We start from the raw sequence: 72,089 nt of genomic DNA, 5'->3' as shown, positions 1-72,089 counted from the left end.
CGAGCCCCGACCCGGGACTAAAGGCCCGTGCTTTTCGCCTTTTGGTCTGCCGAAAAAGGGTCATTAGTCTCGGGTCGTGGCTCCACCTGGGACTAAAGGGTGTCTTTATGTTGGGGAACGTCGCATGGGAAACAAAAATTTTCCTACGCGCACGAAGACCTATCATGGTGATGTCCATCTACAAGAGGGGATGAGTGATCTACATACCCTTGTAGACCGTACAACAGAAGCGTTAGAGAACGCGGTTGATGTAGTGGAACGTCCTCACGTCCCTCGATCCGCCCCGCGAACAATCCCGCGATCAGTCCCACGATCTAGTACCGAACGGACGGCACCTCCGCGTTCAACACACGTACAGCTCGACGATGATCTCGACCTTCTTGATCCAGCAAGAGAGACGGAGAGGTAGAAGAGTTCTCCAGCAGCGTGACGGCGCTCCGGAGGTTGGTGATGACCTTGTCTCAGCAGGGCTCCGCCCGAGCTCCGCAGAAACGCGATCTAGAGGAAAAACCATGGAGGTATGTGGTCGGGCTGCCGTGGAAAAGTCGTCTCAAATCAGCCCTAAAACCTCCGTATATATAGGTGGGAGGGAGGGGGGCCTTGCCTTGGGGTCCAAGGACCCTCAAGGGGTCGGCCGAGCCAAGGGGGAGGACTCTCCCCCCCCCCCAAACCGAGTTGGACTAGGTTTGGTGGGAGGGAGTCCCCCTCCCTTCCCACCTCCTCCTTTTTTTTCTTTTTCCTTTGATTTCTTATCCTTGGCGCATAGGGCCCTTTTGGGCTGTCCCACCAGCCCACTAAGGGCTGGTGCGCCACCCTTATGGCCTATGGGCTTCCCCGGGGGTGGGTTGCCCCCCCGGTGAACTCCCGGAACCCATTCGTCATTCCCGGTACATTCCCGGTAACTTCGAAAACCTTCCGGTAATCAAATGAGGTCATCCTATATATCAATCTTCGTTTCCGGACCATTCCGGAAACCCTCGTGACGTCCGTGATCTCATCCGGGACTCCGAACAACATTTGGTAACCAACCATATAACTCAAATACGCATAAAACAACGTCGAACCTTAAGTGTGCAGACCCTGCGGGTTCGAGAACTATGTAGACATGACCCGAGAGACTCCTCGGTCAATATCCAATAGCGGGACCTGGATGCCCATATTGGATCCTACATATTCTACGAAGATCTTATCGTTTGAACCTTAGTGCCAAGGATTCGTATAATCCCGTATGTCATTCCCTTTGTCCTTCGGTATGTTACTTGCCCGAGATTCGATCGTCAGTATCCGCATACCTATTTCAATCTCGTTTACCGGCAAGTCTCTTTACTCGTTCCGTAATACAAGATCCCGCAACTTACACTAATTTACATTGCTTGCAAGGCTTGTGTGTGATGTTGTATTACCGAGTGGGCCCCGAGATACCTCTCCGTCACACGGAGTGACAAATCCCAGTCTTGATCCATACTAACTCAACTAACACCTCCGGAGATACCTATAGAGCATCTTTATAGTCACCCAGTTACGTTGCGACGTTTGATACACATAAAGCATTCCTCCGGTGTCAGTGAGTTATATGATCTCATGGTCATAGGAATACATACTTGACACGCAGAAAACAGTAGCAACAAAATGACACGATCAACATGCTACGTCTATTAGTTTGGTTCTAGTCCATCACGTGATTCTCCCAATGACGTGATCCAGTTATCAAGCAACAACACCTTGTTCATAATGAGAAGACACTGACTATCATCGATCAACTGGCTAGCCAACTAGAGGCATGCTAGGGACGGTGTTTTGTCTATGTATCCACACATGTAAATGAGTCTTCATTCAATACAATTATAGCATGGATAATAAACTATTATCTTGATACAGGAATTATAATAATAACTATATTTATTATTGCCTCTAGGGCATAATTCCAACAGTCTCCCACTTGCACTAGAGTCAATAATCCAGCCCTCACATCACCATGTGAATTACATTGTAATAAATCTAACACCCATACAGTTCTGGTGTCGATCATGTTTTGGCCGTGGAAGAGGTTTAGTCAGCTTGTCTGCTACATTCAGATCCGTGTGCACTTTGCATATATTTGCGTCCTCTTCCTCGACGTAGTCACGGATGAGGTTGAAGCGTCGTTTGATGTGTCTGGTCTTCTTGTGAAACCGTGGTTCCTTTGCTAAGGCAATGACACCCGTGTTGTCACAAAACAAGGTTATTGGATCCAGTGCACTTGGCACCACTCCAAGATCCGTCATGAACTGCTTCATCCAGACACCCTCCTTAGCCGCCTCCGAGGCAGCCATGTACTCCGCTTCACATGTAGAATCTGCTACGATGCTTTGCTTGGAACTGCACCAGCTTACTGCACCCCCATTAAGAATAAATACGTATCCGGTTTGCGACTTAGAGTCGTCCGGATCTGTGTCAAAGATTGCATCGACGTAACCTTTTACGGCGAGCTCTTCGTCACCTCCATATATGAGAAACATCTTCTTAGTCCTTTTCAGGTACTTCAGGATATTCTTGACCGCCGTCTAGTGATCCACTCCTGGATTACTCTGGAACCTACCTGCCATACTTATGGCCAGGCTAACATCCGGTCTAGTGCACAACATCGCATACATGATAGAACCTATGGCTGAAGCATAGGGGACGGAGCGCATATGCTCTCTATCTTCATCAGTTGCTGGGCACTGAGTCTTACTCAATCTCGTACCTTGTAAAACTGGCAAGAACCCTTTCTTGGACTGTTCCATTTTGAACCTCTTCAAAACTTTATCAAGGTATGTGCTTTGTGAAAGTCCTATCAGGCGTTTTGATCTATCCCTATAAATCTTAATGCCTAGAATGTAAGCAGCTTCTCCTAGGTCCTTCATAGAGAAACTTTTATTCAAGTAACCTTTTATGCTCTCCGAAAACTCTACGTTGTTTCCAATCAGTAATATGTCATCCACATATAATATTAGAAACGCCACAGAGCTCCCACTCACTTTCTTGTAAATACAAGATTCTCCAACCACTTGTATAAACCCAAATGCTTTGATCACCTCATCAAAGCGTTTGTTCCAACTCCGAGATGCTTGCACCAGTCCATAAATGGATCGCTGGAGCTTGCACACCTTGTCAGCATTTTTAGGATTGACAAAACCTTCGGGTTGCATCATATACAACTCTTCCTTAAGGAAACCGTTAAGGAACGCCGTTTTGACATCCATCTGCCAGATTTCATAATCGAAAAATGCAGCTATTGCTAACATGATTCTGACGGACTTAAGCATCGCTACGGGTGAGAAAGTCTCATCGTAGTCAACTCCTGGAACTTGTGAAAAACCCTTTGCCACAAGTCGTGCTTTATAAACGGTCACATTACCGTCAGCGTCCGTCTTCTTCTTAAAGATCCATTTGTTCTGAATAGCCTTGCGGCCCTCAGGTAGTATCTCCAAAGTCCACACTTTGTTCTCATACATGGATCCTATCTCGGATTTCATGGCTTCTAGCCATTTGTTGGAATCTGGGCCCACCATTGCTTCTTCATAATTTGCAGGTTCATTGTTGTCTAACAACATGATTGATAAGACGGGATTACCGTACCACTCTGGAGCAGCGCGTGATCTCGTCGACCTGCGTGGTTCAACAGAAACTTGAACTGGAGTTTCATGATCATCATCATTAACTTCCTCCTCAACTGGCGTCGCAACGACAGAGGTTTCCCCTTGCCCTGCGCCACCATCCAGAGGGATAAGAGGTTCGACAACCTCGTCAAGTTCTATCTTCCTCCCACTCAATTCTCTCGAGAGAAACTCCTTCTCGAGAAAAGCTCCGTTTTTAGCAACAAACACTTTGCCCTCGGATTTGAGATAGAAGGTGTACCCAACTATCTCTTTTGGGTAACCTATGAAGACGCACCTTTCCGCTTTGGGTTCCAGCTTTTCAGGCTGAAGCTTTTTGACATAAGCATCACATCCCCAAACTTTAAGAAACGACAACTTTGGCCTTTTGCCATACCACAGTTCGTATGGTGTCGTCTCAACGGATTTTGATGGTGCCCTATTTAAAGTGAATGCAGCTGTTTCTAATGCATAACCCCAAAATGATAACGGCAAATCGGTAAGAGACATCATAGATCGCACCATCTCTAACAAAGTACGATTACGACGTTCGGACACACCATTACGCTGTGGTGTTAACTGTGAAACAATTCCACATTGTCTTAAGTGAGCACCAAACTCGAAACTCAGATATTCACCCCCACGATCAGACCGTAGGAACTTGAACTTCTTGTTACGATGATTTTCCACTTCACTCTGAAATTGCTTGAACTTTTCAAATGTTTCAGACTTGTGCTTCATCAAGTAGACATAACCATATCTACTTAAATCGTCAGTGAAGGTGAGAAAATAACGATATCCGCCGCGTGCCTCTACGCTCATTGGACCACACACATCGGTATCTATGATTTCCAACAAGTCACTTGCACACTCCATTGTTCCGGAGAACGGAGTCTTAGTCATCTTGCCCATGAGGCATGGTTCGCACGTGTCAAGTGAATCAAAGTCAAGTGACTCCAAAAGTCCATCATCATGGAGTTTCTTCATGCGCTTTACACCAATATGACCTAAACGGCAGTGCCACAAAAATATGGCGCTATCATTGTTTACTCTAACTCTTTTGGTCTCAATGTTATGTATATGCGTATCGCTATCAAGATTCAATATGAACAATCCTCTCACATTCGGTGCATGACCATAAAAGATGTTACTCATAGAAATAGAACAACCATTATTCTCAGACTTAAAAGAGTAACCGTCTCGCAATAAACAAGATCCAGATATAATGTTCATGCTCAACGCAGGCACTAAATAACAATGATTTAAATTCATCACTAATCCCGATGGTAGCTGAAGTGACACTGTGCCGACGGCGATTGCATCAACCTTGGAACCATTTCCTACGCGCATCGTCACTTCGTCTTTCGCCAGCCTTCGTCTATTCCGCAGTTCCTGCTTCGAGTTGCAAATGTGAGCAACAGAACCGGTATCGAATACCCAGGCACTACTACGAGAGCCGGTTAAGTACACATCAATAACATGTATATCAAATATACCTGATTTTTCTTTGCCCGCCTTCTTATCTGCCAGATACTTGGGGCAATTGCGCTTCAAGTGACCCATACCCTTGCAATAGAAGCACTCTGTTTCAGGCTTAGGTCCAGCCTTGGGTTTCTTCGGCGGATTGGCAACAGGCTTGCCGCTCTTCTTCGAATTGCCCTTCTTGCCTTTGCCGTTTCTCTTGAAACTAGTGGTCTTGCTCACCATCAACACTTGATGCTCTTTACGGAGTTCAGACTCTGCGACTTTCAGCATCGCAAACAACTCGCCGGGAGACTTGTTCATCCCTTGCATGTTGTAGTTCAACACAAAGCCTTTATAGCTTGGCGGCAGTGATTGAAGGATTCTGTCAGTGATAGCTTCTTGCGGGAGTTCAATCCCCAGCTCAGCTACACGGTTTGAGTACCCAGACATTTTGAGCACATGTTCACTGACAGACGAGTTTTCCTCCATCTTGCAAGCATAGAATTTATCGGAGGTCTCATACCTCTCGATCCGGGAGTTCTTCTGAAAGATAAACTCCAACTCCTGGAACATCTCAAATGCTCCATGACGCTCAAAGCAACGTTGAAGTCCCGGTTCTAAGCCATACAAGACTGCACATTGAACTATTGAGTAGTCCTCCTTACGTGCTAACCAAGCGTTCTTAACATCCTGGTCAGCCGTAGCGGGTGGTTCATCTCCTAGCGCAGCATTAAGGACATAATCCTTCTTCCCAGCTTGTAAGATTAGCTTAAGATTACGAGCCTAGTCTACAAAGTTGCTTCCATCATCTTTCAACTTAGCTTTCTCTAGGAACGTATTAAAATTCAGGATGACTGTCGCGTGAGCCATGATCTACAACACAAATATATTCAAAGTGGACTTAGACTATGTTCAAGATAATTAGAGTTCAACTTAATCAAATTATATGCTAAACTCCCACTCAAAAAGTACATCTCTCTAGTCATTTGAGTGGTTCATGATCCACTTACACTATCCCAAGTCCGATCATCACGTGAGTTGGGTATAGTTTCAGTGGTAAGCATCCCTATGCTAATCATATCAACTATATGATTCACGATCGACCTTTCGGTCTCATGTGTTCCGAGGCCATGTCTGCACATGCTAGGCTCGTCAAGCTTAACCCGAGTGTTCCGCGTGCGCAACTGTTTTGCACCCATTGTATGTGAACGTTGAGTTTATCACACCCGATCATCACGTGGTGTCTTGAAACGACGAACTATAGCAACGGTGCACAGTCGGGGAGAACACAATTTCGTCTTGAAATTTTAGTGAGAGATCACCTCATAATGCTACCGTCGTTCTAAGCAAAATAAGGTGCATAAAAGGATTAACATCACATGCAATTCATAAGTGACATGATATGGCCATCATCACGTGCTTCTTGATCTCCATCACCAAAGCACCGGCACGATCTTCTTGTCACCGGCGCCACACCATGATTATCCATCAACGTCTTGCCATCGGGGTTGTCGTGCTACTTATGCTATTACTACTAAAGCTACATCCTAGCAAAATAGTAAACGCATCTGCAAGCACAAACGTTAGTATAAAGACAACCCTATGGCTCCTGTCGGTTGCCGTACCATTGATATGCAAGTCGATATTTCTATTACAACATGATCATCTCATACATCCAATATATCACATCACATCGTTGGCCATAGCACATCACAATCATACCGTGCAAAAACAAGTTAGACGTCCTCTAATTTTGTTGTTGCATGTTTTACGTGGTGACCAAGGGTACATAGTAGGATCGCATCTTACTTACGCAAACACCACAATGGAGATATATGAGTTGCTATTTAACCTCATCCAAGGACCTCCTCGGTCAAATCCGATTCAACTAAAATTGGAGAAACTGTCACTTGCCAGTCATCTTTGAGCAAAGGGGGTTACTCGTAACGATGAAACCAGTCTCTCGTAAGCGTACGAGTAATGTCGGTCCAAGCCGCTTCAATCCAACAATACCGCGGAATCAAGAAAAGACTAAGGAGGGCAGCAAAACGCACATCACCGCCCACAAAACTTTTGTGTTCTACTCGAGAAGACATCTACGCATGAACCTAGCTCATGATGCCACTGTTGGGGAACGTCACATGGGAAACAAAAATTTTCCTACGCGCACGAAGACCTATCATGGTGATGTCCATCTACGAGAGGGGATGAGTGATCTACATACCCTTGTAGACCGTACAGCAGAAGCGTTAGAGAACGCGGTTGATGTAGTGGAACGTCCTCACGTCCCTCGATCTGCCCCGCGAACAATCCCGCGATCAGTCCCACGATCTAGTACCGAACGGACGGCACCTCCGCGTTCAGCACACGTACAGCTCGACGATGATCTCGGCCTTCTTGATCCAGCAAGAGAGACAGAGAGGTAGAAGAGTTCTCCGGCAGCGTGACGGCGCTCCGGAGGTTGGTGATGACCTTGTCTCAGCAGGGCTCCACCCGAGCTCCGCAGAAACACGATCCAGAGGAAAAACCGTGGAGGTATGTGGTCGGGCTGCCGTGGAAAAGTCGTCTAAAATCAGCCCTAAAACCTCCGTATATATAGGTGGGAGGGAGGGGGGCCTTGCCTTGGGGTCCAAGGACCCTCAAGGGGTCGGCCGAGCCAAGGGGGAGGACTCTGCCCCCCAAACCGAGTTGGACTAGGTTTGGTGGGAGGGAGTCCCCCTCCCTTCCCACCTCCTCCTTTTTTTTTCTTTTTCCTTTGATTTCTTATCCTTGGCGCATAGGGCCCTTTTGGGCTGTCCCACCAGCCCACTAAGGGCTGGTGCGCCACCCTTATGGCCTATGGGCTTCCCCGGGGTGGGTTGCCCCCCCGGTGAACTCCCGGAATCCATTCGTCATTCCGGGTACATTCCCGGTAACTCCGAAAACCTTCCGGTAATCAAATGAGGTCATCCTATATATCAATCTTCGTTTCCGGACCATTCCGGAAACACTCGTGACGTCCGTGATCTCATCCGGGACTCCGAACAACATTCGGTAACCAAGCATATAACTCAAATACGCATAAAACAACGTCGAACCTTAAGTGTGCAGACCCTGCGGGTTCGAGAACTATGTAGACATGACCCGAGAGACTCCTCGGTCAATATCCAATAGCGGAACCTGGATGCCCATATTGGATCCTACATATTCTACGAAGATCTTATCGTTTGAACCTCAGTGCCAAGGATTCATATAATCCCGTATGTCATTCCCTTTGTCCTTCGGTATGTTACTTGCCCGAGATTCGATCGTCAGTATCCGCATACCTATTTCAATCTCGTTTACCGACAAGTCTCTTTACTCGTTCTGTAATACAAGATCCCGCAACTTACACTAAGTTACATTGCTTGCAAGGCTTGTGTGTGATGTTCTATTACCGAGTGGGCCCCGAGATACCTCTCCGTCACACGGAGTGACAAATCCCAGTCTTGATCCATACTAACTCAACTAACACCTTCGGAGATACATGTAGAGCATCTTTATAGTCACCCAGTTACGTTGCGACGTTTGATACACACAAAGCATTCCTCCGGGTTCAGTGAGTTATATGATCTCATGGTCATAGGAATAAATACTTGACACGCAGAAAACAGTAGCAACAAAATGACACGATCAACATGCTACGTCTATTAGTTTGGGTCTAGTCCATCACGTGATTCTCCCAATGACGTGATCCAGTTATCAAGCAACAACACCTTGTTCATAATCAGAAGACACCGACTATCATCGATCAACTGGCTAGCCAACTAGAGGCATGCTAGGGACGGTGTTTTGTCTATGTATCCACACATGTAAATGAGTCTTCATTCAATACAATTATAGCATGGATAATAAACTATTATCTTGATACAGGAATTATAATAATAACTATATTTATTATTGCCTCTAGGGCATAATTCCAACACTTTAGTCCCGGTTCGAGCCCTGAACCGGGACTAAAGATCCTACTATATATACGGCGCGGACGAAAATCCAAATCCAAACGCCATTTCGTTCTCTTCTTCCTCTCGCTCGCCTCTCCTGCCCGGCGCGGCAACGGACGAACTCCTCGACGCCGCTAGGCTGCCCGCCATCGCCGTCGCCCTGCCGTCTTCCTCGCCGTCGCCCTGCCGTCCTCCTCGCCGATACCGGACCTCCTCGCGCGCCCTTGTCCCCGTCGTCGACGCCCTGCCGTCCTGCTCGTCGGCGCCCTCCCACTCCGGTAAGCCCCCCGCCCCCTCCTCCCTATGCCGAACACGTACGAAGGACGAGCCGCCGGCGCCCGCCGGCGGGGACACCACCGCCACCGTCGTGCCGGTGAGGAGGAGAAGAAAAGAAGAAAAAGGAGAAGAAAAGAAGAAAAAGGAGAAGAAAACAAGAAAATATTTTTTTTGTCATTTAATTCGTATCGTTATTAGGTTTGTGCTAGATTATTAGGGTTAGTAATATTTATAATTAGGTTAGGGTTACAAGAAGAAGAAAGATGAACAAAAATAAGAAAATAAGATTAGGAAAAAGGAAAATAAGAAGAGGAGGAGATGTCAAGGAGAAAAAAGAGAATAAGAAGAGGAGGAGAGGAGAAGAAGAGGAAAAATAGAAGAAGAGGAGAAGTAGAAGAAGAGAAGTTGAAGAAAAATAGGAGAAGAAGAAGCGGAGAAGAAAATAAGAAAGAAGAAGAAGAAGAAGAAGAAGAAGAAGAAGACATTTCTACGTATATTGATGCTTAATTAGTGTTTTTAGATTATTGCTTAATTTTGATATTGTATATGCTTAAGTGTTATTTGTAGAATATTTGGTGAATTTATGGTTAGGTAGGTTAGTGTTAAATAGGTTATTTGTGTTATTTTTGTGTTATTTAAATTTGTGTTATTAGGGTTAGGTAGTTAGTGTTAATTAATATATAGTTGAACTAGTTGATTTAATAAAACTACTTTATTTTACTATATCTACAATTAGATTATTTTTAGCAAGAAAATGAATAGAACTAGTTTATTTTTTTAGTTCATTTTACGATGCCTATCCCGCATCCTCGTCGTCGACTCGACGGAGGACACCTGCTTGATCAGAGGGGCCATGTCCGGGACTGGGCTCCGCCCGGCTGGTATTGGGAGGTGCTACCTTCCGGGGGGCGTAGGTTGGTGAGGAGTCAGCCCGTTGTTGACCCGATCCTTGTTTGGTGGCGGTCGCGTGGGCCAGTGACGGTGCCGAGGCTTCCGGACACCGCGGAGGTGTTACGTCACCGTGTCAGCGAGGAGGATGATCACGTCCGTCGCTACATGGTTGCGTTGGAGGGCAGGTTCGACCATACCTGGCAGGTTCTTCAAGGATCTCACTGGAGCTATGATCCTGTGATGGTTCCTTCTCTTTGGGTGTCCACCGTCCGCGACGATACCCGTCGGGCGCTACGGTTCTAGCTGTATTAGTGATGCTATATGTATGATAGTATTCGAGGAGTATTAGTGATAATATTCGACGATGTAAGGACACAAGAGATGATGTAGTTTTGCTTATAATTGAATGCATGCTAATTTGAATACTACTTTGTTTTATGATTTGGTTTTGCTTATTGAATGCTCAAATTGGAAAAGTACTCCTACTTTGAATACTATGCAGAAATCTAGGAGTCCCGGGTGGAGCCACGACCCGGGACTAAAGTTGTTTTGGAACGGAGTTCCTAATAGAATAATTCTTTTTTGGTACAAAGTTCAACAAAGTCCTTTGACACTAGACAATGTGACATATAGAAGGGTAGATGAGATCAGGAAAAATAGGATCATTTTCTACACATCTAGAATGTCGCCATTTTGTTAAATCCTTAAAGGTTAAGAGAATCCGTTAGACATATTTTAGAGTTTAGGTTCTAGCCAAGACCCGGGACTAAATGTCCTCCTATATAAAACGACACTTCAAAGTTTCCAACCCCTCTTATATAGTTTGTTAGTTTATTAGTTAATCAAATGTCCGTTTTTTGCATAACTATGGATCCACATATCAGGAACCTCGAAGAGGAAGAACTTCTCGAAGATATAATCAAAGACGGCCCCGACGTTGAACCAGCTGAATCTCCGTCGTCATATCTAAACCCCTCCGGATATGAAATGGAGGTCGACCGACACGAAGATGAAGACGATGGGGCAGGAGATAGGTCCAATGACAGAGAAGGTGATAGCTCCACTGATGGAGAAGCCGATGGAGAAATAATAAAGTCCGGCGAGGTATACATATGAAGTTCGACAATCACTTGTAATATGTGAAAAATATTGGAGATAGCTCTATATTGTATATATATACATTCATTTGACGAATGTTTCTCCCTCCACATCGAGCAAAGCTACGAAATGAGGCCCGACTAAAAAGTTGGATGCATGGACGCATTACACCTTTGAGGTGATATTGCCTACGGGCGAACCCAAGCTTCCTAAGAATGCTGCTGACACATTCAAGAAGCAATGCGGAGTTCTCGTTAGGGATCACGTCCCGATCAGCGTTCGGGAGTGGAACAAGCGCAAAGGGGCAACCGATAGTGACTATGTCGCCGAAAGGTACAAAGATAATCTTTGGAATGATCTCATGTCACACTTCAACCTGCCAGAATGTGAGAATGAAGACGCCGCAAAAAAACTAAGGGCCAAAGTCAAGCAGTGGACTCTAAAGAAGATGGCCGAACTGTTCCGTAGCTGGAAGAAGAAGCTATGGAAAAACTATCGGAAGACAAAGAAAGTGCCAGTATTCGAGGGGTATCTAGCCAAGAAGGCGAATCACTGGAAGGCATTTGAAGAGTACAAGGAGTCAGAAGATGCCAAGGCATTATCAGAAAAGAACAAGAAAAATGCCGACAAGAAGAAATATCACCACAAGCTGGGGCCAGGGGGCTATGAGACTGCCATCCCAAAGTGGGATAAGAAAGAGCAAGATCTACAGTGATGGTCTTAGGATACCCAGGGAGAATTGGAATAAGAAAGAGAAGGCATCATACCTGAACCACTCCGTGATGAATGGGAATTGAGAGCAATAAATTGGTTCCTTGCGCATGGTGGTACGTACAACGAAGAAACAGGGGACCTCATCTGCAGTGACGGTCTTAGGATACCCAGGGAGAATTGGAAAAAGATTGTGAAAGAATTAAGGAGGAAAAAAGACAGTTCACTGCAGATAGAGAGAAAGATTTGCTCACACTGGTCCTCGGCAATGACGAACATGGAGGACGAATGCGAGGCTTCGGTCCTTCTTACCCATGGTGGCTTGGGTTTGCCAGAGACCAAGACACTTACACTTGGGTTTGCCGAGCGAGAGCAAAGAAGCGACAACAGGATGAGGAGAATGACAAGTTCAACCAGTTGCTTGCCAGGATTAACGAGCAACAGAAGCAGATTGATGAGCTTGGAGGAGTAGCGCGCCAGGAAGATCCTGCACTCGATATTACCGGCGCCCCATCTAAGCGGAAAAGCAGCGTGGCTGAATCTGAGGCCCCGCCCGACGATGCACGAAGAATGATAGAGGGCGGTCCCGGCTACCCCGTGGATGGAATCAAGGAGTCAACATCATGTGAACTCCATCAGAAATTCAAGAACATATCCATGAAGGTGGCCGTCGGACAAGCTTTACCTTCTGGCCCTGATGCACGCTCGCATGGCCGTGAGATTCCAGCTGGCTTTGCTAAAATCGGGGTGGATGAAATCATGGCGGGGTTTCTTGCTATGGAGCTCGATATAGCTGGACCAGAAGATGAGAGGACACTCGGAGAAGTACTGGGTGGAGTCATCCGATGGGACAAGAACTACATCAAGCTTCCAGGCTCGGCCCCAAGGACAACACCGCCTCCGAGTCGTCGCAGGTCACCTACACCTCCATCACCTCCAAGCCCTCCACATGACGACGGCCAGCACAACACGAGTCCATCTCGATCACCGCCGCCGGACTTGGGTCGTCCGTCTCCGCCGCCGCCCACTCCGGATACTAAGCGGAAGCGTGCCAGCAAGAACGCTCCGTCGATGATTTCTAAGCGACGGAGCTCCCCAAAGCGCAAACTATCGCCCCTCCCAAAGGTACCTCATGCTAATCTTCCTATCAGACTTTATGATCGTACCGCCGAGGAAAACGCCAGGATAGCAAAGGAACATTATGATGCGCAGATGAAAAAGAAGGAACCCGAGCCCTGCCCGGAATACACCCAGAAGCAAATTGCATTTGCAAAATACTTCACGACCCTTCCATCACAGTATGACTTACACCATAAGCCTGATGACTATACACGCACATTGCATAGGGAAGGGAAAAAGAACAGATCACGTGCAAGTGCAAGTGGGAGCAAATCAAGTTCAACTACAAGCAAAAAAAGATTAGACGTTCCTCAGCTTGGACAATAGGCCAAGCTGTCGATCCCACCCCTCAGGGTGTTACCCGAGAATGTTCCCCCTCTGGTGCAGGGGCAAGGTTTGGAATTAGCAAAGAAGTGGGCGGATGAATGGGGTATCCCGGTTGAAGACGTTCTGGCTTCCCAAGACGACAGGTTACCCAAGGCTGTGGTAGCCCCTATGCCACAGTTTGTCATGGGAGCGCCTTTGGTTAGCAAAGATGATCTCCCAACAAATATGTGTTACTTGCATACATGGTACTTAAGTGAATCAAAGAATGGGAGAACGATGATCGTGGCGCGTGTCCCACAGGAGTACTACGACCGCCCCGAAGAAATCCATATCGACTTTGATGAACTCTTCCACATGTACAATGCCGACGCCCTCGACAAATCGCTTATGAGTTGCTATTGTCTGTAAGTTTTTCAATTCATTGTCTACATATAACTTGTTTAGTTATTTCAATTCATTGTCTACATATAACTTGTACTCTATTATGCAGAATGAAGATTCTGGAATGTAAAAGTAGGAACATCCTAAATATTGGGTTTATTGACTCAGATAAAATACATATAGCGACGCTAACTGATAAACCCAAGGAGACAGAGGAAAACCTTCTAAGGTTTCTAACAGATCAAAATTTCTATGACCACATACTGTTTCCATACAACTTCAGGTGAGGGTCTTTACTCTGTTGTGTCCATTCACTTATAAGTGTAATTGATAAGTTACTGACACACACACACACACACACACACACATATATATATATACAGCTACCATTGGATTCTGTTGGACATTCAAATTGATAAGGAAATAGCTGATGCCTTCAACCCATTATCGAGATCCTTGGAACAGTTCCAAAGCCTGCAGGAGATGCTCCAAGGGTAATTTCAATCATTCTTGCGCTCTATCGGTTTCTTTCGATGATTTTCTCATATATCAATTAATGAAAAACTTAGCAAATCATTTTCATTGTCGGGCAGGGTTTGGAAACGGTTCAAGTGCGTGACTCCCGGTATCGAGCATGAGAAACTGACCTTTAGAGCGGCTCAGGTAAGTAGTAGTATGATATACTTCTATTTTCAATACATTTATGATGCTAGATTATTATTTTGATTATATATATTCTATTCTCGTAAAGTGCGACCAGCAGCCACGGGGGACGCATATATGCGGATACTATGTTTGCGAGACCATTCACACGTTTACCTCTGAGCACAAGGATCACAGATACGACGTAAGCAATGAACATTCACACCTTTATTTTTACCCGTCATTCTTTGTTATCATGATTGATATTCATATTCATCTCCTCTTCTTATATAGTACACGACCATGAGGGAGAAGGTCCTACCAGAGCAACGCGCGATTGCTGTTGTAGAGGAGCTTGCGACCTTTCTGAGGACGGAAGCTATAGATGACAAAGGACGATTTAGTGTAGCTAGGGGCCATTACTGGTGTTGGTCCATGTAATCGAATAGACGGACTCTAGTCCCGATAATTCAGATCTCCATATAATTGTATATATATGCTCGCTTGTAAGATAAGTTAATCTTATATATATATATATATATATATATATATATATATATATATATATATATATATATATATATGCATAAACATGTGTATTTAGAATTATATGAAAACTAATTTCCGAACACCTAATCCCTAAAACCCTAAAATAAACAAAATCTGTAGAAACTCTTTATTCCCGGTCCGTGTTAAGACACGGGACTAAAGGGCCTGCCCCTGAGGACGCTCCGAGGCGCCCACGTGGAGCACCTTTGGTCCCTGTTGGGAACAGGGCCCGCCCCTTTGGTCCCGGTTGGTGAACCGGGACTAAAGCCCCTTACGGGCCGGGACTATAGGCCCCGTCCCCACTAGTGCAGCCGACATGTATGTAGGTACGTATGGTGTATATGTATTCCACCATCACAAACAATAATTGATGATTTGGATCAACAGATGGATGATGAATGGTCAGAAATGGACATCATGTGACGTATGGCCCCTTGCCATCTGATGGCATATCATCGGTTCTCAATTCCAGCTCAAATATTTGTTGGCACTGTGGGTGTTATTCGGTATAAGATTTTCATTTACTATGGAATCATGTTCAAGTATAAGATAAGGAGGTGTGCCTTGGTACCCCCAGGGGAACGTATACCCATCTCATATTGTATATTACAGGATGTCGTACGTATGCAATATGAGATGAGTATACGTACGACGGCCTGTAATATACAAAAGTGTATAATACAAGGTTGGTGTATGTTTCTCTTTCTACGTTTCATGAAGAAGGGGGTCTATCGAAGCAAAAGTGATAAGAATATGCCATGTTTCTGTATTTCGTAAGAGAGGCTCTTTTACGAACAAATGGATCGAAGAAGATACTAACAAATTGATACGAACACAACAACGTCCAGCATAGCAACGAATGAGGTTGGTACTAAAGTTACACTAGCCGAGTCGAGCAAGGAAAGCTTATTCATGGATGTTGGGAGAACAATGAATCGTGAGCTATGCGTACATGGTTTCAGCCTCATTAGCGATGGAAACACAACTTATAAATCAACAAGACAGTCAGCACAGAAAAAAAAAAAGATCTACAAGAAGGCCGAATAGTCTGAAGCCCATCTTCTATTACCGCCTAGCCCAAATATTTGCCTCACTGGATTCTTTCACATTCAAAACAATAAAGGACCCAACAATAAATTTAGCTCATATATAGTACCTGCAATGCATGATACAATTAGCTCCCTCCTGGTTTATTGGTCCCATTTTTATTTTGTGCTAAATTTTTATCACAATTTTAACTAACAAAATGTTATGTATGTTAAAAAAAATTATAGTGTTGGATTCATATTTGAGTATAGTTTTCGATGATATTATTTTTGCTGTGTACAACTTATATTTCATTTGTTAAAATTATAGTCGAAATATAACTCTAAATATGAGGGGACTAATAAATTAAGACAGAGGTAAACATAATCAAGCGTTAAGTTAATGTGACGTGAACCATATGTGAATAAATGATGGACAACATGATGTTACCATTAACGTGACATGCCGGTCCGGAGAAGGCTAGGAATTTTAAGTGCATATCTGAACCAACTAAGGTTCTAGGGTCAAAGAAATACTTCCACTCATCACAAACATAATATGTTTTGGATATTTTAATATAAACTACATATAGACCGAAACAAGTGAACATATACACTAAAATGTGTCTATATACTTTTAATTTAGAAAAAAGATTAAACCATCTTATATTTATGAACAAGGAGGTATGTATCACGGTGTGTACATACTCTCTCGCCGAAAAAGGGTTTCCCCCCGCTTTGTATTACAAAGCAACCAACCAATACAATCAACAGCAGGTGCTGGGGCGGAAGCAGCACAATCACATCCAAAAGAAACGAAAGAGAAACAACAAGAGAAAAATGCCGACAACGGCGGATCGACGAAAACGAAGACGCTTCACGACCACTGCACCCACCGAAGATCTCCCACCAAGCTCCAAGGCTCCGAAGCACCGGTACCAATCAACACCTCCAAGAAGGACCGCGACGATGATGACGTTGCTGCCAAGGGTTTCGCCTGGTACGTGACGAGGCAAGAGGAAGGGTCGCCCCCGACGCACTTCAGGAAGGTCCGACGGCACCCACAGGCGTCGCCGCGTCGGTGTCGGCCAGGCCGACAGGGGTTTCCGCCGATCCCAACCTTCACCTCGGATGCTCCAGAGCCTGCCACCAAACCGACCACCATCTTGCGCCACCGCAGTCATGAAGCCTCCACGCAGGCTCACCACGGCACCATGAAGTGAGGCATGCACAACGGGGAATAGGTGTTGGGGAACGTCGCATGGGAAACAAAAATTTTCCTACGCGCACGAAGACCTATCATGGTGATGTCCATCTACGAGAGGGGATCAGTGATCTACGTACCCTTGTAGATCGTACGGCAGAAGCGTTAGTGAACGCGGTTGATGTAGTGGAACGTCCTCACGTCCCTCGATCCGCCCCGCGAACAATCCCGCGATCAGTCCCACGATCTAGTACCGAACGGACGGCACCTCCGCGTTTAGCACACGTACAACTCGACGATGATCTCGGCCTTCTTGATCCAGCAAGAGAGACGGAGAGGTAGAAGAGTTCTCCGGCAGCGTGACGGCGCTCCGGAGGTTGGTGATGACCTTGTCTCAGCAGAGCTCCGCCCGAGCTCCGTAGAAACGCGATCTAGAGGAAAAACTGTGGAGGTATGTGGTCGGGCTGCCGTGGAAAAGTCGTCTCAAATCAGCCCTAAAACCTCCGTATATATAGGTGGGAGGGAGGGGACCTTGCCTTGGGGCTCAAGGAGCCCCAAGGGGGTCGGCCGAGTCCAAGGGGGGAGGACTCCCCCCCCCCCCAAACCGAGTTGGACTAGGTTTGGTGGGAGGGAGTCCTTCCCTTCCTTCCCACCTCCTCTTTTTTTTTCTCTTGATTTTTTCTTCTTGGCGCATATGGCACTTTTGGGCTGTCCCACCAGCCCACTAAGGGTTGGTGTGCCACCCTCAAGGCCTATGGGCTTCCCCGGGGTGGGTTGCCCCCCTCCCCCCCCGGTGAACTCCCGGAACCCATTCGTCATTCCCGGTACATTCCCGGTAACTCCGAAAACCTTCCGGTAATCAAATGAGGTCATCCTATATATCAATCTTCCTTTCCGGACCATTCCGGAAACCCTCGTGACGTCCGTGATCTCATCCGGGACTCCGAACAACATTCGGTAACCGACCATATAACTCAAATACGCATAAAACAACGTCGAACCTTAAGTGTGCAAACCCTGCGGATTCGAGAACTATGTAGACATGACCCGAGAGACTCCTCGGTCAATATCCAATAGCGGGACCTGGATGCCCATATTGGATCCTACATATTCTACGAAGATCTTATCGTTTGAACCTCAGTGCCAAGGATTCATATAATCCCGTATGTCATCCCCTTTGTCCTTCGGTATGTTACTTGCCCGAGATTCGATCGTCAGTATCCGTATACCTATTTCAATCTAGTTTACCGGTAAGTCTCTTTACTCGTTCCGTAATACAAGATCCCGCAACTTACACTAAGTTACATTGCTTGCAAGGCTTGTGTGTGATGTTGTATTACCGAGTGGGCCCCGAGATACCTCTCCGTCACAAGGAGTGACAAATCCCAGTCTCGATCCATAGTAACTCAACTAACACCTTCGGAGATACCTGTAGAGCATCTTTATAGTCACCGAGTTACGTTGCGACGTTTGATACACACAAAGCATTCCTCCGGTGTCAGTGAGTTATATGATCTCATGGTCATAGGAATAAATACTTGACACGCAGAAAACAGTAGCAACAAAATGACACGATCAACATGCTACGTCTATTAGTTTGGGTCTAGTCCATCACGTGATTCTCCTAATGACGTGATCCAGTTATCAAGCAACAACACCTTGTTCATAATCAGAAGACACTGACTATCTTTGATCAACTGGCTAGCCAACTAGAGGCTTGCTAGGGACGGTGTTTTGTCTATGTATCCACATATGTAAATGAGTCTTCATTCAATACAATTATAGCATGGATAATAAACGATTATCTTGACACAGGAATTATAATAATAACTATATTTATTATTGCCTCTAGGGCATAATTCCAACAGTCTCCCACTTGCACTAGAGTCAATAATCCAGCCCTCACATCATCATGTGAATTACATTGTAAAAAATCTAACACCCATACAGTTCTGGTGTTGATCATGCTTTGGCCGTGGAAGAGGTTTAGTCAGCGGGTCTGCTACATTCAGATCCGTGTGCACTTTGCAAATATTTACGTCCTCTCCCTCGACGCAGTCGCGGATGAGGTTGAAGCGTCGTTTGATGTGTCTGGTCTTCTTGTGAAACCGTGGTTCCTTTGCTAAGGCAATGGCACCCGTGTTATCACATAACAAGGTTATTGGATTCAGTGCGCTTGGCACCACTCCAAGATCCGTCATGAACTGCTTCATCCAGACACCCTCCTTAGCCGCCTCCGAGGTAGCCATGTACTCCGCTTCACATGTAGAATCTGCTACGACGCTTTGCTTGGAACTGCACCAGCTTACTGCACCCTCATTAAGAATAAATACGTATCCGGTTTGCGACTTAGAGTCGTCCGGATCTGTGTCAACGCTTGCATCGACGTAACCTTTTACGGCGAGCTCTTCGTCACCTCCATACACGAGAAACATCTCCTTAGTCCTTTTCAGGTACTTCAGGATATTCTTGACCGCTGTCCAGTGATCCACTCCTGGATTACTCTGGAACTTACCTGCCATACTTATGGCCAGGCTAACATCCAGTCTAGTGCACAACATCGCATACATGATAGAACCTATGGCTGAAGCATAGGGGACGGAGCGCATATGCTATCTATCTTCATCAGTTGCTGGGCACTGAGTTTTACTCAATCTCGTACCTTGTAGAACTGGCAAGAACCCTTTCTTGGACCGTTCCATTTTGAACCTCTTCAAAACTTTGTCAAGGTATGTGCTTTGTGAAAGTCCTATCAGGCGTTTTGATCTATCCCTATAGATCTTAATGCCTAGAATGTAAGCAGCCTCTCCTAGGTCCTTCATAGAGAAACTTTTATTCAAGTAACCTTTTATGCTCTCCAAAAACTCTACGTTGTTTCCAATCAGCAATATGTCATCCACATATAATATTAGAAACGCCACAGAGCTCCCACTCACTTTCTTGTAAATACAAGACTCTCCAACCACTTGTATAAACCCAGATGCTTTGATCACCTCATCAAAGCGTTTGTTCCAACTCCGAGATGCTTGCACCAGTCCATAAATGGATCGCTGGAGCTTGCACACCTTGTTAGCATTCTTAGGATCGACAAAACCTTCGGGTTGTATCATATACAACTCTTCCTTAAGGAAACCGTTAAGGAACGCCGTTTTGACATCCATTTGCCAGATTTCATAACTGAAAAATGCAGCTATTGTTAACATGATTCTGACGGACTTAAGCATCGCTACGGGTGAGAAAGTCTTATCGTAGTCAACTCCTTGAACTTGTGAAAAACCCTTTGCCACAAGTCGAGCTTTATAAACGGTCACATTACCGTCAGCGTCCGTCTTCCTCTTAAAGATCCATTTGTTCTGAATGGCCTTGCGGCCCTCAGGTAGTACCTCCAAAGTCCACACTTTGTTCCCATACATGGATCCTATCTCGGACTTCATGGCTTCCAGCCATTTGTTGGAATCTGGGCACACCATTGCTTCTTCATAATTCGCAGGTTCATTGTTGTCTAACAACATGATTGATAAGACGGGATTACCGTACCACTCTGGAGCAGCACGTGGTCCCGTCGACCTGCGTGGTTCGACAGAAACTTGAACTGGAGTTTCATGATCATCATCATTAACTTCCTCCTCAACCGGCGTCGCAATGATAGAGGTTTTCCCTTGCCCTGCGCCACCATCCAGAGGGATGAGAGGTTCGACAACCTCGTCAAGTTCTATCTTCCTCCCACTCAATTCTCTCGAGAGAAACTCCTTCTCGAGAAAAGCTCTATTTTTAGCAACAAACACTTTGCCCTCAGATTTGAGATAGAAGGTGTACCAAACTGTCTCTTTTGGGTAACCTATGAAGATGCACTTTTTCGCTTTGGGTTCCAGCTTTTCAGGCTGAAGCTTTTTGACATAAGCATCACATCCCCAAACTTTAAGAAACGACAACTTTGGCCTTTTGCCATACCACAGTTCGTATGGTGTCGTCTCAATGGATTTTGATGGTGCCCTATTTAAAGTGAATGCAGCTGTTTCTAATGCATAGCCCCAAAATGATAACGGCAAATCAGTAAGACACATCATAGATCGCACCATCTCTAATAGAGTACGATTACGACGTTCGGACACACCATTACGTTGTGGTGTTCCAAGCGGTGTTAACTGTGAAACAATTCCACATTGTCTTAAGTGAGCACCAAACTCGAAACTCAGATATTCACCCCCACGATCAGACCGTAGGAACTTGATCTTCTTGTTACGATGATTTTCCACTTCACTCTGAAATTGCTTGAACTTTTCAAATGTTTCAGACTTGTGCTTCATCAAGTAGACATAACCATATCTACTTAAATCGTCAGTGAAGGTGAGAAAATAACGATATCTGCCGCGTGCCTCCACGCTCATCGGACCACACACATCGGTATATATGATTTCCAACAAGTCACTTGCACGCTCCATTGTTCCGGAGAACGGAGTCTTAGTCATCTTGCCCATGAGGCATGGTTCGCATGTGTCAAGTGAATCAAAGTCAAGTGACTCCAAAAGTCCATCAGCATGGAGTTTCTTCATGCGCTTTACACCAATATGACCTAAGCGGCAGTGCCATAAAAATATGGCGCTATCATTGATAACTCTAACTCTTTTGGTCTCAATGTTATGTATATGCGTATCGCTATCAAGATTCAATATGAACAATCTTCTCACATTCGGTGCATGACCATAAAAGATGTTACTCATAGAAATAGAACAACCATTATTCTCTGACTTAAAAGAGTAACCGTCTCGCAATAAACAAGATCCAGATATAATGTTCATGCTCAACGCAGGCACTAAATAACAATGATTTAAGTTCATCACTAATCCTGACGGTAACTGAAGTGACACTGTGCCGACGGCGATTGCATCAACCTTGGAACCATTTCCTACGCGCATCGTCACTTCATCTTTCGCCAGCCTTCGCCTATTCCGTAGTTCCTGTTTCGAGTTGAAAATATGAGCAACAGAACCGGTATCGAATACCCAGGCACTACTACGAGAGCCGGTTAAGTACACATCAATAACATGTATATCAAATATACCTGATTTTTCTTTGCCCGCCTTCTTATCTGCCAGATACTTGGGGCAATTGCGCTTCCAGTGACCCATACCCTTGCAATAGTAACACTCCGTTTCCGGCTTAGGTCTAGCTTTGGGTTTCTTCGTCGGATTGGCAACAGGCTTGCCGCTCTTCTTCGAATTGCCCTTCTTGCCTTTGCCGTTTCTCTTGAAACTAGTGGTCTTATTCACCATCAACACTTGATGCTCTTTACGGAGTTCAGACTCTGCGACTTTCAGCATCGCAAACAACTCGCCGGGAGACTTGTTCATCCCTTGCATGTTGTAGTTCAACACAAAGCCTTTATAGCTTGGCGGCAGTGATTTAAGGATTCTGTCAGTGATAGCTTCTTGCGGGAGTTCAATCCCCAGCTCAGCTAGACGGTTTGAGTACCCAGACATTTTGAGCACATGTTCACTGACAGATGCGTTTTCCTACATCTTGCAAGCATAGAATTTATCGGAGGTCTCATACCTCTCGATCCGGGCGTTCTTCTGAAAGATAAACTCCAACTCCTGGAACATCTCAAATGCTCCATGACGCTCAAAGCGACGTTGAAGTCCCGGTTCTAAGCCATACAAGACTGCACATTAAACTATTGAGTAGTCCTCCTTACGCGCTAACCAAACGTTCTTAACATCCTGATCAGCCGTAGCGGGTGGTTCATCTCCTAACGCAGCATTAAGGACATAATCCTTCTTCCTAGCTTGTAAGATTAGCTTAAGATTACAAGCCCAGTCTACAAAGTTGCTTCCATCATCTTTCAACTTAGCTTTCTCTAGGAAGGTATTAAAATTCAGGATGACTGTCGCGTGAGCCATGATCTACAACACAAATATATTCAAAGTGGACTTAGACTATGTTCAAGATAATTAGAGTTTAACTTAATCAAATTATTCGCTGAACTCCCACTCAAAAAGTACATCTCTCTAGTCATTTGAGTGGTTCATGATCCACTTACACTAGCTCAAGTCCGATCATCACGTGAGTTGAGTATAGTTTCAGTGGTAAGCATCCCTATGCTAATCATATCATCTATATGATTCATGATCGACCTTTCGGTCTCATGTGTTCCGAGGCCATGTCTGCACATGCTAGGCTCGTCAAGCTTAACCCGAGTGTTCCGCGTGCGCAACTGTTTTGCACCCGTTGTATGTGAACGTTGAGTCTATCACACCCGATCATCATGTGGTGTCTCGAAACGACGAACTGTAGCAACGGTGCACAGTCGGGGAGAACACAATTTCGTCTTGAAATTTTAGTGAGAGATCACCTCATAATGCTACCGTCGTTCTAAGCAAAATAAGGTGCATAAAAGGATTAACATCACATGCAATTTATAAGTGACATGATATGGCCATCATCACGTGCTTCTTGATCTCCATCACCAAAGCACCGGCACAATCTTCTTCTCACCGGCGCCACGCCATGATCTCCATCAACGTGTTGCCATCGGGGTTGTCGTGCTACTTATGCTATTACTACTAAAGCTACATCCTAGCAAAATAGTAAACGCATCTGCAAGCACAAACGTTAGTATAAAGACAACCCTATGGCTCCTGCCGGTTGCCGTACCATCGACGTGCAAGTCGATATTTCTATTACAACATGATCATCTCATACATCCAATATATCACATCACATCGTTGGCCATATCACATCACAAGCATACCCTGCAAAAACAAGTTAGACGTCCTCTAATTTTGTTGTTGCATGTTTTACGTGGTGACCATGGGTATCTAGTAGGATCGCATCTTACTTACGCAAACACCACAACAGAGATATATGAGTTGCTATTTAACCTCATCCAAGGACCTCCTCGGTCAAATCCGATTCAACTAAAGTTGGAGAAACCGACACTTGCCAGTCATCTTTGAGCAACGGGGTTACTCGTAACGATGAAACCAGTCTCTCGTAAGCGTACGAGTAATGTCGGTCCAAGCCGCTTCAATCCAACAATACCGCGGAATCAAGAAAATACTAAGGAGGGCAGCAAACCGCACATCACCGCCCACAAAAACTTTTATGTTCTACTCGAGAAGACATCTACGCATGAACCTAGCTCATGATGCCACTGTTGGGGAACGTCGCATGGGAAACAAAAATTTTCCTACGCGCACGAAGACCTATCATGGTGATGTCCATCCACGAGAGGGGATGAGTGATCTACGTACCCTTGTAGATCATACAGCAGAAGCGTTAGTGAACGCGGTTGATGTAGTGGAACATCCTCACGTCCCTCGATCCGCCCCGCGATCAGTCCCACGATCTAGTACCGAACGGACGGCACCTCCGCGTTCAGCACACGTACAGCTCGACGATGATCTCGGCCTTCTTGATCCAGCAAGAGAGACGGAGAGGTAGAAGAGTTCTCCGGCAGCGTGACGGCGCTCCGGAGGTTGGTGATGACCTTGTCTCAGCAGGGCTCCGCCCGAGCTCCGCAGAAACGCGATCTAGAGGAAAAACCGTGGAGGTATGTGGTCGGGCTGCCGTGGAAAAGTCGTCTCAAATCATCCCTAAAACCTCCGTATATATAGGTGGGAGGGAGGGGACCTTGCCTTGGGGCTCAAGGAGCCCCAAGGGGGTCGGCGGAGTCCAAGGGGGGAGGACTCCCCCCCCCCAAACCGAGTTGGACTTGGTTTGGTGGGAGGGAGTCCTTCCCTTCCTTCCCACCTCCTCTTTTTTTTTCTCTTGATTTTTTCTTCTTGGCGCATAGGGCCCTTTTGGGCTGTCCCACCAGCCCACTAAGGGTTGGTGTGCCACCCTCAAGGCCTATGGGCTTCCCCGGGGTGGGTTGCCCCCCCCCCCCCGGTGAACTCCCGGAACCCATTCGTCATTCCCGGTACATTCCCGGTAACTCCGAAAACCTTTCGGTAATCAAATGAGGTCATCCTATATATCAATCTTCATTTCCGGACCATTCCGGAAACCCTCGTTACGTCCGTGATCTCATCCGGGACTCCGAACAACATTCGGTAACCAACCATATAACTCAAATACGCATAAAACAACGTCGAACCTTAAGTGTGCAGACCCTGCGGATTCGAGAACTATGTAGACATGACCCGAGAGACTCCTCGGTCAATATCCAATAGCGGGACCTGGATGCCCATATTGGATCCTACATATTCTACGAAGATCTTATCGTTTGAACCTCAGTGCCAAGGATTCATATAATCCCGTATGTCATTCCCTTTGTCCTTCGGTATGTTACTTGCCCGAGATTCGATCGTCAGCATCCGTATACCTATTTCAATCTCGTTTACCGGTAAGTCTCTTTACTCGTTCCGTAATACAAGATCTCGCAACTTACACTAAGTTACATTGCTTGCAAGGCTTGTGTGTGATGTTGTATTACCGAGTGGGCCCCGAGATACCTCTCCGTCACAAGGAGTGACAAATCCCAGTCTCGATCCATACTAACTCAACTAACACCTTCGGAGATACCTGTAGAGCATCTTTATAGTCACCCAGTTACGTTGCGACGTTTGATACACACAAAGCATTCCTCCGGTGTCAGTGAGTTATATGATCTCATGGTCATAGGAATAAATACTTGACACGCAGAAAACAGTAGCAACAAAATGACACGATCAACATGCTACGTCTATTAGTTTGGGTCTAGTCCATCACGTGATTCTCCTAATGACGTGATCCAGTTATCAAGCAACAACACCTTGTTCATAATCAGAAGACACTGACTATCTTTGATCAACTGGCTAGCCAACTAGAGGCTTGCTAGGGACGGTGTTTTGGCTATGTATCCACATATGTAAATGAGTCTTCATTCAATACAATTATATCATGGATAATAAACGATTATCTTGACACAGGAATTATAATAATAACTATATTTATTATTGCCTCTAGGGCATAATTCCAACAATAGGAGCCGGGACTAGGGGCCGCAACACAGTCGGCCCGTGGGAGGGTACAACCTCCACCGTCGAAGACGGTAGCCGACTGGGCACAATAGCAGGAGCATACCAGGCACGTGGGCCCATAGGCCCGGCCGGGCTCTCCACGCCCGTAAAGCTCCCGCCATCGCGCTGCAACAGGCGCGCCTTCGGCGTCGCCCCCCCTCGCGTCGGAGCTGCTCCTCCTCCTCACCACACATACGACAATGAAGCCACGCCGGGAGTCGGCCCGCTAGGACCCAGTTGGGACCCACAGGGCCCAGATCTGGGCCGGGGGCGCGCCACCGGCCAACCTGCGTCACCACGCCGTCTCATCGCAAAGGGGAAACACCACCACCTCGCGCGTCGCCGGCCACTACTGTCGGGCCGCCGGACCATCGTCGAGCCGAGGAGCACCGCTGCCGCCCCCATGCCCCGGGGAGGGAGCCGCGCGCGGGGGGACAGGCAGTCCCGCCGCCGCCAACACCGCCCGGCGAAGCGTCGGGGGCGGCCATCGGCGGCGGCAGGGAGGGAAGGGGATTGGAGGGAAGCCGAAGAGGGGAGGGGCTCGCGCCGCCCCGGCCACCTCCTGGGGAGACGACACGGGGCGGATCCGGGAGGGGGAGAGGGGAAGGGGGCGGGGACGGCTGGCGGCGGCGGGGGGGGGGGGGGGGGGGCTAGGACGGCCGGCGGCGGGGGAGGGAGGGGGAATCCTAGGGAGCGGGGGTGTCGGGAGCCTGCGGCTCCTCTCTCTCGAATCGGCGCGTTCCACGTGTACATACTCTCTCCATTCATAAATATATGTAAGTCCTTTTAGAGTTTTTAATCTGAACTATGAACGAAGTAAAATTGATGAATCTATGTTTTAAAATATGTCTATATGTATCCGTATGTAATTGATATTGAAATATCTAAAGAACCTTATATTTAGAAATGTTGTGAGTACATGGCACAAGCATGCCGCCGACACACACGGGATGTAAGGTGAGAGGAAGCACATACTATTGAGTACCGATTAACCACTTTTCTTGTTTGTAATGTAATGTGCAACTTGCAAGAAGACGTGGACTACCAAATTGTTCTTGACCCATTATATGATAGCGGGTAGCTTATCTATCGTTGTCGTACCACGTCCCATGAGCTGCGACATGGACGTCAAATCACCAGTCGACATGTATGTGTGCATGGTGTATAGCCCACCAGCACAATAATGCTTTTCTTTAATAATTCAAGTTGGATCAGCTTATGGATGAATCATCCGAAAATGACATGGCGTATATCTATGGTCCAAGATGTCCGCGAATCAAAAAACACAGATATTTTCGACAAAAAGAAAAGAACTATAGCTAACAGTAACAACACAAACAAATTGTTTCTGTGCGAGGGTCGTCATGAAGTGGATGGATGATGGTTTTCTGAATGAGGGTCGTCATGAAATGGGTCCCGGTATATACGTACGTGTGCCCGTCCTAACTGAAAAATCTTTGAGTTCATCTAGCAGTGGATGGATGATGGTTTTCTGAATGAGGGCCCAAGTGGATAGGGCCAGGCTAATTAATCTGACTTAGCCTGCAGATTAACCAATTAGTTAAGATGTCTAGTCATCTCACATTAGTCTATAAGCCGTTTTCTAGCTTGGCCAAATTCTTTCTCGACAGTTTGATGCTAGCAACGGCGGCGACACCCGTAGGTGCCATCCCTTCTTGAAGCTGTATGTGCTGCTATATGTGCCCCCTCTTCAAGTATCCCGTCTTCGAGCATTAGTGAAAACCCTACGTTTGGGTTTTTGGATCGGATGGCAGTGGCGCCTCGGCGGCGCTCTTCTTCGTGAAGGCGCTATCTTATTTGCTCGTGGTATCCTTGATGGTAGATTTAGAGATGTTAGCCGTTATGTTTCTTTGGTTTGGGATGCTTCCCAGGGCGGCGAGTTTAGTTGTGTTGTTTTTTCGTTTGGACGGAGCATCCCATGTCTCTCTGTTCCGCGCATCATATTCACGCCTCATACATTCATTCCATCCATTATATCACCTAATGTACTCACCTTTAATTTCTTCTATAGATGGAATGATACCCAACCTTTTCGTATTAGTGGAAAAAAAAGGGTGTGATAGGAAGCACAACCAACAAGTTGTAACAGTTTAACGTTTTCTTCTTGTTTGTATATACTGCCGTGCGATTGTTCCACACTATGTGTGTTTCGTCTTCGAAAACAGATTGTTCCACACTAGGATTGATGTCGGCTATGGTTTTGGTGGAGAAGGGCCTAGTCACGGTGGGTTTGACAACATAATAAGCTTAGATGTCATTGTTGTTGTCCCATGTGTTGCGACACACACAGCAGACGACCATCAGCCATGTATGTATGGTGTAGATGTATTCCTCCATCAAAGGTAATAATTGACGTTTTGGATCAACCGATGGATGATGAATCATTCGAAAGTGACATGGCATGCGTATGACGTATGGTCCCTAGCTTGTCATCTGATGGCATAGCATTTGGTTAACTAATTCAACTACGATATTTATTAGCATTGTAGTTGTTATTGGAAATAATATTTTCATGTACAGTATTAGGCTGCGCTTGGATGCGGCGTAATTAATTACAGGGGTATTAATTTTGCAGGTGTATTTTACCTGCCGCTTGAAGATTTTCAACCGAAAACAAAACGATGAGGGAAGATCTGTATTTTTTCTACAGAGGTGATTGAGGCAAAAACAGTAATCCAAACAAGACATTATGGTATCATGTTGACGTATAAGAATGTGACACGTTTAGGTAAGACATGCTCTTTTACAAAACAGAAGGATCGAAGAAGATAGTAACAAGTTCAGTGATCCAGAATACCTTTCAAATTCATATATTCATCAAAATCAACAGGACGGCCAGCACAGGAAATGGGTTAAACGAGACGGCCCAATAGTTACAGTGCATTTCTACTACCGCAGACATAAACCTACATACTGGGCTCGGCCCGTTTAGGTTTTTTCCTTGTTCGCTTGGTACGCGCAGATTCGGGAGAAGCTGCTCCAGCCTGCTTTTGGGAAGCTTCCAGAAACTTGCCAAACATTTTTTTGTTCATTTTTATTTTACATTTTTTGATATTCTATTTTTACTTTCGATTTTTTTATTCTCTTTATCATTTTTTCTTTTTAGTTACTAATTACATTTGAAAATAAGAATTGTTTTCATATTTCTTTGCATACATAAATTTTATGTTTTATTCAAGTTTATGAATTTTTTTCAAATTCATCAACATTTAGTAACGTTGAGAAAGATTTTTAAATTTTGTGAACATCCTTTTGAAATTCAAGAAATTTTCGTGAAAATAGGTATTTTTTCAGATTCATGAACTTTTTTCAAATCCTTGATTTTTTTTCCAAATACACAAACATTTATTCAAATCCATGAGGTTCTTTTTCAAGTTCATGAACATTTATCAAACATGTGAACTTTATTAAAGTATGCGAATATTTTTCAAATTCAAGAACTTTTCTCCAATTTGCGATTTTTTTTCAAATGCATGAACTTTCTCCAAATGCGAGTAATTCTATTCAAATCCATGAAATTCGAAATAAACCAATATTTTTACCCAAAATCCATGACTCATTTATAATATTCTTGATTTTGTTTCTCAAATTTGTGAACTACATCGAAATGGACGAACTCGAGAAGGATCCAAACCCTAAACACAAACTTGAAGAAGCACCATTATTCGCCCGAGTGCCGCACCTGCTAGGAAAAAAAAACTAAGCTAAACTACTAAGCAGAACGAAGGCACCGTGATTCACCTCCCCACAACCGGCCATCGGACTGGCACGCAAAGGGGAGGCGATTCGACAAACTCTCTAGTTAATTCTGGAGAGCAGAGTTTTCCGCAGCCACCTAGGATTAGTGGAGAAAAATAGAGGAACTCGTGAGTTATCTATTGATTTACCCCTTGTTCCCGTTTGTAATTTGAAACTTGCACGAAGATATGGACTAGCACATTCTTCTGGAGTGATTATATGATTATTACTACTCACTTTGCTCCAAATTAGTGTTCCCGAAGCGTCAGTGAGAATGCATTTCTCCAACTGTCACACACAAATATTCACAATGGGCTCAGCCCATTTAGGTTGTTATCTTTGTTTACGGAGCACTCCTTGGAAAGCCTTCCCAGAATCAGTCCCATGCGCTGCCACTTGCGCATTCTCAGCTATCGCCATGTGTCGTATTCTGAGGGTTTTCTTTGATTTATTTTTTTTTGCACGCGTTTTCTTCTTTTTAGATTGATTTTTTTGCCGGGTTTTTTTGGTGTTTCGGTTTTTGATCGGTCTTTTTAGCTTTTCGATGATTTTTTTTTAAATTGCATGAAAAAATATGTTTTTATTAGCGAGAGGCACGGTTTTGCTTCCACGAGAGGCACGGTTTTGCTTTCGTAAGAGGCACGGTTTTGCTTTTGTAAGAGGCAAACGGAAAAGAAAAATGAGTTTTCTGTCTTTTTGTAAGAGGCACGATTTTGCTTTCGTAAGAGGTACGGTTTTGCCTTCACGAGAGCGAGGATGTGCCTCTCGGAAACGGAAAAACTTGTTTTTGTTCAAAAAAATTCTATCGCAAGAGGCACGGTTTTTCCGTCCGGTGTTTGCATCAAAATATATTAATATGGGATCTAATTTTGAATATCTTGATGCGGGGAACCCAACGGTGAAAACGTTTTAAGATTTGGACGTATGGTTTAAGAGATAAAACGTTTTGAAAATACGGATCTACGGACAAAGGAAAGACTTCCAGATTGCGATAAGTGAGACACATGCAGTGCGCCACTTGTCGTAACCTAGGGAGGTGGGAGTGATCTTTGAAATGACTACTCGTAAATTAGTAATTTCGAGGTTCGGGAGCAGCAGCTGCAGCCCAGTTTTGGGAAGCTTTCAGAAATTTCCCAATATTTTTTTGTTTTTGATTTTACGTTTTCTTTTATCTGCTTATTTTTTGCTTTTATTTTTAAATTTTTCATTAATATATTTTTTCTCTTTCTCATTTATTTTCTTTTTGGTTACTGGTTACCTTCAGAATAAGAATTTGTTTCATATTTTCTTTTCTATTAATTGTTTTATCATTTATTAAAAATAAGAAGTTGAGCTCATCTAGGAGTGGATGGATGATGGTTTGCTGAAAGAGGGCGCAAATGGATAGGGCCTTGTAATCGTCACGGTGGTTTGGGATTTCGAGAGTTGCATCCATCAGATAAGTGCTAATTAACCTAACTTACGCATAAATTAACTGATTAATTGAGACGTACAGTCATCTCACATAGTCTATTAGCCGTTCTCTAGCTTGGCAGCATGTATGACTCGATCCATTAAAAAATCGAGCACATGGGTAGATAGATAGATAGTAGACAAATATTTTGCAGCCAAAGTCAAAAATAAAAATTACGCGTGCGTGTGTACATGACACCGGACATGACAGCGCTATGACAAGTCGTTGCGGGCGTGAGAGGAACCACAACCAACAATTTTGCCTCCTCTTCTTGTTTCTATTCTAACTAGTTGAATGCCCATGCTTTGCAACGGGTGGTAACAAGACATATAAACACACGTTAAACAGTTTTTCTAAATCAGAAATATGTGTCGAACATGACTGCACATGATTTCCATTCCTAAGTGGCAACAACTTCGCCACTTGTGTTTACCCTGTATTAAACATGTTACAAACCTGCGATGGCTTCATGTGGTTCAACCCATGAACTAATAAATACTGCCTCTATCAGTTTGTTCAATAATATAAGACATTTTGCAAACTAACATAACTTGTAAAAACATTTTATATTATAGGACGGATGAAGTATTATTATTGAAATCACATGTGATGCTTTACATAGATTTGAAGATCTATAGAGAATGGGCCCATGAAAACATCACACAACTAATAAATAGATTACTATTGATAACGCATGTGATGCTTTACATAGATTTGAAGTTGTATAAAGAATGGGCCCGTGAAAACATTGCACAAGTAATAAAATATATTTGTTGTTGTGTGAGAAATCAGAATGTAACCAATTTGAGAGAAGAGGGTATTATAAATTTGAACCATTTATAGAAGAGCAGCTAGCATTATTATTTCTTACAAATATCGGGACATGGAAGCATGAATATTAATTGTCTTATATTTTGTGCTTGGAGTCTCAGTATCATAATTAAAGTTCTGAATCAAGATAAATGAAAAAATAGCATCTAGAATTCCATGTCAGTATGGGAATAGCTTTAGAAAAAGTTCAGTAAATATGGCCTATCCATAATAAATGAAATGTGCAAGCATTCCAGTGATTTCTCCGATATCAAATAAAGCACAAATAATGTTGTCCTAGAACATAAGTACATCCCATCTAAACGTGTGTGTGCACATACATGATACATGTCAAATGCTCCCTTAGTTCACAGAAGAACTCCTTTGTTCCTTGTTTTGACTCAGCTCATGCGTCCCGTCTTGAACTTTGTTGCACAAGTTAGACCAGTGCCTGAGCACTCATAAAACGAAAGCCTTTTTTAGCTCCTTGGCATAATATATCTGCACGTTGTCATGTAGTGGTATGTGTGAACATAATAGGTGTTGGGGCATAGTTTATGCCTAAGTAATTTTGGTGATTGATGACAGTACCGTACAGGACTAACCGTGTGTGTTAAGGTTTCAGATAACACACGTCAACGGCACAAGACGACACGTCTCCTCTCTCATGGAACAGAAGCACGACGCTCTCTACGATTCTCTTTATTTGAGTCATAGGAAAGCCGTACTATTAAGAGGGTATCCGTAGTGGAAAGGTTTGGGTGGAATCTATCTTTGCACACGCACACTTCATTCTCCCTTTCCTTTATCTTTGGAGCGGCCCTCGCCACTTTGTTTCTCGCATCTTTGCAAAATGGTCCACAACGGTAGTACCGCTGGTTCTAGCGGTAGTACCGCTGGACTGCTAGCGGTAGTACCGCCCCTGGCCAGCGGTAGTACCGCTCCAGGTGCTTTGTTCCACCTACCTGGCGGTAGTTCGTGGACGGACCTCTTTGCGAAGACTTTCTTGGTGGTAGTAGTGCTTTTGCACTACCAAGGGGCCAGCGGTAGTACCGCTGGAGTCCCAGCGGTAGTACCGCTGCATCCAGCGGTAGTACCGCTGGAGCTCGGGCAGAGAGTGGAAAAACGGTCTGATTTTTCCCCCTACTATATAAAGGGTTCTTCTAGCTGAGGAACCCTATCTCTTACCTCTCTAAGCTCCATTTTTGCGCCCCAAGCTCAAAAGTGCCCGATCTCTCTCCCTAGCCAATCAAACTTGTTGATTCTTTATGGATTGGTTGAGAAGGCCTAGATCCACACTTCCACCAAGAGAAAAGTTGATTCCCCCACCAATCCCTTGCGGATCTTGTTACTCTTGGGTGTTTGAGCATCCTAGACGGTTGAGGTCACCTCGAAGCCATATTCCATTGTGGTGAAGCTTCGTGGTTTAGTTGGGAGCCTCCAAGCTTTGTGTGGAGTTGCCCCAACCTTGTTTGTAAAGGTTCGGTCGCCGCCTTCAAGGGCACCTATGTTGGAATCACGGTACCTTGCATCGTGCGAGGGCGTGAGGAGAATACGGTGGCCCTAGTGGATCTTTGGGGAGCATTGTGCCTCCACACCGCTCCAACGGAGACGTACTTCCTGTCAAAGGGAAGGAACTTCGGTAACACATCCTCGTCTCCATCGGTTCCACTTGTGGTTATCTCTATCCTTTACTTTGTATTTACTTATGCTTGTGATTATATCTTACTTGTCTTAATAGCTCTCGTTGTTAGCTTCTATAGGGTTCACCTCATTGTCATATTATTTGTGAACCCGTATAGTGTTTACCTTAACTTGCTAAGATTAATTAAAAAGTGGTCGTTGTCTATTCACCCCCCCTCTAGCCAACCATATCGATCCTTTCAATTGGTATCAGAGCCACGTCTCTGTATTAAGGGTTTAACCACCCGAAGAGTATGGAAGGCGGAGAGGAAGTTAACCATGGGCAACCCGAAAACATGGACTTGACTTCGGTCACAAGGGACGACTTGAATGCGGCTATGGCAGCCCTCAAGACGTCCTTGACGAGCGAAGTCAAGACCATGCTTAAAGAGTTAATTGAGGGCCTTAAAGGTTCACCCGAACCGGCTTTAGTGGTTAAACCCACCATCCCCGATTCGGAGGCCAACTCCTCTAAGGAAGCGGCTAAAGATATGCGACCTGCTTCATCTCACGAAAAGGATGGGACTGCAACATATGCCTCAGTTCCACCCCCCATGGTCTATGGAGGATCCGTTCCCGCACCTCATCTTAATCCTGTTGGTCCTCCTCCTAAGCTTGTGAAAGCTGACTTTGCTAACTGGGTATTTTCTATTAAGTCTCATTTGAATCACAGCTCAACAAACTTGTGGAGAATTATCGAGCAAGGATATTATCCTCATGACCCAAGCAACCTCACTCCAAAAGAAGATGCAGACAACCAATATAATCACTCTGCGTTGTTTATTCTTCAGTCTGCTGTGCCACCTGAAGATCTTCCCCACTAAAGTCCCTTCACATTGGCCAAGGACTGTTGGGAGCATATTATGGTGTTGTACAAGGGAAGCTCAAGCATTCAACGATCCAACTATGAAGTGATACTTGATAAGGCCGATGAGTTTGTGATGAAGGAAGACGAGGACCCTCGTGATCTCTATCGGAGGGTAACTGTTATTGCTGTGGCACTAAAAGATCATGGGAGTAAGGATGTGGATGATACATGGGTCAAGCGCAAGTTCCTCAAAGCCATCATGCCTTTCAACAAAGCCATGTCATTTGTCATTCGTCAGCGGCCAGACTTCCACTCCTTGTCTTCCAGTGAGGTGTTGGATGAGTTCATTGCAATGTCAATCATGAACGAAACAGTCGACAATGCACTTGCTCGTGTTCGATCAAAGACAACTTCACCCAACTTTGCGTTGAAAGCAAGAGCTGTTGGAATTATGCCCTAGAGGCAATAATAAATATAGTTATTATTATAATTCCTGTATCAAGATAATAGTTTATTATCCATGCTATAATTGTATTGAATGAAGACTCATTTACATGTGTGGATACATAGACAAAACACCGTCCCTAGCAAGCCTCTAGTTGGCTAGCCAGTTGATCAAAGATAGTCGGTGTCTTCTGATTATGAACAAGGTGTTGTTGCTTGATAACTGGATGACGTCATTGGGAGAATCACGTGATGGACTAGACCCAAACTAATAGACGTAGCATGTTGATCGTGTCATTTTGTTGCTACTGTTTTCTGCGTGTCAAGTATTTATTCCTATGACCATGAGATCATATAACTCACTGACACCGGAGGAATGCTTTGTGTGTATCAAACGTCGCAACGTAACTGTGTGACTATAAAGATGCTCTACAGGTATCTCCGAAGGTGTTAGTTGAGTTAGTATGGATCAAGACTGGGATTTGTCACTCCGTGTGACGGAGAGGTATCTCGGGGCCCACTCGGTAATACAACATCACACACAAGCCTTGCAAGCAATGTAACTTAGTGTAAGTTGCGAGATCTTGTATTACGGAACGAGTAAAGAGACTTGTCGGTAAACGAGATTCAAATAGGTATGCGGATACTGACGATCGAATCTCGGGCAAGTAACATACCGAAGGACAAAGGGAATGACATACGGGATTATATGAATCCTTGACACTGAGGTTCAAACGATAAGATCTTCGTAGAATATGTAGGATCCAATATGGGCATCCAGGTCCCGCTATTGGATATTGACCGAGGAGTCTCTCGGGTCATGTCTACATAGTTCTCGAACCCGCAGGGTCTGCACACTTAAGGTTCGACGTTGTTTTATGCGTATTTGAGTTATATGGTTGGTTACCGAATGTTGTTCGGAGTCCCGGATGAGATCACCGACGTCACGATGGTTTCCAGAATGGTTCGAAAACGAAGATTGATATATAGGATGACCTCATTTGATTACCGGAAGGTTTTCAGAGTTACCGGGAATGTACCGGGAATGACGAATGGGTTCCGGGAGTTCACCGGGGGGGGCAACCCACCCCGGGGAAGCCCATAGGCCTTGAGGGTGGCATACCAGCCCTTAGTGGGCTGGTGGGACAGCCCAAAAGGGCCCTATGCGCCAAGAAGAGAAAATCAAGAGAAAAGGAAAAAAAAAGGAGTTGGTGGGAAGGAAGGGGGACTCCCTCCCACCAAACCAAGTCCAACTCGGTTTGGGGGGGGGGGGGAGTCCTCCCCCCTTGGACTCGGCCGACCCCCTTGGGGCTTTTTGAGCCCCAAGGCAAGGTCCCCTCCCTCCCACCTATATATACAGAGGTTTTAGGGCTGATTTGAGACGACTTTTCCACGGCAGCCCGACCACATACCTCCACGGTTTTTCCTCTAGATCGCGTTTCTACGGAGCTCGGGCGGAGCCCTGCTGAGACAAGGTCATCACCAACCTCCGGAGCGCCGTCACACTGCCGGAGAATTCTTCTACCTCTCCGTCTCTCTTGCTGGATCAAGAAGGCCGAGATCATCGTCGAGCTGTACGTGTGCTGAACGCGGAGGTGCCGTCCGTTCGGTACTAGATCGTGGGACTGATCACGGGATTGTTCGCGGGGCGAATCGAGGGACGTGAGGACGTTCCACTACATCAACCGCGTTCACTAACGCTTCTGCTATACGATCTACAAGGGTACGTAGATCACTCATCCCCTCTCGTAGATGGACATCACCATGATAGGTCTTCGTGCGCGTAGGAAATTTTTTGTTTCCCATGCGACGTTCTCCAACAAGAGCAATGTTTGAATAAGAAGAAGAAGATGAAGAAGAGGAGAGCTGCCCTAAAGACACAAAGTATGCCTATCATGAGCACATGGCTCTTGCATCAAGGCAATTCTGGGGAAATAAAGGGAACTCAAGACCCACCTTCACCAAGAACAACTCGAGTGGATTCAAACCCAAACAACGAGTAAGGACATGTTATAACTGTGGCAACGTGAGTCACTTTGTGGCAGAATGTCCCTATGAAAAAAGGGAAGACAACGGAGGCAAGCTCATTCGCAAAGACAAAACCAAATCATTTCCACTCAAGAACAACTTTGTGAAGAAACCTCACCCAAAAGGGATGGTGGCCCTGGAAGAGTATCCTTCCGATGATGATGGTGATGATGATGATACAGTGGCAACGGCAACTGTTGCTATTGCCACTACCTCTCCCCAGAAGGTGTCTCTCTTCAACACCCCCAACGAGAACCACATCACCAAGTGCCTCATGGCAAAAGGTATCAATCAGGTAACTCCCATCATTAAGACCAACATTGCTTCTGCTCCTTCATTGTTAAATTGTGTTGAAGATAGTGATGTTGGGGAACTTAATGAGCATGATCTTGATAAGTGTCTGTGCACTATTAAGGGAGAACCCAAGAAGCACTTTGTTGCTCTCTTGGAACAATTGGGTGAGGCCACTGACCTCATTGAGTCTCATGAGGAGACCATCTCCGAGCTCCAAGGACATAGTCGTGACTATGCCGATGAAATTGCCGAATTATCTAGTGCTCTAGAGGAAGAGTGCACTCTTCGTTTGGCTCTTGAGGAGTCATATAACGATGACTGTGCTAAAATGCAAAAGAAACTAGATCATGATGTTGTTCTTACTCGCATGCTTAAATCTGAAAAGTATGCTCTTGAGGTTGGCCGTGACAGACTCAAAGAGGAGTTTGATATACTTGACAAGGCTTACAAAGCCTTGAAAGGTGCTCATTTCTCTGTGAAAGAGTCTCGTGATCAACTCCAAGCAAAGCTTACCAAGGAGATCTCTACTTGTCCTCCCTTTGTGTTAATTGATAATACTTGTGCAACTAACCCCTGTTGTGAGCATGTTCATCTTGTGGAGGAAAATGCCAAGTTAAAGGAGAAACTTGAGAAGGGCCTTGTGGCATGCAGACAAGGTGAGAAGAGTCTGAACGATCTCTTGAGCAATCAAAAGGGTGTTGTAGGAAAGGAAGGACTTGGACTTACCTCCAAGTCAAAAGGTAAAAGGAAGAACAAGCACAAACGATCTCTCACCCTCATGGACATCTTTGTCAAAGAGGGTGAGGGGACTCAGAAGGTGAACAGGAACAAGGTGGACTATGGGAACCCCAAGAAGGGCAAAACCGTTCCTACTAACACAGCCGGCAAACTCAATTCTTCTTATGTTTTATGTTGTGCTAGTGATGGGCATGTTTATGCCAGATTTGTTGGTTCCTACGATGAAGATATTGAATGGGCTATGTGGGTTCCTAAGACCCTTGTCTCTAACATGAAAGGACCCATTAAAAATGGGTACCTAAAACCAAGCCTTGATCTATTGCAGGAGTTTGCTTCCGGTGGGGTGTCATGGTTGCTTGATAGTGGAGCAACAAATCATATGACCGGAAGCAAGGACTTAGTGGTGGATGTGCATCCTTCTCCATCTATGCCCACCCATGTCCAATTCGCCGATGCATCCTCGTCAAAGGTATTGGGATTTGGTAAGGTGGTCGTCTCTCAAGATTTATCTATTGAGAAGGTCATGCTTGTTGAGTCACTTGCCTACAATTTACTTTCGGTTCGTCAACTTGCAATTATGGATTTTTCCACATTCTTTAATATTGACACTGTGGTCCTCCTAAGGAGCAAGACTCTTAAAGTAGCCTATGTTGGACATGTCGAAAATGGTCTTTATGTGGTGAACTTCTCAAAGCGACCCACTAAGACTGCGACATGTTTAATGGCTAAAGTTGACGTGGGCTGGCTTTGGCATCGCCGTTTAGCTCATGTCAATATGAGATCTTTGCAAAGTCTTCTGACAGGGGACCATGTTCGTGGACTAAAAAATGTGAGCTTTGCTAAAGATCGTGTTTGCAGTGCTTGCATTGAAGGAAAGATTCATGAAACTGCTCATCGTCCAACGACTCTTATCTACACTAAGAGGCCATTGGAACTTCTCCATATGGATCTGTTTGGTCCTTCAACATTTGATAGTCTTGGAGGCAGAAAATATTGCTTAGTGATTGTTGACGACTACTCAAGATATACCTGGGTATATTTCTTTAAAAGGAAGAGTGAAACTCAACAAACGGTCATCAACTTTGCTAATGAAGCGCAACGTCAATATGAAGCAAAGATCTTGATGATTAGGAGTGACAACGGCACCGAGTTCAAGAACTACACCCTAGATGAGTTTCTAGGTGATGAGGGAATAAAGCACCAATATTCTGCACCATATACCCCTCTGCAAAACGGCGTGGCAGAAAGGAAGAACCGGACCTTGATAGACGCTGCAAGGACAATGATGGCAGAATTCAAATCTCCATGTAACTTTTGGGCAGAGGCCATCAACACAGCATGTCATGCATCCAATCGGCTCTACATCTGCAAAGGCTTGAACAAGACTCCGTAGATTCTAACTGGAAACAAACCCAATCTCAAGTACTTCCGGGTATTCGGTTGTAAGTGTTTCATTCTCAAAAAGGGAGCACGGTTAGCTAAATTTGATTCTAGAGCACATGAGGGTATCTTTGTTGGTTATGCTACAAACTCTCATGCTTACCGTGTCCTCAACAAGTCCACCGGACTAATTGAGGAGACGTGTAATGTAGAGTTTGATGAAAATAATGGCTCCCAAGTGGAGCAAAGTGGTCTTTGTGATATAGGTGATGAAATTCCTCCCGAAGCCATAAGAAGAATGGGGATTGGTCAAATACTCCCCATTGAGGAACCCCTTGTGGCCGAAGGAGAAGGACAATGCTCTACTCAAGTGGAGCCATCAACCCCACAAGCCCCACACGCTTCCGATGAACAAAGAGAAGACTCTCAACAAGTTGATCAAGCTCACGGTCAAGATCAATTGCCTAACAATGATGATGTGCCCCATGATATTCAAGCACTACCCCAAGACTCCGAACCTACTCATGATCGAGATCAAGTGCAACCCCGAGATCCAGACCAAGTAGAAGCACAAGGTCAAGATCAAGAGCAACCACTAATACAAGATCAAACTAGTGAACCTGCTCAAGTCGAAGGACAAGATGATCAGGAGACTGTCTCACAATTCCCGTCTGGAGCTCCAATAACCGGCTTAAGACGCAAGGTCAAGCAAAAGAAACAAGTCGATGCTCCCCCGTTATCTAATGAAGAACTCTTGGAGCGTCGAGCAGCCAAGAATGCGAACAAGCTGAGAGTCAAGTCACATCTTATGAAGAATGTACTTGACAGTTTAAAAAAGGGAGTATCCACCCATCAACAGCTTTGGAATTATTGTGAGCATCACGCGTTTGTCTCGTATTGTGAACCTCAACAGGTACAGGAAGCGCTCGATGATGACGATTGGCTTATGGCCATGCACGAAGAACTTAACAACTTCGAGCGCAACCAAGTCTGGGATTTAGTGCCTCAGCCAGCGGAGGAACATAATGTCATCGGGACCAAATGGATATTCAAGAACAAGCAAGATGCCAATGGAATTGTGATTCGAAACAAGGCAAGATTGGTGGCTCGAGGCTACTCCCAAGTCGAGGGTATCGACTATGGTGAAACCTTTGCCCCTGTTGCTCGTTTAGAATCTATTCGCATGTTACTTGCATTTGCTTCTCATCATAACTTCAAATTACAGCAAATGGATGTGAAAAGTGCATTTCTTAATGGTCCTTTGAATGAGTTGGTCTATGTCAAACAACCCCCGGGATTCGAACATCCCAAGCTCCCCAATCATGTGTACAAACTTAATAAGGCACTCTATGGCCTTAAACAAGCCCCACGCGCGTGGTATGAGTATCTTACTGAGTTGTTACAAGATCGTGGGTTTGAAATTGGGAAGATAGATCCCACTCTTTTTACTAAGAGAGTTAAAGGGGATTTGTTCATATGCCAACTATATGTTGATGATATTATCTTTGGCTCTCCTAACATTTCATTCAATGAAGAATTTGCTGCACTAATGACTGAGAAGTTTGAGATGTCCATGATGGGAGAGTTGAAGTTCTTCCTCGGGTTCGAGATTAGACAAGGTCTAGAAGGGACATTCATCAAACAAGCCAAGTACACACAAGACATGCTCAAACGGTTCGAGCTCGAAGATGCCAAGCCGGTCAAGTTCCCCATGCCAAAAAGATGCAAGCTTGACAGTGATCCCAATGGTAAAGCAGTGGATCAAAAGGTATACCGCTCCATGATTGCATCCCTCCTTTACCTTTGTGCATCTAGACCGAATATTATGTTGAGTGTAGGGATATGTGCACGGTTTCAATCCGCACCAAAAGAACGTCATTACATGGCTGTTAAGCGAATCTTTCGATATTTGGCTCATACCCCAAACTTTGGCCTCTGGTATCCCAAAGGAGCAAACTTCAATCTAGTTGGCTATTCTGACTCAGATTGGGCAGGAGATTGTGTGGAGAGGAAGTCAACGTCTAGAGGATGCCAATTCCTTGGTCACTCTTTGGTAAGTTGGTCTTCAAAGAAGCAGAATTGCGTCTCCTTATCATCCATCGAAGCTGAGTATGTGGCAGCTGCAAGTTGTTGTGCATAATTGCTATGGATGAGGCAGACTTTAAAGGATTATGGTGTCACTTGTGACAAAGTGCCTCTTCTATGTGACAATCAAAGCGCCATCAAGATTTCCCTCAACCCAGTGCAACATAGCAAAACCAAACATATTGATATTCGTCATCACTTCATTCGTGAACATATCAAGCTCGGTGATATTGAGGTTCACTTCATCAACACTGAAGAGCAACTTGCAGATATTTTCACTAAGCCTCTAGATGAAGCAAGGTTCCGGGAGTTAAGGCATGAGCTAAATATCATTGATTCAAGTAATGTGGATTGAAACTAGGCATATTGTACCTCACTTTGCATTCCATCTTGGCCTAGATGTAGGCATGGACATAGGGGGAGTGTTGTTCTCTCAATGAACTTTCCCTCCCCCCATTATGCATAAATCAATCTAGTCTTTCACTTTAGCCATTGTCAAATGGCACTTGTGCTTCAAAGACGAGCATTGGTCATGAACCCAAGGATAATTCTTCGTGGTGTCATACCATTGTCTCAAACATAGGTGGCCTCGGCCACCGCCCCTCCATCCTTTCTTGCGTATAGAAGAAAGGATATACAATGACAAGTCAGTACATTTTCCTAGATGCTATCTGTTTTTACTCACTTGTCATGTGCCCAAGTTCATCTCTCTTCCTTAGCCGCGTTGCGACATTTACAGCGGTACTACCGCCAGGGTAGCGGTACTACCGCCAGGACCCCAACGGTACTACCGCCAGGGGTAGCGGTACTACCGCCAGGACCCCAGCGGTACTACCGCTAGGGATAGCGGTACTACCGCCACGATTCCCATCTGACACGACCGGCTAGGAAATTTTTAGGGCAGTCTCAAGGGGGAGCGGTACTACCGCCAGGGGGAGCAGTACTACCGCCAGGACCCCAGCGGTACTACCGCTGCATCTGGCGGTACTACCGCCAGGTAGCGGTACTACCGCTAGATCCTCAGCGGTACTACCGCTGGCCCGTACCCCTTGGGCTATATAAAGGAGGGGGAGCCCGATTTTCTTAGCCTGTTTCTTCTTCCTCGCGGCTCCTCCCTCCCCCAGCCCGAAAACTCCCTGTTTGGATCTCGTTTCGTGGAGCTCTTTCTCCCCGTTGGTTTGGAAGGGTTGCTCCACCTCTCCTTCCTCCTCCAAGAGCAATGAATCCCGGTAAAGCTCCTCCCTTCTTCTATTTGGTTGATGTTCTTGTTCTAGGGATAGGAGCATTGGGGATTGAATCCATATCTTTGATCTTATGTCTAGTTCTTGGATGGCATGAAGGAGATGTTTGAGGGGAGTATAGGTCCTATGGATTGTTGTTGATGATGTTGCCATGCCCTAGGATTTACTTGTTTTAGATCTATCACTTGAACTATGTTTGGATTAGATCTAAAACCTGCTCTCTCTTACCTAGGCATGTACTTATTTCGTGTTACTAGTGTTCCTCATGCAAAGTAGGGCTGGGGTGGAGTTCTTCATGTTCATATACAGCCCATGCCCTCGTAACGGTTTTTATCTGTCAGATCTGAAAAAGTCAAACCCGAGCGGTACTACCGCTAGGACCCCCGCGGTACTACCGCCCGGGGTAGCGGTACTACTGCTATGACCCCCAGCGGTACTACCGCCAGGGGTAGCTGTACTACCGCCAGGAGCATTCACTATGTATTCCTTTTATGTGATTAGCAACGCGTGTTTATTTGTTCTGCGTTTTCAAAGATTCGTTGCGTTGACTCTTTTTGTCGCCTCTTTTCGCTGTGTGTTTTGTGTCACAGGTGGCTCTCGTCGTTCGAACCCCCCACGGGACACGCAGTCCAAACAGTATCGCAACCAAGAGGCGCCCGAGGGATCTGCCACCTCAGGCCTGCAACCCAAGAAGCAGTCCTTCAAGAAGGTTGCGCACAAGGATAAGAGGGTCAATGTCCGAACTATGTCCCCCAAGGACTTTCTGCAGTTTCGCACTCAGAATCACTATCTCAACGAGAGGGCTGTGATCAAGGATGTTGACCATGTCTGGGCAAGGGACCAGTGCAGGATCTACCGTGATGTTGTCGCTCATTTCAAGAAAAACTATGTCTCTGTTCAGTGGATTGACCTGGCACATCTTCAGAGGAACATGGACTATTTTGGTGATGCCCTCTCTCTGATTGACAAACTGGGGATCAAGGACATCATCACTTACAAGACAGATTTTGATCCCACTGCTGTTGCTCAGTTCTATGTCACGGTCCACTTCTCTCCTGATGCAGAGCGCTCCATGGTGTGGATGACTGGGTCAAAGAAGATGACCGGTACCTGGCATGAGTTCATGCAATTCCTCCACATTGACTTCCAGGGTGCTGACACTCCTCTTGGGCTGCGTCCTCATGCTGCAGCTCCCGCCGATAGGCCCCTTGCAAAGGACAGACTGCAGAAACTTCATCTGAGGAAGGGGGTGCTTCCCAAGCACCTGGACATCATGCATCGGATCTTTCGCAACACCCTCTTCCCTCGCAGTGGTAACTTCGACGAGGTTCATGGCTCCTTAGCTGAGATGATGCTGCTTTGTGAGGAGGCTATGTCTCAGGAGTCTGCTCAGCTGGATATTTCTGATGTGATGTTCACGGAGCTCTGGAACTGCATCATCATGCGTAAGGTTCCCATCTACGGGCCTTATCTGTTCGCATACATTCGCCATAAGTGGCAAGAGGCTTTTCCGGAGGAGCTGCTCTACGCTCAGTCTGACTACATTGTGCACGACCCGATCAGGCTTCGCGTCAAGGACAAATGGGCCAACCCCTCTACTTCCTCTCAGCACATGGATACTGATACAGAGACTGCTGCTGACAGAGGAACCGCCTCTCAGTCCCGCTCGTCTGCCATGCCATCTTGGGCTATCAAACTGCAGGACAAGATGAAGACTCTTTTCTGTATGCAGGCCAAGGGTTAGTACCAGACGCACGTGGCTCAGAAGGAGAGCCGCCAGAGGCATAAGCGTGTTCTCAGGACCTTGGATGTGGACATCTCCAGCGGATCAGAGGACGACATCACTCCTGAGGCTACTTGGATGCAGGCTCAAGGATACCAGTGGTCTGGCGATGAGGCAGAAGAGGAGGAGCAGACCGATCAGGAGGGGACAGATGAGTCTGCTGATGCTGAAGATGAGGAGTAGCTACCTGTGGCATTAGGTGTGCCCCTTTTTGGTGTCTTGTGCCAAAGGGGGAGAGAGTCTAGGATTTGCTTTCATATTCGAACTTTGCGTTGCTTTGCTTTATTTCGTGTGGTTTGCTTCGAACTTGGTTTGCTTCTAGTTTGCTATCTTTTGTGAGACATGAACTTACGTGAGATTTATTTCCATCGTATGCTGTGAGTCATATGCCCCGTATTGTCATATATCTCTATCTTTTTGTTCTCATATTATTCTCTGTGCAAATCCGGTATTGTCATCAATCCACAAAAAAGGGGTAGATTGTTGGGCATAGTTTATGCCTAAGTAATTTTGGTGATTGATGACAGTACCGTACAGGACTAACCGTGTGTGTTAAGGTTTCAGATAACACACGTCAACGGCACAAGACGACACGTCTCCTCTCTAATGGAACGGAAGCACGGCGCTCTCTACGATTCTCTTTATTTGAGTCATAGGAAAGCCGTACTATTAAGAGGGGATCCGTAGTGGAAAGGTTTGGGTGGAATCTATCTTTGCACACGCACACTTCATTCTCCCTTTCCTTTATCTTTGGAGCGGCCCTCGCCACTTTGTTTCTCGCATCTTTGCAAAATGGTCCCCAGCGGTAGTACCGCTGGTTCTAGCGGTAGTACCGCTGGACTGCTAGCGGTAGTACCGCTGCAGCCAGCGGTAGTACCGCCCCTGGCCAGCGGTAGTACCGCTCCAGGTGCTTTGTTCCACCTACCTAGCGGTAGTTCGTGGACGGACCTCTTTGCGAAGACTTTCTTGGCGGTAGTAGTGCTTTTGCACTACCAAGGGGCCAGCGGTAGTACCGCTGGTGTCAGCGGTAGTACCGCTGCATCCACGCGGCGGTAGTACCGCCCCTGTTCAGCGGTAGTACCGCTGGAGTGCCAGTGGTAGTACCGCTGCAGGCAGCGGTAGTACCGCTGGAGCTCGGGCAGAGAGTGGGAAAACGGTCTGATTTTCCCCCCTACTATATAAAGGGTTCTTCTAGCTGAGGAACCCTATCTCTTACCTCTCTAAGCTCCATTGTTGCGTCCCAAGCTCAAAAGTGCCCGATCTCTCTCCCTAGCCAATCAAACTTGTTGATTCTTTAGGGATTGGTTGAGAAGGCCTAGATCCACACTTCCACCAAGAGAAAAGTTGATTCCCCCACCAATCCCTTGCGGATCTTGTTACTCTTGGGTGTTTGAGCATCCTAGACGGTTGAGGTCACCTCGAAGCCATATTCCATTGTGGTGAAGCTTCGTGGTTTAGTTGGGAGCCTCCAAGCTTTGTGTGGAGTTGCCCCAACCTTGTTTGTAAAGGTTCGGTCGCCGCCTTCAAGGGCACCTATAGTGGAATCACGGTACCTTGCATCGTGCGAGGGTGTGAGGAGAATACGGTGGCTCTAGTGGCATTTTGGGGAGCATTGTGCCTCCACACCGCTCCAACGGAGATGTACTTCCTGTCAAAGGGAAGGAACTTCGGTAACACATCCTCGTCTCCATCGGTTCCACTTGTGGTTATCTCTATCCTTTACTTTGTATTTACTTATGCTTGTGATTATATCTTACTTGTCTTAATAGCTCTCGTTGTTAGCTTCTATAGGGTTCACCTCATTGTCATATTATTTGTGAACCCGTATAGTGTTTACCTTAACTTGATAAGATTAATTAAAAAATGGTCGTTGTCTATTCACCCCCCTCTAGCCAACCATATCGATCCTTTCAATAGGAAGCATCAGGAGGATATTATGATAGTTTAAAACAACATAAGTTAAATGAGATACACAGGTTTACCTATGTCCTATAGCAAAACTTGGCTTCTGAAAATTTTCTCCCAAGAAAACACCGGAAAGGAAGTCACTGCTAGAGTATGGAATTTGCTTCTTAGAAGCTTCAGATGTGTGTTAGATGCTCATGCAAAGAAGAGATCAATAAGAACCTGAGGACAAGAAGAGCCGTCAAATGAATTATACAAGTATCTCACTGGAATAGTTTCTTTTCCTTCCGGACGCAAAAAACAACTCACTCTTGAATGTCATACACGAAATGAAACTAAGCCATTAAGATGTCCTATAAGAGAATAAATGACGTAAAAGGCGTCCCTCACAGGTCAAACACATACAAAATTCAGAGATTTTCTTCTTCCTCTGAGACAGCAGAAAGAAAGAAATACACCATGTATTCTTCATGGAATAAAAAATGTGCGAAAGTGAATAAGCCCGTTTCAGTTAGTGGGCATATGAAGAATATCATTCGGTAAGAAATCTGTGTTTACAAAATCAACTATTAAAGAAACTCATTATTAAAAAATAGCATTCTCTTGATAACTCCCGAACTTCAAAAGTTTATGAGGCAATTGAGATCATTCATACACAATCCAATGAACTGATGGTTAAGGAAAGCACAAAAATGGAAGGCGCAAGAAATGAATCAAATATTTTCATGAGTAAAAACCTTGGATAGATTGCATCAAGGACGACCAGTAGTAACCCTGGAATGTGACCAGATTGGGGTGGTTGAGGTTACCAAGCTGCCCCATCTCATGCTCAAACTCATCCTGGTTTGTCACACTTCCGAGTGTCTCCAGTTTCTTCACGGCAATGGACAACCCATTCTCAAAGGTGGCCTTGTACACCATGCCAACTGACCCCCCACCAACAAGGCAGTCTTTGTCAACCAATGCCTTAGTTCCTTCCTCCCAATCTTCATACCTTGAAGGCAAGCTCTTGGTGAAGAGCACCAACTTTCCAATGATGGCATTCTGACCTGGAGACCCGACCGATATGCTCTCGGAGACCAGCACCTCTTCGTCCTCCTTCCCTTCCTGCTCCTCCTTACTCCTCCTTGTATAGGCCTTAATGTTCATAACGCAAACAATGCAGACCCCCATAAGTATAAGCGATGCAGCGACAATGACGATTATGATAGCGACAGACAATCGTCTTGCTCGCTGTCCACCGCACAGACTCAATGGCAATCCACATAGTAATGGGTTTCCCATGAAGGCTGTGCGGCCGAAATTCTGCAAGACCGGAGCAGAAGGTATTGTGCCGCAGAGACCGTTGAAGGACACATTGAAATGTGTCAGCTTAGAGAGGTTCCCAAGTTCTGAGGGGATTGGTCCAGTTAGTCCATTCTCCGAGAGGTCTAGCAGATCAAGGTTGGTGAGTTGAGAAAGCGACACCGGAATGCCCCCGCCAAGTTGGTTCTTGTGAAGATCAAGCATCCTGAGGTAAGTCAGGTTGTTGAGCGTGTCTGGTATCACTCCTTGCAATTTGTTGCCAGACAAATTCCTGCAATTTTTTAGTTCAGTTAGCCATACATCAAAGCATTTGACGAATTGGATGAAATTGAGCACTGAACAAAATTGATTACTGAACGAACACTCACAGCTCAAGCAGGAACTGGCATTTGTTGAGGGACACCGGAATGTCTCCGGTGAGCATAAGGCCGACAAGGTCGAGTGTGACGAGCATCTCAATTCCTCCAAGCTCGGCAGGAATTGAACCGGTCCTGAGCACGGAGAGCGACCGCAGTGTCTTGATCACCGGCGGTATGTCTCCGGCAAGAGAATTGGCCCCCAAATCCAACACCCTCAGGTTGCGGCAATTCACCACGCTCTCCGAAACTGGTCCGTCGAGCCGGTTGCCAGACGCGTCGAAGTACAAAAACTTGCTGCCGCAGGTCGCAATGTTGGGGATTTCGCCGTCGAAGGCGTTGGAGGAGACGTTGAAGTAGGTGATGTTGGCGAGGCCCAGGAGTCCGAACGGCGCGGCAACGGAGAAGCGGTTGCTCCCGACGTCGAACAAGTCGATGCTGCGGCAGGCATCGAGCTTGCCGGCGATGCCGCCGGAGGGTTCGTTGCTCCGGACGGCGCGCAGAGGCTGTCTGGGAGCTCGCCGGAGAGGCGGTTGTAGGAGAGGTCGAAGCCGGCGAGGCGGGAGCAGTTGGCAATGCCGGGCGGGACGGCGCCCCGGAGTGCGTTGTGCGCGAGTGAGACGCAGCGGAGGCGGGTGCATGGGTCGAAGAGCCCCGGCGGGATCTCGCCGTCGAAGGCGTTGTAGGAGAGGTTGAGCAGGCGGAGGCAGGGGAAGGAGCCGAGGAAGCCCGGGATCTCGCCCGACAGCGCGTTGCGGCTGAGGTTGAGCTTGCGCAGCGTGGGCGAAAGGGCCGCGTACCCCGCAGGGATCCCTTCGGAGAGCGCGTTCCCGAAGAGCGAGACAGACTCGAGGGCCAGGAACCGCGCCAGCGATGGGGCGAGGGTGCCCGCCAGGCCGGCGCCGTGGAGGCGCAGCCGCTGCACGGCGCCCGTGGCCGGGTCGCAGGACATCCCCGCGTAGTCCGTGCACGGGTCGGCCGAGGGCGCCCAGGACGCGAGCGCGCCGTCCGGGTCCGCGGTGATGGCAGACTTGAAGTCCAGCAGGATCCGCCGCTCCGCCGCCGTCGCCGCCTCCCCCAGCGCGACCCAATGCAGTACCAGCAGCAGGACGACCAACGGCGCCAGGGATCGGCCGGCGGGGGTCATGGCGAGAGCAGCCGCGGCGGCACGGCACGCATTACCTCCGTCTCCGTGCGAGGATCGGTTCCGATGGGCAGTGGCAGTGATGAGCTCTAAGTTCTGGCCCTGACGGCCACCTGCCCGCTGGCCGCCGTGTTCCCACGCCTCGTCGGCGTCAGCCTCGGCGGCGGGCACCTTGGGCGTGGGCAGTTCATCCGCCTGTGGTGGCTGCGCCGGAGATCTTTCTTGCGAGATCGAGAGGGTGGACGGATCGGGGGCGAGAGGTGGGGGAGACTCGGAGAGGGACGCGGGACGAGTGGGCCATGTGTTTTCTTAATCGTGTGAGGGAAGGCTGCGATGGAAGTTGCGGAGGGAATTTTAGTGAACCTGATGTTTTTTGTATTTAATCGTCTGGTTAATCGTTTGGTTTATGGAGGGATGAAAAAAATCGATGGAACTGCTAGCGAGGTCGAACCATCTGTCGTGGTTGAACCATCACGACGTTCGATTCTGCTTTAATAGTAGAGATTCAAGTTCGAATCCAAATTCTAAGCCTATTGGTCCCTTGCCATTTGAGGGGATGCCAGGTGGTTAATTAATTCTAACACTTATGTTTGTTGGTAATGTAGGAGAGTGTAGGTGTTACTGGATATAAGATTTTCATTTATTAAGACGAGACATATTTCTTTTTGGAAGAAAGACACACAAAGGGCATCGAGAGAGGGAAGAAGATACTAGAGGTCTAGAGCTGGGCATTTATATTTTTACCGAAATCAAGAGCTATAAACTAAAAATATCAATGAGATGGCCCAATAGTAAGACGCCCATCTTATGTTATCCCGTAGCCCGAATACTCAGCCTCCATATTGCCCTTTATACATTTATATAAACTACGAAAGGAAGTGATTTCGATGAATATATGCATGCTCAGGTTTACGCCTTTTCTTTTGAGAGAGAGAGAGAGAGAGAGGGGGGGGGGGGGGGAAGCTGAGCATGTATATATTGCGAGCTCTTATTCAGCGCGGTGTGTGCAAGTGATCGGCTGTGTTCTGCTCCTGTACGCCCTCCTGGGCCGGCCCATGTGGGACACGAGGTTCCCCTTTTTTGAGATTTCAAAAAATAATTAACTTTCAAAAAACATTCACAGATACAAAACAGATATTTCCCAAATTAAAAAAGGTTTGGGATTTCGAAATAATTAACAAATTATGAATTTATTCATCATTTTTTTATGTTGATGAGATTTTTTATGAGCATTCTTTAATAAAGATGAACATTTTGATGAACAAAAAATGTTTTGTAGAACATGTTTTTTGCAGAAATGGATGTAAAAATTTCGAATTTTATAATAAATTTTTTTGAAAATAAAGAACATTTTTTAATTCGCTGAACAAATTTTGAAGTTTGATGTATATTTTTTAAAATCCTGATGAGGAAATATTGAGTTTGATGAGCAATTTTTTAATTGATGAATATTTCTTTTACATTGATTGGTGAATGTTTCTTATTGGGTGGTGAATGTTATACAATATAATGCAGTGTGTCTCTGAGTGACCTGACCTGTGATCTCATATACGTTGTCTTCTTTCTTTGCCTTTTTTTTTTTTGGTAACCCACCCACTGACAGCACTTTGGATTTGACAGCACTGTAACTACATCATTGTTAGTCAGTGACTGTTGCTGGTAGTAAGTAAGTTTACATACATCATCGAAGGCCCATTATGGCCACCAGTACCATGAGAGATGGACAATATAACATCACTTTGTCATAAGCTCAAACTGCATCCTGAATCAAGACCAGTTTACTGATACCTCATATATGTGGCTGACACTATGTTATTAATAATCAAGTATTCTGAAGCCGCCATATTTGAGGGGTAGTAGACACATCACCTATAACAATAGTGTCATGGAATACAGGATCCTCGACGACATGACGATGAACAGGACTGTCCACACAAGGCGACATACCTTCAGAATCGCGTGCCGCCGTCTTCAGGTAAACCAATCGGTGTAGCATGCCGGATCGCGTCCCCGTCCAGGAAACACACATGTTCCATTGTTCCATCCCCTTTTAACGGTTAATTAGATGCAGGAGAGTACTGTGAACATACTTTCAAGGCGGATGGTAGCTAAGCCAACATGTAAAGAGTAAACAAATTCTTCAGGCCAGGTTTCTGCAATACAAAACAGGTCAAGTGGCCAACAAAGCACTTGGTGAAAAGGAAGGCAGACGCATGAAGCAAACCACTCAAGGAATTTTTCAGGACACCTGCATCGAAAATGAAGAGCGCCGGGGACAACACGATGGCGGCTTCATCCTCTCCACCCCCAACGCTCTGCTCCAATTTTTAGAAAAAGGAGGCGTCGCCCTGGCCTCTGCATCGAGCGATGCATGCAGCCTTTTATTTAAACAAAGTGAAACCAGTCTGAACAAAGTACATCAAGTTTTTAAAAAGAAACAAAAGATACAAGGCGCCATTCGCGCCACAACCGGCTATGATAATAGGTCTAAATGACTAGCCACCTATCCTATATGTCCGAGTCTTGATGAACAACACGTGCTCGCAGCGCATAGGCAATATTTTTCGTTCCGTTGCCTGTTCAAACCCTCCATCTCTTTTCATAATATGGTTATTATTGAAAAAGATTAGAGTTTCTTGCCTGCCAAGTTCCTTAGGAACGAGGCATTGACTGTGGCGTCCCGTTGACTAAGATGTGCACATGACATACCATCAATTGCAGCGCAAGAAACTTAAACAAATGAGCACACAAGACTTATCTGTCCTAGCGACACTTGTATATATATTCAGAGTTCTGAATACCGATCCAATCCAATCACACTTGACTGGTTTCCAGCCTTTCTTCTTGCACCCAATTATCTGACCTTGGAGGGAAGCAATGAATCCTGAATCGGCATTGAGTGAACTGCCATGGAGTTACCTCGCCTTCGGCCTCTTGGGCCTGGTGCTTCTGTGGCCAGCCACCCGACTACTAGACCAGCTGTGGTGGCGGCCGAGGCGGCTGGAGCGTGCTCTTCGTGCCAAGGGCCTTCGTGGGACTTCGTACCGGTTCCTCACGGGCGACATGAGCGACTACGGCAGGCAAAACAAGGAGGCATGGTCCAAGCCCCTGCCGCTGCGCTGTCACGACATCGGCGCGCATGTCATGCCTTTCATCTACAACAACGTCCAGGAGCACGGCAAGCAGTTCATCTCCTGGTTCGGTCCGGTTCCGAAGGTGAGCATCACCGATCCTAGCCTGGTCAGGGAGGTGATGTCCAACAAGTTCGGGCACATCCAGAAGATCAAGTTCCCGGCGCTATCCAAGCTCCTCGCCGTCGGCGTGGCCACCCACGAGGGCGAGAAATGGGTCAAGCACAGAAGGATACTCAACCCTGCGTTCCACGTCGAGAAGCTCAAGGTACATATCGATCTATGGCTGCAGCTACCTCTTTTTGATAAGTTTGTGACAAGTCCGTTGTGTGACTGATTCGCTCGCTCAATTTACAGATCATGTTGCCCGCCTTCTCTTCGTGCTGTGAAGAGCTTGTTAACAAATGGACACAGTCCCTTGGTCCCGACGGATCGTGGGAGGTGGATGTTTCCTTGGAGCTCCAGAGCCTCACCGGAGATGTCATCTCACGCACCGCATTCGGCAGCAGCTATCTGGAAGGAAGGAGGATTTTTCAGCTGCAGTCTGAGCAGGTCGGGCGTTTCATGGCAGCCATTCACAAGATCATGATTCCTGGTTACATGTGAGTTACCCTTTCCTTCTTCTAGAAATCCATGTGTTTACAAAAAGAATTCTATCTTACTGGTGACTGTGAGTGCTGCTTCCACCTTACCACTACCGTCTGGGTGCTTTTGATTATTATTAATAGCTGGTAAAACTGACAAAATAAGTGCATTTTAGGTCCTTCCCTACTGAAAATAATCGAAGGATGCGTCAAATTAACAACGAGATAGAGTCCATTCTACGAGGTCTGATCGGGAAAAGGATGCAAGCTATGCAAGGAGGAAGCACAAACGATGACTTACTCGGCTTATTGCTCGAGTCAAACAAGACAGACGTAAATGAAAATGGCCAATCCACTCCTGGAATGTCCGTGGAAGAGGTGATAGAGGAGTGCAAGCTGTTCTACTTTGCAGGAATGGAGACAACATCAATATTGCTCACATGGACGATGGTCGTACTTAGCATGCATCCGGAGTGGCAGGACCGTGCAAGGGAGGAGGTTCTTGGCCTATTTGGAGAACATAAGCTTGACTACGAGGGTCTTAATCGACTTAAAACCGTGAGTACTTAATGAAATTACTTGAGTTGTTGCAAATATATATATATATATATATATAGGATCAAAGGCATGACATCTTATTAATATATGTTGTGTATGTAGGTGACAATGATTCTTTATGAAGTTCTCCGGTTGTACCCACCGGCTAGTGCGTTCACCCGGCAGACATATAAGGAGATTGAGATCGGAGGCGTCACGTACCCACCCGGAGTGATTTTCGAGATGTCCGTGTTGCACATCCACCACGACAAGGACATCTGGGGAGACGACGTGCACCAATTCAGGCCCGATAGGTTCGCAAATGGGATCTCCAAGGCATCCAAGGAACCGGGAGCATTTTTCCCGTTCGGATGGGGGCCACGATTATGTATCGGTCAGAATTTTGCATTGCTCGAGGCCAAGATGGCATTGTGCATGATTCTTCGGCGATTTGAGTTTGAGCTCGCGGCGTCGTATACCCATGCCCCACATACCGTAATGATGTTGCGTCCCATGCATGGTGCTCAAATTAAGCTGCGGGCAATCTCTTCGTAGTAGCAGCGCCATGTACACACTCTTCACTACTATGTATACTATACACACTCTTATCTTGGCCATGTAATAAGAGAAGGTTTTCGTTGCCTTGTGTATTTGGTAATAAAGGTCCAACATTATTCAGGGCCATGATAATTCAATCCCTTTCTACTCTTTGATAATAAAGGTCCAACATTATTCAGGGCCATGATAAGAATCTATTGTGCAGCGGTCACATGGTGTAAGAATTGTACGCTCTTCAAGTGAATTTTTATCATTTCCCGAGGAATTTGGCCAACCATTGTCTGCGAGAACAACTACCCATTGAATGAGTGAAGCGATTAAAAAAATACATGTGCAGATACATATCAGCCTACGGAATCACAACAGAGCAGGAAGATCCCGACTGTCATTAAAGAAATAGATACAGAGTTTCATTTTGAGCACTCATGGACCAAACAAAAGTACCTGAAACTAAAAGTGCTAATACATATGGGTTTAACAATGCAGGAAGTGTTAGATTTGGCTTATACGGTGTATTATGAATCTAGAATTATAATTTGGTCAAAGTTCCCAGTTTGTAACTGAAATTCGGTATAAGCTAAACAGATCTTTGCGGGCATTGAATCGGTGTTTCCTCCCAAGCAAAAGAAAAATGGTCTATAGTGGCCGACCAAATCTTTGCAGCAAGATGTGTACGCCCAAGACAAAAATGGTCTACTGCGTTCTATTTATTCTAAGCAAGGAGCTTAAAATCACACAGAAAATTGTAAGTGAATTAATTCGCTAGTTTGAGTGTAGGACATATAATGCATTTGCACCAGTCGCATCAAAAATAAAAAGAAGCAATGAACGCACTAACCTGGCTGGTCGTCCTCTTCTCCTGAAGTTTCTACACAGACAGTTACAGGACTCCATCCACCGCGGCGCCATTGGACCTTGGAAAAAAGAAAACTCCCAAAATATAGGGTGAACGCTGATATCGAAAACACAATCTGCATATAACCCTGCACCAACCGTAAATTTCCGGGATCTTAGGCATGAAGCAATTGAAGTATGGAACTACCCAATCCAGATGATAGCTGATGGTAGTCTTGGCCATTTGGGCTCAGTGACGGAGTTGAGAGGAAGTAACAAAGTGTACATTGAGCCATTGAACAATGAGAGTATGGCTTCCAAGAATGTATTTTTCTTAATCTGAATATCTGTGAACAAAGTTAGAACACGAACTCTAATTTAAATACATGTCTGAGATAGTCCCTCCGTCCGAAAATACTTGTCCTAAAAATAGATATAATGGATGTATCTATAACTAAAATAAGTCTAGATACATTCATCTCTAGGACAAGTATTTCCGAACGGAGGGAGTATTCAGTTGCAGCCCAATAAAGCGCCAGCCAAGCATACCTGAACCAAGTGCAAATTAATAATCTCGGTGTGGTGTAAAGGAGGAACCGAGGTTCCCATGCAATGCAAAGGTCAAAAAAAAAAATTAGAGGAATATAAGCTGTGGCCGCAATCCTGAATGTGTGGCATAATCAGCTATCGTTGTAATTGTAAAGTGTCAAGATTAGTCTGATGGAGTATTCCGGTCAGGGAGGAGAGGAGGGCCACCGCCGTGAAGTATTCCGGTCGCCGCCGGCACCGGGGGAGGAAGGAATCAACGAGGACGGCCCATTAGGTTAGTCTGAGGCCCACGCAAGTCCACCAAATAATACCCGAGATCCTGACTGACTCACTCACTATTCATTCTGTCACAAAGACTCTGTCGCGCGCGCGGCCCAGCAGGAAGGAAGAGGATGAACGGCGGCGGCGGCAAGAAGAAGTTCGGCGGCGGACGGTTGCCGACGGGGACCCCCTCGCTGGCGTGGTCGTCGGTGGTGGTCGTCGCCTCCCTCCTCGCCGGGGCATCCATCGTCCACAACATCTACAAGCCCGACATGGTCCGTTCCCTTTTTACCACATGCAATGCAAGCAAGCTGTTCGACCAAATGCCTCCCTGCTTCTACTTGCGTCCTCACCTCCCACCTATTCTTCTCCTCTTGTTTCCGACCCCGCAGACCCTCCCGCCGGTGGAGGCCGCCGACGGCAACGGAGGAGCCGGAGCCACAGCCGGCGTCGATCGCAAGGACAGCTGAGCTAAACCTGACGGGGGGCTCCGCTCGAGGCTCAAGAGGATGGACAATCCAGTGTCATTACTCCTTTCTTTTGTTTCTCGAGACAGCAGTTCAGTCAGGCTTGGTGCCCATTCTAGCTCGCCTTAATTCAAACTTCTTCGTTTGGTTGTGCCTTCAAACCTGGACAAACACAGCAGATGGACCTGTATCTTCTCACTGCTGCTCTCCCTAAACTGTACTTTGTGTGGTGATTGCTGAGTTCGATGGTGCTTGTCAATTTGATTATTATATTGCTCGATCGATCGATAGATTAATTTGATTCCGGCGAGCGCGCTTGCTCTTGGTTACTGTTTTCAAAAAGGAACTAATAAGCTGGTTACAAGTAATAACTACGACAATTCTCCTTCGGTTGCTGCGGGTGTTAGAATGTATATTCTCTCTGTATCATTGCATGTACATAGTATAGCTGATCCACTTTAGTAGGATCCATCTCACCCACTCGCCCTGGCCTGCGTGCCTATTCTCTTAGGCCTTAGTTACTTCTCTTAGGTGATATAAGCTGTACATTATAACAAACTCTTTCAAGGAACAAAGATAGTTTCCAACTTGGTATCAGTTAGCCCAGGTTCCCAATGGCCGGCTCCTCCTCATCCTGCGCCGACTCCCTGCACACCTCCTCCTCGCCGTCCTCCCTCTCGGCCGGCGCACTCGGTGCAGGTGCCGGATCTCCCCCGGCCTCCTCCGCGGCAACCTCTCCGCTCTCGTTCGGCACCACCTCCGCCACTGCCGGCTCCCAGTTTGCTCCCCTCTCCTTCACCACTGCTCCGGCCGCCCAACCTGCGCCGCCGGTCACCTCCTCTCGCCATCCCATCTTTAGTAATCACATCACCAACCACATCAAGTTCCTCCTTGATCCAGCCGTCCACAACTACCACAAATGGAAATCCTTCTTCCTCATGGTGCTTCTTCGCTACGGCGTCTCCTTTCTCCTTGAGCAGCCCCTTCCACCCAACGCCAACCCCCACCTCCTTGAGCTCGACGCCCATGTGGCTCTCTGGATATATGCCACCCTTGCCGATCCGCTCGTCGATCACGTCGTCGGCGCCACCACCACCTATACCCTCTGGAAGAACATCACTGACTTCTTTCTTGCCAACCGCGCCGCCCGGTTCATGCTCCTCAACCGTCAATACCGCAATCTCCGCCAAGGCGATCTCTCCGTCACAGAGTATGCTAGCCGTATGAAACTCCTCACCGACGGACTCGCCGACATTGATCACGCCGTTACTGAGGTTGATCTCACCACACAGTTCCTTCACGGCCTCGACAAACGCCTGGACACGATCCGCGTCGTACTCGGTGACCAGGCGTCCTCCATCCCGTTCGACACCGTCCTCTCTCGGGTCGTCTTGGCTGAGGAATCCATGGAGCAGCGGGCCGCCGATGCGAGTGCCTCTGTGTTTGCTCTCTCTGGCGGTGGCTCCTCCAACGGCGGCGGCTCCTCTGGTGGTCCTCCCAGTCGCCCTCCACACGAGCGCGGCGACCGTCCCGGCTCCGATCGCGCTCCTCATCCTCAACAGCCTTCGCCTGGTCGTGGCCGTGGCGATCGCATCGACGGTGGAGATCGCGGGCGCGGCCGTGGGCTCGGGCGTGGCCGTGGTCGTCACGACTCCGGAAGCCGCGGCAACAACAACACCCAACCGCAGTTCTCCCCGTTCACCGGTTACTTTGCGCCCTACGACATGGCGCTTCCCTCCCCGCGCCCTGGCTGGGTTCCGCCAAACGCTGCGGGTGTCTTGGGTCCTCGTCCCAACTCCCACGCCCAAGCCTACCCTATGTTCACCCCGCACGCTCCGGCTCCGTCGTCCTTCTTCCCACCACAGCCCGCCTCATGGGAACACGTCGCCATGCTCAACGCGGCGTACAGCAATGGCGGCTTCCCCCAACAGCCGTCAGCCGAATGGTACCTCGACAGTGGCGCTTCTTCCCATGTCACCGGCACTCAAGGTAACCTCACCTCGTCTAGTTCTTCGTTCAAGCATTTACCTTCTAGCATCCTTGTCGGCAATGGCTCTCACCTTCCCGTCACCACTACCGGCACCACTCATCTCTCCCCCCACAATTTCCGCCTCACTGATGTTTTAGTTTCTCCCAATGTCATCACCAGCCTCATTTCCGTTCGCAAATTTACTAAAGACAACTCCTGCTCTATTGAATTTTACCCGTGTGGTTTTCTTGTGAAGGATCTTCACAGTCGGAGGGTTCTCATGATCTCCGTTAGCTACGGCGATCTCTACCCATTCACCGGCTCTTCCCCAACTCCGCCGTCCGCGCTCCTCACCACCTCATCTTCAGATTTGTGGCATCGTCGGCTTGGCCACCCCGGCGCCAACACACTAGCTTCCATTTCACATGATTTTCTTAGTGATTGTAATAAGGCCGCACACTCCCCTTGTAGCGCGTGTCAACTCGGTTGCCAACCTCGCCTCCCCTTTTCCTCCTCCTCTACTACGACATTTGCTCCCTTCGATTTAATTCACTGTGATCTCTGGACTAGCCCCGTTGTTAGCTTTTCTGGTTTTCAATATTACCTGGTTATATTGGATGATTTCACCCATTATTCATGGAGCTTTCCTATGCGCAACAAGTCCAATACATCCACTATATTGCAACGGTTTTTTTTACCTTCGTTTATACACAATACAACATGGTCATTAAATCTATGCAATGTGACAACGGCGGCGAATTCATCAACCACTCCTTACGCACTTTCTTTTCGGCCAACGGCATTGCTTACCGTTTCTCTTGCACACATACATCACCACAAAATGGCAAGGCCGAATGCCTCATTAGAACCACCAACCACATCGTCCGCACGCTTCTTCTTCAAGCTAGTCTTCCCCCTCCTTTTTGGGTTGAGGCCTTACATACCGCCACTTACCTCCTTAATCGCCGCCCTTCACGTGCCACGATGCCTCTCACTCCCTACTACCTCATTCATGGCGTTATAGTCTCCCGTCATGTTGTTTTCGACGAAGCAGTTTTTCCCTACACCCAACACACAGCCGGCCACACCAGCTCCACGTCCACAGCCAATCCCCATGCAAACATTCCCCCTGCCACCCATTTCTCGGATCCCACTACCGACCCTGATCCACCCACCCCACCTACCACCTCGCTCCCCGCTTGTCCACCAACCGCGGGGACCCCACCAGATCCCGCTGCCCACTCCCCCTCCACCACCACGCGTCGGTCTCCTCCCGACATTCCTGTTGGAAATATGCCCTAGAGGCAATAATAAATTAGTTATTAGTATATTTCTTTGTTCATGATAATCGTTTATTATCCATGGTAATCTTTGTTCATGAAATATGCCCTAGAGGCAATAATAAACTTGTATTTCCAAAGAAGTGAGTGGGAGCACTATAGAATTTCTGATAAGTATATGTGGTTGACATATTGTGGATCAGAAGTGATGTAGAATTTCTGTAAAGCATACAAGGTTGTTTGAAAGGAGTTTTCAAAGGAATACCTGGATTGCGCTACTTGAACGTTGAGCATCAAAGATCTATGGAGATAGATCGAAAGCGCTTAATGGAAGTTTCAACAAGATGCATGCCTTGACAAGTTTTGAAGGAGTTCAAAATAGATCAGCAAAGAAGGAGTTCTTGGTTGCGTTGTAAGGTGTGAATTTGAGTAAGACTCAAAAACCCGACCACGGCAGAATAAAGAGAATAGACGAAGGTCGTCTTCTATGCATTAGCCGTAGACTCTAAAGTATGCCATGCTGAGTACCGCACCTGATGTGTGCCTTGACTCAAAGTCTGTTGAGAGGTACAGAAAGTGATCCATGATTGAATCACTGATCAGCGGTCAAAGTTATCCTTAGTAACTAAATAGACTAAGGAATTTTTCTCGATTATGGAGGTGGTTAAAGAGTTCGTCGTAAAGGGTTACGTCGATGCAAGCTTTGACACTAATCCGAATAACTATGAGTAGTGAAACGGATTCGTATAGTAGAGTAGATATTTGGAGCATTTCCGAATAGCACGTAGTAGCAGCATCTATAAGATGACATAAAGATTTGTAAAGAACGCACGGATCTGAAAGTTTCAGAACCGTTGACTAAAACCTCTCTCACGAGCAAGACGTGATCAGACCCCATAACTATATGGGTGTTGGATTTGTTGGAATCACATGGTGATGTGAACTAGATTATTGACTCTAGTGCAAGTGGGAGACTGTTGGAAATATGCCCTAGAGGCAATAATAAATTAGTTATTATTATATTTCTTTGTTCATGATAATCGTTTATTATCCATGCTATAATTGTATTGATTGGAAACACAGTGCTTGTGTGGATACATAGACAAAACACTGTCCCTAGTAAGCCTCTAGTTGACTAGCTCGTTGATCAAAGATGGTCAAGGTTTCCTGACCATGGGCAAGTGTTGTCACTTGATAACGGGATCACATCATTCGGAGAATCATGTGATGGACTAGACCCAAACTAATAGACGTAGCATGTTGATCGTGTCATTTTGTTGCTACTGTTTTCTGCGTGTCAAGTATTTGTTCCTATGACCATGAGATCATATAACTCACGGACACCGGAGGAATGCTTTGTGTGTATCAAACGTTGCAACGTAACTGGGTGACTATAAAGATGCTCTACGGGTATCTCCGAAGGTGTTCTTGAGTTAGTATGGATCGAGATTGGGATTTGTCACTCCGTATGACGGAGAGGTATCTCGGGGCCCACCCGGTAATACAACATCACACACAAGCCTTGCAAGCAATGTGACTTAGTGTAAGTTGCGGGATCTTGTATTACGGAACGAGTAAAGAGACTTGCCGGTAAACGAGATTGAAATAGGTATGCGGATACTGATGATCGAATCTCGGGCAAGTAACATACCGAAGGACAAAGGGAATGACATACGTGATTATATGAATCCTTGGCACTGAGGTTCAAACGATAAGATCTTCGTAGAATATGTAGGATCCAATATGGGCATCCAGGTCCCGCTATTGGATATTGACCGAGGAGTCTCTCGGGTCATGTCTACATAGTTCTCGAACCCGCAGGGTCTGCACACTTAAGGTTCGACGTTGTTTTATGCGTATTTGAGTTATATGGTTGGTTAACGAATGTTGTTAGGAGTCCCGGATGAGATCACGGACATCACGAGGGTTTCCGGAATGGTCTGGAAACAAAGATTGATATATAGGATGACCTCATTTGATTACCGGAAGGTTTTCGGAGTTACCGGGAATGTACCGGGAATGACGAATGGGTTCCGGGAGTTCACCGGGGGGGGGGGGCACCCACCCCGGGGAAGCCCATAGGCCATGGGGGTGGCGCACCAGCCCTTAGTGGGCTGGTGGGACAGCCCAAAAGAGCCCTATGCGCATTGGAAAAAAATCAAAGAGAAAAGATAAAAAAAGGAGGTGGGAAAGGGAAGAAGGACCCCACCTTCCAAACCAAGTAGAATTCAGTTTGGGAGGGGGAGACCTTTCCCCTTAGGTTCGGCCGACCCCTTGAGAGTCCTTGGACCCCAAGGAAAGGCTCCCCCCCTCCTCCTCCTATATATAGTGGGGTTTTAGGGCTGATTTGAGACAACTTTGCCACGGCAGCCCGACCACATATCTCCACGGTTTTACCTCTAGATCGCGTTTCTGCGGAGCTCGGGTGGAGCCCTGCTGAGACGAGATCATCACCAACCTCCGGAGCGCCGTCACGCTGCCGGAGAACTCTTCTACCTCTCCGTCTCTCTTGCTGGATCAAGAAGGCCGAGATCATGGTCGAGCTGTACGTGTGCTGAACGCGGATGTGCCGTCCGTTCGGCACTAGATCGTGGGACTGATCGCGGGATAGTTCGCGGGGCGGATCGAGGGATGTGAGGACGTTCCACTACATCAACCGCGTTCACTAACGCTTCTGCTGTACGGTCTACAAGGGTACGTAGATCAAACATCCCCTCTCGTAGATGGACATCACCATGATAGGTCTTCGTGCGCGTAGGATTTTTTTTGTTTCCCATGCGACGTTCCCAGACAATTCCTGCCTCGGCGACCGCAACCGCAGCATCCACTACGCCCCCGCCACGCGCCGCATCCTCGGTAGCCTCGCCCGGTCAACGCGCTTCTGCCTCTGCCCACGCATCGGCCTCGGATCACGCTACCAATTCTCCTGCTTCCTCGGATCTGACAGATTCGCCTGGCCCCACCACATCATCTCCAGTTCCCATGCCAGCCACCCCTCCTGCGCCGCGTCTGCCACCCCATGCACTACCCGTTGCACCACCGCATAACTCCCACACCATGGCCACCGGTGCCAAACGAGGCTATTGCATGCCTAAGCTCCTCTTTCTTACCACCACTCCCTCCAGCAACATCTCTCCTCTTCCCTCTTCATACAAATCTGCCCTTAAAGACCCACATTGGAGACAAGCCATGCTAGATGAGTATCATGCTTTAATGAACAACTTTACTTGGTCTTTGGTGCCCAAACCTGCAGGTGTCAATGTTGTCACGGGCAAATGGATCTATTGTCACAAGCTTAACACCGATGGTACCCTGGCTCGCTACAAAGCTCGATGGGTTGTTCGTGGTTTCACACAACAAGAGGGTGTTGATTATGGGGAAACTTTCAGTCCCGTCGTCAAACCGGCTACCATACGTGTGGTGTTGAGCATTGCCACCTCTCACTCTTGGCCAATTCACCAACTCGACGTCAAGAACGCATTCCTTCACGGTGACCTCAAGGAAACGGTGTACTATTCTCAACCGGCCGGTTTTGTGGACCCCTCCAAACCGGATCATGTATGCCTCCTTCATAAGTCCCTCTACGGTTTGAAACAGGCTCCTCGCACTTGGTTTCTTCGCTTCCAAGCTTTTCTTTTATCCCTTGGTTTTCATGCCTCCAAGAGTGATTCTTCCCTCTTCATTTTGCATCATGGCACATCTATTGCATACTTGCTTGTTTATGTGGATGACATCATCCTCACCGCCAATTCACCCCGCACTCTTACCACCATCATTAACTCTCTCAAGTCTGAGTTTTCCATGACAGATTTAGGCGCCCTCCATCATTTCTTGGGCGTCAATGTCACACAAAACACCATGGGCCTCTTTCTTTGCCAACAACAATATACACTTGAAATCCTTGAGCGTGCTCAAATGCTTAATTGCAAACCCGTGCCTACTCCTATTGACACCAACTCCAAAGTGTCCTCCCACGAGGGTCACCTCCTCTCCAACCCCTCCAAATACCGCAGCCTCGCTGGTGCTCTTCAATACCTAACACTCACCCGCCCCGATATCGCCTATGCTGTTCAACAAGCCTGCCTCTTTATGCATGCCCCTCGCGATACTCATATGCAGCTTGTTAAACGCATCCTCCGGTACCTCAAGGGCACTTCACACTTCGGCGTTCAGTTCTATAAGTCCTCCTCCACGGATCTTGTGGCCTATACGGATGCAGATTGGGTCGGGTGTCCAGACACACGCAAGTCCACATCAGGGTTTTGCGTTTTTCTTGGTGCCAACCTCATCTCGTGGTCCTCCAAGCGACAGCCTACAATCTCTCGATCAAGTGCTGAAGCCGAGTACAGAGGAGTAGCCAATTGTGTGGCCGAATCCAGTTGGCTACGACAGTTACTACATGAGCTCCGTCTTCCACCGCAGCACACCACCGTTGTCTATTGTGACAATGTTAGTGCCTCATATCTCGCTTGCAACCCAGTTCAACATCAACGGACTAAACACATTGAGATTGATCTACACTTTGTACGTGAACGGGTTGCTCTTGGTGATGCACGTGTTCTTCATGTTCCATCGAGCTCACAGTTTGCAGACATCTTCACCAAAGGACTGCCAACGACTATCTTCACCGATTTTCGATCCAGCCTCAACGTCCATCCAAATGGAGTTCCGGCTGAGGGGGGTGTTAGAATGTATATTCTCTCTGTACCATTGCATGTACATAGTATAGCTGATCCACTTTAGTAGGATCCATCTCACCCACTCGCCCTGGCCTGCGTGCCTATTCTCTTGGGCGTTAGTTACTTCTCTTAGGTGATATAAGCTGTACATTATAATAAACTCTCTCAAGGAACAAAGATAGTTTCCAACTGCGGGAAATTTTAACAATATGTTTAGTTGATACACCATCCGTTCCTAAATACTCCCTCCGTCTGAAAAAGTTTATCCCTCAAATTGATGTATCTAGCATCAAATTAGTGCTAGATACATCCATTTGAGGGATCAGCTTGGGACATGGTTAGCGAGTATAAGTCTTTTAAGAGAATACACTATAGACTACATACAAAGCGAAATGAATGAATCTACATTTTAAAGTATGCCTACATACATTTGTATATAACCTTTAGTTTAATCTCAAAATGACTTATATTTAGGAACGGACAGAGAATTGACTTATATGAAACGTGAATATTACCATTAACAATATAATAATTTTATATTGTTACTAGTAAATTTAGAAAAGAAAGTGTCTAAAAATAGAATAAATATACACTACAAAAGAAATTGTCTACAAATTCCTTGCATGATGATACTTGTAGATATATGTTATATATTAACTTTATTAGTTTACTGTTCCAAAATAGTTTTAGAACATAAGTAGCATAATGTTACTTTAAAATTTCTTGGAGTTGTCCACGTGGGTGTCTTGTTCATTGATTAAATGGTAATGGTAAGAGCGCGCCAGAACACCCAGAACAATGACGTCCAAGGCATGACGGAGTTCACAATGAGGTCGCAAAAAGGTCGATTCCCATCTATGACTTTGAAATGGGGCTTCACGGGCAAAAAAAGACTTTTACGATAGATTTTAAAATCTGGAAATGCCTATTTTAACCCTTTAAAATCGACGGATATGTTTTGTTATATTACTCTCCTCAGCCATAGCAATACAACTTACTATAATAATAGTAAATTTAATAGAGATAATATGCATCCACTAGACGTGGTGTACAACAACCGAAATGTGACTAGCATTGTACACACATATTTCTGTCTTCTAACAATTATTTCTCTTAGACTAAATTGTCAAACCTTAATTTATTTGCACTACTATATTTTACATGATAACTCTACAAATACAACTCAATATTGACCATATTATATATTATGAATATATAACAATACATAAGACCCACACGTCATGAAGTGTTAACCGGGTATTATGAATTTTGTTAAAAAATACCTTAAACAAATAAAAAATGGTTTTGCGAGCCGATACGGCGTGTCACTATCAAAAACACTCCCAGATAAAAAATTAAACAAAAAAATGATTAAAAGAGGCGATGAATGTCCCCGTTAGTACCAGTAAGAGGGTATTTAGCGAGGGTATAACCATCGGGGCTTCGGGCTTTGTATTAACAGTGGAAGAACAACACTTTAAAGTAGGTCGGTTCGGGTGCTCAGGCTAGTGACCAAGAGGTGGGGTATGAATACAGCCATTCAAACGACGAGCGATGCCTGACATTTGGTTATGTATTACAGAACTTGTTCGTGGCTGACATAACACATCAGGAGTTAACTGAATATATAAACAACCCTCATTATTTATAGTCTGATGTTATATCGAATTGTAAATTTTATCTTACTTTATGATAATAAAATTTAAAAATTATTTTATGTTTTCGGTGAATTGTACACGCCGAATTGAACACCACCATCCATGTATTATATCCAGGTACATATCTTAATGGTGAAATAAATATCATTATTTATACTAAATATTTTATATAAAATTTTAATGAACATTTGTATGAATCACAATCATAACTAATTTACTGTTTTAAACTCATAAACATTAAGAATATTACACGTGTTTTCAATGTGTTACTCTTTAACAAAAAATACTCAAGCCAAATCCTGTTGATTAGAGAAAAAAATAAAAGACATAATTACTTGTCTTGTTAGATTAGACATTTACATTAATATATTTTTATCTTTGTGTGTGTCTCATTAGATATCTCAAGAGTGAGTAAGACTTGACAATGGTTTATCTTTGTGTGTGTATCGTTAGATATCTTTGTGTGTGTATCCTTCGATATCTTAATAATTGTTTCTCAATTGTTTGTAGATATGCACAAATAGAGATTTCTAGAATATATTAGGTGTTCTTGGAGAGATTGTCACGGTAACATTAGTATATAATTTTATGCTATTTTATTGGGTGTAATAGGTCACACATACTAAATAATGTTCAGTAATCTATTGATTACATGCATCTACCATCTATCTTTTTTACTGAACTAATATCTGGTAGATAAGATGGTTTTCTGTAAAACCATTATAATGTTTACCAGAGACACTAGCGATCGCAAGGACAGCTGAGCTAAATCTGACTGCGGGCGCCGGTGCTCTTCGAGGGTAAGAGGATGGACAATTTAGTGTCATTATTTATTTTTATAATTTCTCCAGACAGCAGGCAGTCTTGTTGCCATTCTAGCTCGCCTTAATTCAGACTTCTTCGTTTGGTTGTGTCTTCAGACCTGGACAAAGACAACAGTTGGACCTGTATCTTCACTAATATTCTCCCTGAACTGTACTTTGTGCGGTAATTGCTATGGTGCTTGTTAATTTGACTATTATATTGCTCGATCGATTGATAGATTAGTCCAAGATGTCTGGTGACAGAATGCAGTCATTAATGCATGCACGAATCTTCTGCACATCTAATCCAAAAGGGCAGATAACCTTCTTTGCTTCGTACGTAGTCTCGGTCAATTCGTTATCTTTTGGAAGCTTCGGCTTTAATATTTTCAGTAACTTCTCAAATCCCTTGTCAGGTAAACCAGTTTCTGCCTTTCATTTCAACAGTTCCAGTGTGGTACCGAGCTTTGTGCTGCCATCTTCGTAATTTGGGTACAACAACTTTTTATGATCCTTTAACATGGCCTCCAATTTCAGCTTCTCTTTTTCTGTATCGCATTCTCTCTTTACATCAGAAATGACCCGACCATGACCATCAGCGGGCTCATCTGATGCCGGTTGTTCTTCACCTCATTCTTCTTCATTGTCTTCCATTATACTATCACCGTATTCTTCAGTGAACATAGGATAGTTGTCATCATCATCTTCTTCTTCATTGTCTTTCATCCTAACCCCTCTTTCTCCGTGCATGTTCCAAGAATAATATATGGGCATGAAACCTCTCTGAAGCAAGTGGAGATGAATGTTTTTCGAGCTAGAGTACCTCTTCACGTTTCGACAGCCAACACATGGACAAGGCATAAAATTATCCACTTTGTTTGCCTCAGCCACATCGATAAATTTATGCGGGCCTGCAATAAATCTGGAACCACGTCGTTTGCCGTATATCCATCGCTTCCGTGCATCGATCTGGCATCATACATGAATAATGAAATGACCACCGTACATTAACACATGCAATATTTTTGTATCAATTACAGATGAAAAGGATAAGGTTGCTAACCTCGGTCGAGGATACCATTTTGTGTGAACTTAAGTGTGACTCGGGCATTAGTCACCGTACATCCATTGAGGGTTTATCTGTATTATGAAATTAAGTATATAAAAAAACCATTGCAAAACATCATGGATAGAGAAATGACCAAATTAATACAAGTTCATCATCACATTAAAACCAAAACACAATAGTGATCAAATGTTATTATTGCAAAAATTAAATACATAAAGTTCTCTCATAAAACAACATACAACTATGTAAAACATTTAAATGCGATTAAAATCGCAACTAAGGTAAAAATTGACCCAACAACATAATGATACCAAGCCTCTTTATCATTGGGATATTTTCTACTATTCCTAATCTTCAAACGCATTGCATCCATCTTTAACCGCATCACATCCATCTTCATCTTGCGATCATCGACGACATCAGCAACATGCAACTCCAGTTTCATATTCTTCTCCTCATTTATTTTTAGTTTTTTCTTCAAGTAATTATTTTCTTTTTCAACCAAATTTAACTTCTCGACCAGAATTTCTATGTGGGTTGGAATTTCTGGTTCACATACCTCCTAGATTAAAAAATATATGTCACGTTGGTCGTCATAATTGTCATAAACACTAAATAAAACAAATATTTATAAAAGATAATATATACCACATCCGGATCATAGACAGGACGAGGACCGACGGAGGCGGATACCAAAACCATCACACTATATAATAACAAAAAAATAATGAAATTAAGTAATTTATACAAGTATCTATCTAAATCATACAAGTAAGATTTTTTTTCTTTTAAAAGGAAGACAAGAACAAGATGTTGGGGAACGTCGCATGGGAAACAAAAATTTTCCTACGCGCACGAAGACCTATCATGGTGATGTCCATCTACGAGAGGGGATGAGTGATCTACGTACCCTTGTAGATCGTACAGCAGAAGCATTAGAGAACGCGGTTGATGTAGTGGAACGTCCTCACGTCCCTCGATCCGTCCCGCGAACAATCCCGCGATCAGTCCCACGATCTAGTACCGAACGGACGGCACCTCCGCGTTCAGCACACGTACAGCTCGACGATGATCTCGGCCTTCTTGATCCAGCAAGAGAGACGGAGAGGTAGAAGAGTTCTCCGGCAGCGTGACGGCGCTCCGGAGGTTGGTGATGATCTCGTCTCAGCAGGGCTCCGCCCGAGCTCCGCAGAAACGCGATCTAGAGGAAAAACTATGGAGGTATGTGGTCGGGCAGCCGTGAGAAAGTCGTCTCAAATCTGCCCTAAAAGCTCCATATATATAGGAGGAGGGAGGGGGCCTTTCCTTGGGGTCCAAGGGACCCTCAACGGGTCGGCCGAGCCAAGGGGGGGAGGACTCCCCCCCCCCCCAAACCGAGTTGGACTTGGTTTGGTGGGAGGAGTCCCCCTCCCTTCCCACTTCCTTCCTCTTTTTTTTTTCTTTTCCTTTGAATTCCTTCTCTTGGCGCATAGGCCCCTTTGGGGCTGTCCCACCAGCCCACTAAGGGCTGGTGTGTCTCCCCAAAGCCTATGGGCTTCCCCGGGGTGGGTTGCCCCCCCCCCCCCCCCGGTGAACTCCCGGAACCCATTCGTCATTCCCGGTACATTCCCGGTAACTCCGAAAACCTTCCGGTAATCAAATGAGGTCATCCTATATATCAATCTTCGTTTCCGGACCATTCCGGAAACCCTCGTGACGTCCGTGATCTCATCCGGGACTCCGAACAACATTCGGTAACCAACCATATAACTCAAATACACATAAAACAACGTCGAACCTTAAGTGTGCAGACCCTGCGGGTTCGAGAACTATGTAGACATGACCCGGGAGACTCCTCGGTCAATATCCAATAGCGGGACCTGGATGCCCATATTGGATCCTACATATTCTACGAAGATCTTATCGTTTGAACCTCAGTGCCAAGGATTCGTATAATCCCGTATGTCATTCCCTTTGTCCTTCGGTATGTTACTTGCCCGAGATTCGATCGTCAGTATCCGCATACCTATTTCAATCTCGTTTACCGGCAAGTCTCTTTACTCGTTCCGTAATACAAGATCCCGTAACTTACACTAAGTTACATTGCTTGCAAGGCTTGTGTGTGATGTTGTATTACCGAGTGGGCCCCGAGATACCTCTCCGTCACACGGAGTGACAAATCCCAGTCTTGATCCATACTAACTCAACTAACACCTTCGGAGATACCTGTAGAGCATCTTTATACTCACCCAGTTACGTTGCGACGTTTGATACACACAAAGCATTCCTCCGGTGTCAGTGAGTTATATGATCTCATGGTCATAGGAATAAATACTTGACACGCAGAAAACAGTAGCAACAAAATGACACGATCAACATGCTACGTCTATTAGTTTGGGTCTAGTCCATCACGTGATTCTCCCAATGACGTGATCCAGTTATCAAGCAACAACACCTTGTTCATAATCAGAAGACACTGACTATCATCGATCAACTGGCTAGCCAACTAGAGGCATGCTAGGGACGGTGTTTTGTCTATGTATCCACACATGTAAATGAGTCTTCATTCAATACAATTATAGCATGGATAATAAACTATTATCTTCATACAGGAATTATAATAATAACTATACATTTATTATTGCCTCTAGGGCATAATTCCAACACAAGAGGCTCACCACGGTGGTGCTCGCGACGAGATCGGCGCGGGCAATCGACAACAGTGAGTACGGGCATGGGACACTTGTGTAGTTGGTGCACGGCCAAACCTAGACAAATATTGAGGAAAATGGAGCTTGGAGGTCGAGTTTGGAGAGGAGAAAGCTTAAGTAGTGTGGCTTGGGCATTTCATCGAATACCTCATGTGCATGAACTAGAAGGATGACAAAAGCATGGCATGCACACCTCAACATCCAAAAAATAGAGGAGAAGGTGGCAGGGGCGAGGGTATATATAGGCAACACTTTAGTCCCGGTTTTAGACAAAACCAGGACTAATAGCCTACCATTTAGTCCCGGTTCTGACCAAAAACCGGGACTAATGCTCCGCGGCACGCCACGTGGCAGTCGCTGGATCTTTAGTCCCGGTTTTTGTCCCGAACCGGGACTAATGAGATGAACCGAACCGAAAGCAATGCCCTGGCAAACTGAACCAGGACCAATGCCTGACATTGATCCCGATTTTAGTTTGAACCGGAGCTAATGTGGTTTTCGGCTACGGCCGAAAGACCCACTTTCTAGTAGTGGTAGTAGTAGAAGTCGAAATAAAACAGAGGGCGGGCGTACGTACGTGCGTGTGCATGTCAAATCCGGACGCTGCATGCATGCTAATAGTACCTACTTATACGATTATTAAGGAGTCAAGGAGTTTTGGACTTTGTTGAGTCTTCTTCTCCAAGTCAGTCTTCTTCTCCAAGACAGCCGGTGAAAATCGATCGACGATGCACGCACCATATATATGTTCAATCGGTCACGACTTTGGATGCCTGAATCGCACCGTCCGTAATTCCAAGCCCCCAACACGTAGGTACGTACGTCAATTCAACCATCTCTCCATTGATCCAAGCTTCGCAAGCCCTAACAAGCTAGCTCCCGTACGTCCGCCGAGACCATGGAGGTAGGTTCGCTTATACGTACAAAACCGATCCATCGATCCCTACTGTATATAAGGAGGCTAACATACATGGATGCGTGCGTGCGTTGATGGGTGCAGGGAACCTGGGTGCTCTGGATGGGCGGCTATCTGCTGCTCCGCGAGAAGATCATCGCCGACTGCAAGAGGGTCTGCCACACCGTAGGTGGGGAGGTTGGCGAGAGGCTCCGCGCCGCCGACGAGGCCCGCCAGGAGGATATCAGGAGCCTCCGGCAGGAGGTCAAGGAGCTGCAGGAGCTGCTTGCACCACGGATCCATCATCAACAAGGACCAGCAAGCACGCCCAGTTCAGTAGATTAATTACTTATTACTTACTGCACCGTCATCGTGTGTACTTATATGTGCTTTGCGAGCGTGAATCGGGTAGTACTTGTATCATACAATCGTAGTTGACTGGGTGGATTGTTCTTCAGTGAAAACCGCAGTGTATCGCTTGGATCTAAATTCTACAGGGTTTAGGGTTTAGGGTTTAGAGCTAGAAGGTTTTCGACTTCATCTCCTGAGTAAGGCGCGGTTTAGATTGTTTTCTCTTTTGTTGTGGGAAATACTATGTGATTTATTCCTCTAGAATAGGCTTGCAATCCGCTACCGATCCG

At 45.9% G+C, this 72,089-nt stretch overlaps 2 protein-coding genes and 1 pseudogene across 2 annotated transcripts; 2 read left to right on the top strand and 1 right to left on the bottom strand.

Annotated features, from left to right (window-relative positions):
• Positions 1-47,402: 47,402 nt before the first annotated feature.
• Positions 47,403-51,528, bottom strand: LOC123442305 (annotated as a pseudogene).
• A 768-nt stretch (positions 51,529-52,296) lies between these two features.
• On the top strand, positions 52,297-54,453 carry LOC123441197 (cytochrome P450 72A15-like). Its single transcript, XM_045117699.1, has 4 exons — positions 52,297-52,883; positions 52,973-53,217; positions 53,376-53,757; positions 53,860-54,453. The coding sequence occupies exons 1-4, from the start codon at positions 52,362-52,364 to the stop codon at positions 54,289-54,291; spliced, it is 1,581 nt and encodes a 526-aa protein (XP_044973634.1). The 5' UTR covers positions 52,297-52,361; the 3' UTR covers positions 54,292-54,453.
• A 1,562-nt stretch (positions 54,454-56,015) lies between these two features.
• Positions 56,016-56,687, top strand: LOC123441196. The gene is made up of 2 exons (XM_045117697.1): positions 56,016-56,213; positions 56,331-56,687. Exons 1-2 carry the CDS (start codon positions 56,070-56,072, stop codon positions 56,406-56,408), a joined length of 222 nt encoding a protein of 73 aa, XP_044973632.1. The 5' UTR covers positions 56,016-56,069; the 3' UTR covers positions 56,409-56,687.
• The last annotated feature ends 15,402 nt before the right edge of the window (positions 56,688-72,089 follow it).

The sequence above is a fragment of the Hordeum vulgare genome, chromosome 3H (assembly GCF_904849725.1).
Source record: "Hordeum vulgare subsp. vulgare chromosome 3H, MorexV3_pseudomolecules_assembly, whole genome shotgun sequence".
In the NCBI taxonomy this organism is placed as follows: domain Eukaryota; kingdom Viridiplantae; phylum Streptophyta; class Magnoliopsida; order Poales; family Poaceae; genus Hordeum; species Hordeum vulgare.
The sequence above is the reverse complement of the archived record's forward strand: the minus strand, read 5'-3'. Positions and strand labels throughout refer to the sequence as shown.

Excerpts from the sequence above, each read along its gene's own strand:
- LOC123441197 (XM_045117699.1), top strand. The coding sequence starts at position 52,362 with ATGAATCCTGAATCGGCATTGAGTGAACTGCCATGGAGTTACCTCGCC. Across the intron at positions 53,218-53,375 it reads ATCATGATTCCTGGTTACAT|GTCCTTCCCTACTGAAAATA; the intron begins GTGAGTTACCCT and ends AGTGCATTTTAG. Across the intron at positions 53,758-53,859 it reads GTCTTAATCGACTTAAAACC|GTGACAATGATTCTTTATGA; the intron begins GTGAGTACTTAA and ends TTGTGTATGTAG.
- LOC123441196 (XM_045117697.1), top strand. The coding sequence starts at position 56,070 with ATGAACGGCGGCGGCGGCAAGAAGAAGTTCGGCGGCGGACGGTTGCCG. Across the intron at positions 56,214-56,330 it reads ACATCTACAAGCCCGACATG|ACCCTCCCGCCGGTGGAGGC; the intron begins GTCCGTTCCCTT and ends CCGACCCCGCAG.